Below are 72,089 nucleotides of genomic sequence, written 5' to 3' on the forward strand. Positions count from 1 at the left end.
ATGACAATACATATCAAATGATACAGAATATGGACAGTCCTGGAACATTAGCGGGATTGGCTAGAAATAAACCCATCGTAAATTAACCTCAGTTTTATACAAGTGGAAATGACGATTATATTGAAAGAGAGGAAGATTTTCAAAACCAACAGTTTTTATGTTATTAGATTGATGTCCCAACACCATGAATGGCTCATTGTCATTTGATGATTGTGTCAGCCTATTTAATTCTTGAGACCTTAATTATGGTGCTTCCCAGGAGATAAACTATGGGTGAAAAAAATCATATCTTTTTATAATACAACAAACTAGCCAAAAAAAAAAGATTCTGTAAAAAAATGAGAAAACACATCATGTATTTTCAAATTTATCATGCCACATGCCTTCAAGATAATTATCATTTGTCATTTTGGTTTACACATGAAAAAAGTCTGATAAAAGATAGGCAGAATTAAATCAAATGCTTTTAACAGACACTTAATGAATTCCCCCTACTATTGTTTACATTGCTAGGCTATCTATTTGTACATCATCTGTCATTTGTTTCCAAAGGGTTCTATTTTCCCATATGATACAGTGCATTATGAATCAGCTAATTATACAATAACCTTTACCAGAAGCAAAGCCAGAATTACATGGATTTCAGGGCAGCTATTTCTAATCCTCATTTTAAGTTACATTTGTCTCTTAAGTCACAAGAAGAAAGAGGCAGTTGGTAAACAAGCCACCTACAGCTAAAGCCAATTGATTTGTTTTGTTGGACAATAATAGTTAATAAAAGCTGTAAAGCAAAAGATTTATAATTTCATAAACTAAATGCCTTGTATAAACATTATTTCTTCCCTAGTTAATGATACAAGTTGGCCCAGACTTACTGTCTTTACCTGGTGAATTTCCTATGATACAGAGAAATAATCTCTAATGGGCTCCAAAATGCTCTTCATGGAAAGGAACAGATAGGTGGATGTGAATAAATAATTCACCATTTCAACATTTATCCTTGTGCAAATGTGTTCAAAATCTTAATTTTTTTTCTATTTTGTATTTAATGTAAGGTGTCCAATAATTGCCTCTGTGATAGAAAATGTTTTGCTTTGACTTATTCTGTGATCTTCGGCAAAATACGTTGAATAATGAAATGTCTCCCCACTCCTTTCCTCTTCCTAGCCCCTCTGTCCCTATTCTCTACCTGCTACTATTTCAGTACATATTTAGCACATTTATGATTACCAGAACATCAATGAATGTTGGGCAACTGATGTCTAAAAGGCAGGGGGTGGGGTAGGTGGAATGACTCCCTTCTCCCCATCACTTGTTAGCATATGGGGAAAAAAGATATTCTCTGTAATTTTTGGCCATGTGGATTAGCCCACACATTGGTTTGTGAACTGATTGTTCCCATCAGATGAGTCAGAGAGGGGAATGTTAATGTATTTGAGGGGATATCTGTCAATGTAGTTCCAAAAAAAAAACAGGTGTAGCATTCTTTACCACCAAGCTCCATGACAAGGAAAGCTCATCCAGTGATCTTCCTCAGGTGATTGATTCTCTAGGGCCAATCGGCCTCTCTCTATCATCCAGCTGTATCATACAACACAATCTGTATGTGAGTACTAATAATTGAAAGTGTGCTGAGCCAAATACAAATATGTACATGTTCTGATACAGTTTCAAGACCTTCCTAGCTATGGACGTGGTGAGATCTACTTTCAGGCACTTGCTGATTTTTCTTTACCTATGTTTCCATCCCATATCCTTCACCAACTCACCCCTTTAAGCAAAGAGCATGAATTGACAATGAACCACTCACAGACTTCATAAACTCCAAAGTCATGGAAAAGAAACCCCTTTTTCTAAGTCCCTCCTAGATCCTTCATTTCAGTTTTTTTTCTGATTCAAGGAGGAAAAAAAACCATGTATTTTCTACATACTAAGCAACCAGATTGTCACCTATTTTATCTAATAAATGCTGATGTATTCTTCAGTGATGAAGAAAAGTGTTAGGCAGAAAGAAGCAAAGGCCAAATCTCTGGGCTTTCAAGGATTTGAAAATAGCCTGAGAAAACATAGTCCCTTTTCCCCTTCATTGGGTAAACCACCAGAGGTCACTCCCCAAGAAGGGGTTACAAACACCCCCACCTCCCTGCTCAGCCTTCTCATTGAAATTCCTTCATTCTTATCTCTCCACAACACCCTCCCCAACTCCTAACAAGTCCTTTGGGTCCCTATTTAGAATCTGCCTTTTTCTGAGATGCCTTCACCAATCCCCCCACCAAGTTAAGCACTCTGACTTCTTATAGCACTTATGAAAATCTTACTGACCTCCAAAGTTTGTTCTATTTTCTATACACTGACCAACAACCATTCAAATTAATAACGTTTTTTAAAAAAATTTTAAAGTAGAGAACCAGGTTGCAAAGTCAAGTCTTGGACCTGCTCTCCTCTAGTCCCTTCTTTATTGAACTGTCAGGTTGCCTTAATTTACTCATTTCCAAATTCTGGGCATTACCCCCACTGCCTCCTACACTGACGAACCTGGAATCCCCTGCTGACTTAATCCTTAGACCAGAATTTTTTAATGGTCTGAAGGAAATTAAAGAATCTTAGGCTGACGGATTCTAGATTCCATATCAAGTCAGTCTTACTGTTGATATGCAGGTAGGCCTCGATGCTCGTTTTACCTCTCATAACTAAGCCCTGATGTCACCAACCACTTTAGGATCTGGGCCTCATTCCCCATTGCTGAGTCCCTGTCTTGGGCACAGTTCCTTTTGAACTGGAGTCTTGCTGGTTGTCTTCGCAACAGATCCCTGCTCCCTGCTGCCTCTGTCAGACCTCTTGGGCATCAGCGCCTGCCCTCATCCCCCTCCACTTACTGTTACCTGCCTCTTTCCCAATTGTAAGCCTATGCCAGCCCCTAACTTGTTCTGACTGGTCATCTAATCTCCAGATCCAGGCCCTTCTCCTTCCCCATCCCTGGTCTAGCCGATCTTATCTCTGTTCTCATACCTGACAGACATGAAAACACAGATGAGATTAAGTTTCTTTTGCCAACTGCCCATGTGGACATTAGGTAGTCACACAAGTAAAAATGAAGATATCACTTGGAAATTCATCTCTTCTCACTGGAAATACACTGAAATAACACGAACTTAGTCCACATTAGCAGGCATTCCCAAATTCCACGATGGGAAAGAATACTGTTTTAGGAATTAGAAAATACGACCTATTTACTAAATGTCCATCGTTAATAGAATGCGTGCCTTTGCTTCTCATCCTGAAGCTATAATGACAGGGCTTAACCTGGTGATTTCTACAGTCTTTCCCAATTCTAAAATGCTAGGACCCCCAAAGGGATCGATTTTATAGTCGCTAGTGTGTACATGCATATGTGTGTATTTGTTTATATGCTTATATCTCTCTGTATTTTCCCTGACAAGAAAAACAACCATTTATTAATGATGTGGCTTGCTAACGAACCAGAGACAGTTCACCAGAAGCTTTTAGTTTGAGAAGTTCCTGTAACTGGTGGCCAAAACCAATGCTATGTACAAAACAAAAGAAATGAGGATAGTGCCTCTCGCTGCAGCCCACTGACCTATGGCCTGGCTCAGATCTGGACCTCTAGAAAGGGGAACAGCTTGGGGCCTGCCGGGACAGCACAAGCTGCATCACACCAGCTCGTGGTGCAGCTGATCCAAGCCTACCCAGCAGCAGTTTGGCTGCCCCCCAACCAGATTATAAATTCCTCAAGGGCAATATAAATATCCTTTATATTTTTCCTGTATCCATATGGTGCAGGAGAAAAAAAAAAAAGATTTTTGGGCTAGCAGCCCAGCCAGAAGCTGAAGAGTGTTATCCGCCTCCATCCCCAGCCAGCCTCCTCCCTTCTAATCACAAGAGGAAGACATTCAGGAATAGTTTTTAAGACGTGCCTCCCTCCTTCCTGCTGAAGAAGCTATGTAAGTAGTTCATGTGCTCCCACACTTGAAGAGGAGACTCAAGTCCATTGATGTATCAATGAGATATTCCTGCATCAAAAGGATACGAGGCCAGCCACAGCGTTCCATTGTGTTCACGTCCCATTTCAGTGATCTGCTGAGCTGGTAGCACCCCCTCTTCCCCATATAGTACTGAATTAACTGGAGAGCCAGACCAGAGACAGACCCTGTTGAGGCACGAGCTGTGTGGCTGGAATCTATGTGACTAGAAACACCCCAGCCAGAATCAACGAGGCCCTATCTGGACACATGCATTGATGCAGCGAGGCTGTCCAGGGTCAACTCTGCCAAAGTATTTCCCCTGGTGGCATCTGAGGTCCAGTCAGGACTTCGGGAAAAAGAAAAAAAATTTACTGACAGATGAAAACACTGAATATGACTTCCAAGTACCCTCAAAACATAATTTAGTCTACTCTCTAGCACTTTCTAATGAGTAACACCCAGCTAGATGAATTACTTGTCACTAAGCGATTGTTGAATTCTTCTAGCTTCCTTTGACTAGACTAGAAACAATTTCAACTTACGTTCTATATAGTTGTCTTTCTTTGTAATTTATTGTTGCCATTATCATCACCATTAATATTGTTATCACTACTAAAGTAATACATGCTAATGGTAAAAAAAAAATGCAAACAATATAAGGAGATAAAGTTAAAAGCAACATTTTCAAAGTTAAAAGCAACATTTTCTTATTCTTTCCTATCCTTTCCCCAGCCCCAGCTTGACCTTCCCTGATCTGCTTCCTAGAGGAAATCACTATTAGTAGGTTTGTGGAAACTTCAAAAATGTTCCCTATATCACTTAAAAATATATATGCATAGAAAAATATTACACACAGAAATGCATACAATCACACATGTATTCATACACACATTACACAAACTTATATACATATTTTCACACATTGATCACAGTATACCGTCTGCAACATGTTTTCAATTGAGATATGTCTGACATTTATATGAAAACAAACATTTTTTTTTTGCTGTTATCTTGTTTTTTTTAATTGAAGTATAGTTGATTTACAAGTTTTGTTAGTTTCAGGTGTACAGCAAAGTGATTCAGTTATACATATATACATATATATGTATATGTATATATATACACATATATATACACATTATATATATTTCTTTTTCAGATTATTTTCCATTATAGGTTATTACAAGATATTGAATATAGTTCCCTGTGCTATACAGTAGGTCCTTGTTTTTTATCTATTTTATATATAGTAGTGTGTATCTGCTAATCCCAAACTCCTAATTTATTCCTCCTCTGCCCCCCACCTTTCCCTTTTGGTAACCATAAATTTGTTTTCTGTGTCTGTGAGTCTGTTGCTGTTTTGTAAATAAGTTCATTTGTATCATTTTTTAAGATTCCACATATAAGTGATATCATATATTTGTCTTTGACTTACTTCACTTAGTATGATAATCTCTAGGTCCATCTATGTTGCTGCAAATGGTACAATTTCATTCTTTTTTATGCCTGAGTAATATTTCATTGTGTGTGTATGTGTATATATATTATGTATATATGTGTATATATATATATATATAATATATATATACACACATACATATATATATATAGCACATCTTCTTTATTCATCTGTCAGTAGATATTTAGTTTGCTTCCATGTATTGGCTATTGTAAACAGTGCTGCTATGAACACTGGGGTGCATGTATCTTTTCAAGTTACAGTTCTCTCTGGATATATGCCCAGGAGTGGGATTGCTCAATCATATGGTAGCTCTATTTTTAGTTTTTTGAGGAACCTCCACACTGTTCTCCATAGTGGCCGTACCAATTTCATTCCCACCAACAGTGTAAGAGGGTTCCCATTTCTTACACCCTCTCCAGCATTGATTATTTATAGACTTTTTGATGATGGCCTTCTGACTGGTATGAGATGATACCTCATTGTAGTCTTGATTTGCATTTCTCTAATAATTAGTGATGCTGAGCATCTTTTCATGTGTCTGTGGGCCATCTGTATGTCTTCTTTGGAGAAATGTCTATTTAGGTCTTCTGTCCATTTTTTGATTGGGTTTTTTTTTTCATATATATATATTGAGTTTTATGTGCTGCTTGTATATTTTGGAAACTAAGCCCATGTTGGTCACATTGTTTACAAATATTTTCTCCCAGTTCACAGGTTATCTTTTCATTTTGTTTATCATATGTATCTTCTTTTAAATGACTGCATGGTATTCTCTATACAACTGTATCATACTCTATTCTGTGTTTCTCTCTTTGCATCATCTTTTCTTTGGAGTCCAAGTTTATCATGGTTTACTCCTTCTGAATTTATTTAAGCTCAGTTTCCAATGCATAGATCTGACTGCTCTAGTTGTTCCTACCACTACCATTGCTCTTTACTGGTTATACTTTCGTATATTCAGTCTATCTTTGTCTTTCTGACTTTGCACTTCATGCATTGCTTTACACAGCTAAAAGGGCCCTCCTTACTGTCCTCCCAGGGAAACTCATGTCTCCTCTGATTGTCTCCTGTACTTCATGCATTCATCACCCTGTGCCAGGCTCTACTTCCAGAGACATGCGCCATCACTTGGCTTTGCTGACCATGCTCCCTTCCCATGATGCTCTTGGTTTGGATTCTCCAGGCTGCATTTCATCTTTGACCATCTATCCCTAAAGGATAGGCAGTAGGCCTTGGGCATTCTCTAGGGACTGCACCCTAGCTGCACTGCTACAAAGTCAGAGACCTAACTGGTTATAATATTCTAGTTCAATTGACCATAACTGCTGGACCCAGAATGGCCTCATACTATTTCTCTCAAAGCCTCTGCCTCCCAGGTGTCATCATGTTCCAGAGGAACTTTATTCATTTTGTCCTAAGTTTCCAAGAAGGAAGAATTTCTGAGGAGGTTCTCACCCTACCCCACCCCTCCTTGTGTAGAAATCTAGGTCTGTGAAACACAGTATTCTTATGCCACATTCTTGGGACAAAGAACAAAATAAATTACACTAACACAGAAAGTATAATTCCCCTTTGAACTGCTGCTATCCCACCAGAAAAGTCTCCTTAGGATCTTAAATTTTGTTAACACCTTCCCACAGCATCATATTTGGATGATACCAGCCCCAAACACATTAACATTATTTAAACAGCAGAGAGCAATATGAATAGGCTTCCTTGTTTCCTAAGCAGTTGGTGGTAGAAGAATTGAGTGCAAAATGCCTCTTCTAAACATACATTGTAGCTCTGCAGCATATCATAATGACTTCACAAAAAAAGCATGCAAAATTTCCAAAAAGATGTCAATCACGTGGGGGGGAAAAAAACACTTATTAAAGCTCCCAACTAGCCAAGCAATTCTTTCCCTCTTCTTTAAAGGCCCAAGACTTTTTTCCCTGAGTGGGGGGTGCCCCTCATATAGACATAGCTTGATGGCTGCAAGGTTCCAGCTGTTTAAGTGGAGCCAGCCAATATCTATCAGGATGTTAGATGATTGCCAGGAACACCCTGCGACAAGCAGCTCATTTTTCATCTAAGAATTCGATTGAAATTCTATCTCCCTCACCCATGCAGTTTAATTTAATCGATAGAACATTACACTATGTCACATTTAGTATTAAAAATAAATGATACAGACCAGATATTTGAAAACTGGGCATTTGTTTTTGCAGGCATTTTTAACTTTCCAGTGGCAAACATCCCGACTTGCAGTGCTGGAAAAGCCAAACTCGGAAAAGCATCACTTCAAATTAAGCAGTTGTCGCTTTACATTTGCTGGGGTTTTGGTCCCATACTTTCCTCAGATTTCCAGTCCCTTTCAACTCAAAGTTCTCATTAGTGACAGAGAAATGAAAACGCTTAACAGCACAGCTTTCTACATTTATGGATTACTGTTAGGAGTCGAACATGACAGATGTCTTGGGTAGAAAAGAAATATTTGCAGCTGATTATATCACCACTGTTCATTCAAGTAAACTGAAGTGGCATCACAGTTTAGAATTTCAAAACAGAGTAGTTATTTCAACATATTAGTGGACTTCTGGGCGATGATTTGTTGTCAGAAGTAATAACCCCAAAGCATAAATCTAAATATAAGCTAAATCCATGGTTATACAATGTTCTCACCACCACACCCCACCCCTCTGCCCCGGCAATATTTTCATTTGAGATAGAGGCAGAGAATTTCTGGGCTGGAAGGACTCTTAGAGATCATTTTAACCATACTGTTAAGTCCTCCTTTTTTTAAACAGAGGGGAAACTTGAGACCCCTGAGCCTCAATGCCATGCTCAAAGTCACCCAGTGGGTGGCAAAGCCAAAACTCTAAGCCAGCCCTGACTGATTCTGAAAGGTCATCTCTCCCTTGCCTCCAGAACAACATCAACATTCCACCTGCTCATGAATCCTGATCCAACTTATACTTTCAGCTCAAGTGTGGGTTTCTAAAACCTTCTCTCCCACACTTAAAATCCTTTCATATATTTCCAGTCTTCCTCCTGACTTCTCAATATTTGGCATAACATGTTTTTTCTTTGGTTCCTCAGTTCTGGCCCAGATTGTTCTCTGAACTGACTCAGCATCTCTTCCTTGGGCTCCAAGATGGCCATTACAATGGTCACCACCTGGCCCATTTAGGTTCTAGACTTCCCAGAGGTGTCCCCTGTCTTCTCCTTCTCCCCCAAACCTCTCTTCCCCTGTTACATCAGCCCTTGACTAGAAAACCCTTCTTCTTTGTTGCCAGTAGCTATACCAGCAGCAGGTTTTAAGCTGACCCTTGTTACCTTCAGATACACTCATGGGTCCCAGCAATGCTAAGCCTTTGTGGGTGATTTCAGTGATACAGCATTTTGTCATCTTGATTTTTATGTGGTTTTTAGACCTTTAAATTGACAATTTTTTACATGTATATATAACAACACCTGGTGATAGCAAGCATTCAGAGAAAGGGAAATTGTCATATGCTACTGATAAGAATGTAAGTTATTACAATTTTGTAATGTAATCCAAATACCTTTAAAATGCATGTACCCCCCAGCATTACCCTGATAACAAAACCAGACAAGGATGTCACAGGAAAAGAAAATTACAGGCCAATATCCCTGTTGAACAAAGATGTAAAAATCCTCAACAAAATATTCAATATTAGCAAACTGAATTCAACAATACATTAAAAGGATCATACTTCATGACCAAGTGTGACTTATCCCAGGGATCCAAGGATGGTTCAATACCCACAAATCAGTCAACATGATGTACCACACACTGACAAAATGTAGGATAAAAATCATATGATCACCTCAATTGATGCAGGAAAAGCATATGACAAAATTCATCATACATTTATGATAAAAACTCTCAACAAAGTGGGATAGAGGGAATGTATTTCAACATAATAAAGGCCACATATGACAAGCCCAATGCTAACATCATACTCACCAGTAAAAAGCTGAAGCCTTTCCTCTAAGATCAGGAACAAGACAAGGATGCCCACTCTTGCAACTTCCATTCAACATAGTAAGTCCTAGCCAGAATATTCAGACAAAAGGAAGGAAGGAAGGAAGGAAGGGAGGGAGGAAGAAATGGCATTGAAATTGGAAAAGAAGTAGTAAAACTATCACGATTTGCAGATGACATGATATTATATATATAGAAAACCCTAAAGACTCCATCAAAAAACTTTTAGAATAAATAAATTCAGTAAAGTTGCAGGATACAAATCAATACACAAAAATCTGTTGCATTTCTATAAACTAATAACAGGGCTTCCCTGGTGGCGCAGTGGTTAAGAGTCTGCCTGCCAATGCAGGGGACACGGGTTTGAGCCCTGGTCTGGGAGGATCCCACATGCCGCGGAGCAACTAGGCCTGTGAGCCACAACTACTGAGCCTGCGCGTCTGGAGTTGGGCTCCGCAACAAGAGAGGCCGCGACAGTGAGAGGCCAGCGCATCGCGATGAAGAGTGGCCCCCACTCACCACAACTAGAGAAAGCCCTCGCACAGAAACGAAGACCCAACACAGCCAAAAATAAATAAAGAAGCTTTCATTAAAAAAAACAAAACAAAACAAAAACCTAATAACAAACTCTCAGAAAGAGAAATAAAGAAAACAGTCCCATGTACAATTGCATCAAAAAGAATAAAATACCTAGGAATAAATTTAACCAAGGAGGTGAAAGATCTGTATACTGAAAACTATAAGACATTAACAAAAGAAATTGAAGAGGCCACAAATAAATGGAAAGATATTCTGTCCTCATAGATTGGAAGAATCAATATTGTTAAAATGATCCATACTACCTAAAGTACTCTACAGATTCAATTTGATCCCTAACAAAATTCCAATGGCATTTTTCAAAGGAATAGAACAAGTAATTCTAAAATTTGTATGGAACCACAAAAAAACCCCAAAGAACCAAAGCAATCTTAAGAAGAAAACATCTGGAGACATTATGCACCCTGATTTCAAACTATATTACAAAGCTATAGTATGGTACCATTACAAAACATTATGGTGCTGGCATAAAAACAACAAAGGAGGCAAGAACATACTATGGGGAAAGGACAGTCTCTTCAATAAATGGTGCTGGAAAAACTGGACAGCCACATGTAAAAGAATGAAACTCAACCACTATCTTATACATTTTATTATAAACAAAAAATAACTCAAAATAAATAAAAGACTTGAATGTACAACCTGAAATCATAAGTCTCCTAGAAGAAAACAAACAGTAAGCTCCTGATGTTGGACTTGGCAATGATTTTTTAAATGTGACACCAAAAGCAAAAGCAAAGATAAATAAGTAGGACTATATCAAAATAAAAAGCTTCTGCACAGCAAAGGAAACATCAATGAAATGAAAAGGCAACCTACTGAATAGGATAATATATTTGCAAATCATATATCTGATAAGAGGTTAATCTCCAAAATATATAAAGAACTCATAAAACTCAATAGCTAAGAAAACAAACAATCCAATTTAAAAATGGGCAAAAGATCTGAATAGACATTTTCCCAAAGAAGACACACAGATGGCCAACAGAGTCATAAAAAGATGCTCAACATTATTAACCATCAGCAATGGAAACCAAAACCACAATGGGACAGCGCCTGACATGCACAGTGTTAGAATAGCTATTACCAAAAAGACAAGAAATAGCAAGCATTGGCAAGGAGGTGGAGAAAAGGGAATGTTTACGTACTGTTGATGGGAATGTTAATGGGAATGCAGCCATTACAGAAAACAGTATGGAGGTTCCTCAAAAAATTAGTAATAGAACTATCATATGTATTCCAGCAATCCCACTTTGGGGTATTTATCTGCAATTTGGGTATTTTTGTCTGCAATTCCACTACCAAGAATTTATCCTAAGGAAGTCACTACGGACGCACATACAGTGCTCAGTGTAGCAGTCTTTATCCATGGGAAATATTGGAACCCACATAAATTTCCAAAAACAGAAGAATGGTCACATAAGTTATGGTACATTCATACAAAGGAACTCAGTAATCATTAAGAACACTGTAAGTAGAAGAATATGTGATATGGAAAAATATTCACAATATAATGGCATTTTAAGCAGCTTATAAGAGAGTATGTATTATATAATGCCATTTTTTCTTTTTCTTTTTCTTTTTCTTTTTAATTTACAGTCACAAACCTGGAATAAAGCTTGGCAGGATACATATCAATGCTTACAGTGCTACCCTGAGTCATAGGATAGTAAGTTATTTTATTTTATTCTTTTTATCTACATTTTCCAAATTTTCTATGGTAAGCCCTTTCCTTTATAAGTAAATTATAACCTATATCAAAAGGTTACTCTGGAACATTCACTTATTGATACCAACTATGTGTTAAGCACTGCTAGGCACTCCCACATATTTATAATTTATACAAATATAAACAAAAGTCTCTGATCTCAAGCAGCTCACAATCCAATAGGAGAAAGATAAAAAACAGAGTTAGTGTTCAACATGGTAAGTGCTTCTGGAGCACAGAGGAGGGCATAACTAACTCCAAAGGACAAGGTGGGTGTTAGGAAAAGCTGAACAGAGATGAGTCAGTGAGCAGAGTCTTACAGGGTTAGTCAGGCAATAGCATGCAGGCAGAACATTCCACCCTGACTTCAGGACTTCCTGAAATATTTTTATCAGCATGTTTAAGATGACCACTTCATGAAAATAAAGGGGGAAAATACTGTTTTCTGTGATGACCAGAGATATTCCTAGCATCACACTCATAGATTACAACCCTCAGCCCCTTGAGTGAATGAAAGAACCATCAGAGAAACCCCAACTCCAATCCACAAGGCTCAGTGGAGATGATCAGCCTCTCAACTAACTTCACGTCTCTGGGACTATTTGGAGAAGACCTCAAAGCAATCCCCATGTCACCATCCGATTCCCCGTCCCTCTCACCTCTGCCTTGTTAGGACCACAGCACACTATCACAGCACACAATTGCCTTGAACCTTCCAACAGCCTACAATTACCTATCTAGCTGTTTTCTCTGCTTTTTGTGAGGGGAGGCAGTAAAGAAGACAGGCAAGAAAGCCCCCCTATTAGAACTCTTCATGCTCATTTTGTAACTGTTTGAACAGACCTATGTGTATCATGTCACAAGAGAAGAAAAGGCAGAGAACAGAAATTGCTGCTTCCCCTCAACTTCACAGAAAAAAACACTCAAACTGGGACTTTCCTTCCCAAGCCAGCACTCTTTCAAAGCACCATCCTCCCCCGACCCCCAAGATGGTCCCAGATGCCATCATGTTGTTTTAGAATGAGGGCTGAGACTATCCCTGACCATGCCACTAGAGTCCCCTTGGCTTCATCAGGGCCAAGGGTCAAGGCACTCCAGCCACATTTGGGGTACAGCCAAGTAACCAGAGACACCTCCAGAAGGCCCTCATTGAGTGACAAAGAGCATCATCACAGTCCTGTGCGTGCACACCCTCTGCTCTAAGAGAAGCAGGTGCCCCATAGATGCTCAAAGACTTGGAGGTTTCCACAGAACACAAGTAAGCCTTGAATATCTGTGATATTTCCAATAAAGTTACTGACTGGGTCCAACTAGAAAGTGACCAATTCCATATCTCTATTATAAGTTCAGGGTTTTTCTTCTCTGGGAATTAGCTTCCTCAAACCACTTCATGTACAAGTTTTAGTCTCTGAGGATCATTTAAATATTTTGCTCTAAAATTTAAAAATAGCCTATTTCGGATTGTTGTCATTCATTGCTATCATTGGAAAATGTCAGCAAAGGGCTAGCAGTAACTTCCTCGGCCAACAGCAGTGAAACATTACGTTCTCAGAGTTGTTTGTAACAGAAGGAAAACTTAGAATTAGGTAATGGTGGTGACTTAGCAGTCCCCTGTGTTGCAAATACTAACAGACGTTAAAGCTCACAATGTAACCTTTGAGCATACAGCAAAAATACATGATAAAATTTCAAGTCCTGGCACTGTATTTCCCCACAGGCCACCATCAGCATTCGGAGGCATCAAACCTTTATGCCTTTTGATCACAGGAAAATAGGAGTGATTTTTCTTAATGTTAGAAAAGCATCTGATAAGAAAAGAGCTTGCTAATAATTAACTATAGCCACTGGACTTCTCTGGAGGAGCTTTTAACTCTTTCAAAACTACCTTACAGCATGGACATGTGATGGTTTTATAAAGCATAGGGGACATATTCAGCATGATATATTTCAAAAGAGAAATAATGGTACAACCCACTTAAACATTCTTTCCAACATGTTGAAAATTTTGTTACAATACATAACGATTAACATAGTAAATATAAACATATAACATATTAAACATAATTTTAAGATCGATAATACAACATAGTTATTTGGCAAGGTTAGAAACTTTTTATTTTCCCTTCTCTCCTTCAGTTCTCAGTGGGTTTGCATGATCTGCTGGCATGGTTAAGCACTGATAGAATCCTAGAAGATCGATTCATGACCTGCCATCCCAAGAGTCTCTGGACTGATTAATTGAGTAAAATGAGTATTTTCTAGGCCACTGATTGTTGAGTTTACACAGTTACCACATTTTGAAACTGCATGTTGAGGGGACCTTGAAGAAACCATGGAATATTCCATAAAGTACTGAGAAGACTAACATTAGATCTCTTCTTGTCCCTTTCCACCCTTTGGCTTCCAGAACATTAAAAACATGTATTATCTTAGAGTTGACGAGAACGTTGCCTCTAAACAAACCTTTCGGTTTGAACTTACAGATTCTTCAAAGTAAATTTTACTGGCAATGAAAATAACTGCCTTCATGTTGTAGAGAATTAGCTCCATAATTCAATCAAACTGGTTTAAAAATGATATGTAAATATAAACCAGAGCATATTTTCAGGTTACTGGAGCCTATAAAAGAGATCACTAAAATTTCTTCCAACCAATAATGTATTGGATTTTTAGATCCTCCAGCCTACCATTAGATTAACATGTATTAGCACAGCTGAGGTTTGATGTTGGTACAGATAGATGATTCATATCCCCTCACCCATTTTTAATCTCTCAAGGTAGAAAATTAATGTTACTGCTACTCTAACAGGTACATATTAATAAAAGATCACCTAAAAACAAAACTCTCCAAGATACATGAAGTTTATCACTCTCAAGAATTTTAAATTATAAGATACCCACTTGCCTACATTGACCTGACAGGATGCTCTGCTTTAGGATTTCAAAGGACTGAAATAAGTCATGACAATACCAACAAAGACATTTTTATTCAGTATTTATTAAGCAGTTAAGACATTAACTATATCACTTTTAAACTTTTATATATTTGATATGTTGCCCCTCTTTTACGCTAGTCCTAGATAAAATTAATATTTCATGGTCTCCCCCCCTTACAAATCTCCTCTCTTTCTTATCAGTGTTGTGTCAACTCCACACTTAACAAGGCAACTGAATTTGAAGTAAGTGGCCTCCAGTTACATATTGGACCTATTCCTATCTAGCTATGTGACCCTAAGCAAATTATCATGTATGAACATCAGTTTCCTCTCTCTGGTAAGAGGAGGTTCACCTGCCCTACTTGCCTAAAAGTTTTATAAAGATCAAATTTAAAAAGTCATATAATACCTTTCTTAAGTGAACATTATATTATGTGATCTCCTTGTGCCAGTTAGAATTAAGTTCAGCAGATGTAAAGGACAGCCCAAAATGATAATGGCTTAAACACTACCTATGACACAGTCAGAATTTCATTTCCTTCTCATGTGAAACAAATTCGGGAGGAAGCTTTCCAGGGTCACCATGATGGCCACAGAATGCAAGGACCCAAACTCTTTTGATGTTTTTTCTCTTGATGCTCTGCCATTCTTAGCACCCAACTTCCCCTACTCACGATCCAGCTTGGCTACCTGAGCTCTGCGATCATCTCTGCATCCCAGTGAGAAAGAGGATGGGAGGGGGCATTTACCCTCCCTTTCAAAATACTTCCAGGAATTGTACTGCACTCCTGGTGACATGTATTAGCCAGAGGTTAGATATATGACATTACCTAGTTGCAAGAGAGGTTGAGAAGACACATTGCAGCTGAAAACCAGGAATTCTATTACAGAGGAAGGGGATGGTGGTTATTGGGGATCAACTAGCAATCTCTGACAGAGATCTTTTTTTTCTGACTTCTGTAAGACTGCTGCATACTCTAGTGCCACCTCACCTTGAATCCCTGTTAAAACTTTCCTGTCTAGGTTACACTTCTGTTGAATCCTATTCGCTAGTTTCTAGGTGACACTGACCACACAATAAACTATAGTAAAGTATTTAGAAGCAGATAATTGTTTACTATTGCCAAAAATCTCTGAAATTATATTTTATAAATTCTTTCTACCATAATTATACTGCTCATTGCCTGAATTCCAAATTTATCCTATAAAGCACAAATCTAATTATAGAATTTCCTTGCTTAAGGGAGTAGCAGTACTCTCTGGCAAGAGAAACTATGTTTCCATTGGCCAAAGACAGTCTTGATTTCTGCCTCTTGCTTAGTGTCCCATCATGTTTAGCACTTGTCTTGGATTTTAACTTTTTGCCAAAATGATCTCAATATTTGTATTAAAATAAGCCATAATGTGTTTAATGGACCTCTACTTTATACTTCTAGAGACTCTTATGGTACTATGTGAGAAGCATGTGCAATGAATAGATTTACTTTGACATTTGGTTAAATCTGAAAGATAACCAGTGACAATCCAACTTGCCCTTCCCAATCCCGTCAAGATCCAACTTAAGTTATATCTCCCTTCCAAGGACAGCATATGGGGCTATTCATTCATAATTCATTCATAAATTGAACTGCACTTTGATATATTTGGGAGTCAGTTAACTCCTTCTAGTTCAGGGACACTGCCTTCAAGGTATAGGAAGTCACCAGGCTAACAGCTGGCTAGTCAAGTGGAAAACATGAAAATAAGTTAAATAAAAATGAAAATATGTGCAAGAAATAGAGACTGAGCAACTAGAGAGTAGTCTGAATATTCTTACTACAAAAGTTTGTCATTTATTGTATAATATAGAACTATATATTTTATCGTTTGTTAATGTATTTTTATTTTGCAATAAACCTTTTCGGTGGCAATAGCTAAAAAAAGAAAAGTCAAGCTTAATGAAAAATTAAGACTAAATTTCCATTTCTTAAGAAAGTTGATGATTAAAAAGTAACTCACACCAAATATCTGTTGAGAATTACCATCCATGGGTAAGCTACTGGTATCACTGGCCACATATAAACCAGAAGACACAAAACTTCTGAGTAAACATTAGCAACTCTTCCCAAAGTTAATAAAAGATTTTGCCCAAACATGGTGATTTAATACATGCAGCCATAGAAGGTGAGTTTCCATAACACACTGTAAAGCATCACTTTTCATTTAGATCACAATGGCTCTTCTAAATTAATATTGTTCGCTTTTTATTCCAAGTTTCCTTGTGCAAGTATAAAAATAAAGTGAATCAGAATGGGAGAAAATATTTGCAAATGAAGCAACTGACAAAGGATTAATCTCCAAGATTTACAAGCAGCTCATGCAGCTCAATAACAAAAAAACGAACAACCCAATCCAAAAATGGGCAGAAGACCTAAATAGACATTTCTCCAAAGAAGATATACAGATGGCCTACAGACACATGAAAGAATGCTCAACATCATTAATCATTAGAGAAATGCAAATCAAAACTACAATGAGGTATCATCTCACACCGGTCAGAATGGCCATCATCAAAAAATCTAGAAACAATACATGCTGGAGAGGGTGTGGAGGAAAGGGAACACTCTTACACTGTTGGTGGGAATGTAAATTGATACAGCCACTATGGAGAACAGTATGGAGGTTCCTTAAAAAACTAAAAAGAGAACTACCATACGACCCAGCAATCCCACTACTGGGCATATACCCTGAGAAAACCATAGGTCAAAAAGTGTCATGTACCACAATGTTCATTGCAGCTCTATTTACAATAGCCAGGACATGGAAGCAACCTAAATGTCCATCGACAAATGAATGGATAAAGAAGATGTGGCACATATATACAATGGAATATTACTCAGCCATAAAAAGAAATGAAATGGAGGTATTTGTAATGAGGTGGATGGAGTTAGAGTCTGTCATACAGAGTGAAGTAAGTCAGAAAGAGAAAAACAAATACAGTATGCTAACACATATATACGGAATCTAAGGAAAAAAAAAAAAAAGGCCATGAAGAACCTAGTGGCAAGACGGGAATAAAGACACAGACCTACTAGAGAATGGACTTGAGGATATGGGGAGGGGGTGGGGTGAGATGTGACAGGGTAAGAGAGTGTCATGGACATATATACACTACCAAATGTAAAATAGATAGCTAGTGGGAAGCAGCCGCATAGCACAGGAAGATCAGCTCGGTGCTTTGTGACCACCTAGAGGGGTGGGATGGGGAGGGTGGGAGGGAGGGAGATGCAAGAGGGAAGAGAAATGGGAACATATTGTATATGTATAACTGATTCACTTTGTTATAAAGCAGAAGCTAACACACCATTGTAAGGCAATTATACTTCAATAAAGATGTTTAAAAAAATAAATAAATAAATAAAGTGATAGTTGTCAATGTGCTATCTCCATTAGAAGAAAAACCTCAAATAGTTCAATAGTACAAGTTTTGCATTCAGCTTCAAATAGAAAAATCAGTTAATTCAAAAGTGGTTCAACTGTTTTCATCGACTTACGAAATAAAGTAGTTCATTCAGGCATAGTTGAAACAACTGATTTTTGCAGATGCTATTGTAAATTGAGTTAAAATTTTCAATATTAAAAGTAATTATTTGTTTTTGTTGTGGTAAAACAATTAGAAACTGATGGAACCCAGTATCATGTTAAAGACAAAGATCTAAAGAAACATATTAAAAAGACTGGAACTACGCAGAACTCAGAATTGATTGTGGTACACATATAGTTCATAAGTTTGTCAAAATAAGCTATGATATCTTACTCTTTAAAATACAATAGTATTTGAGAACTGTAGTTCTCAAATTTTACACATGTATACTTATATACATAGTTTAAATGATTTAACTGCATAAAAACTTGTAATGACAGGTACTGAAGACAAAAAAATTTTCACATGGCAATACATACTTTCTTGTTTTGCTGCCTACATTCAATTGGATGGTAGAAATGTTTGAGCCTTTGAATAGTTGTGGTTTTTTTTATGTCAACCTAAGTGTACAATGAAATTGAACTTTTTTATAAACATGTGCTCTAATTTTTGTTTGCATTTTGTTCAAGATTAGTTGGAAATAAAGAAAATGTCCAAAAACTTCAGTTTTTGAAGCTTTTAGTGAATTTTGATTACTAAAAACAAAGCTTACAACAAGGAAGTCATTGAAACTTACCCTGCAAAAGTAAAGGAAAAACTGAATTAATTAAATGACAAGGGCTTAAAGGGTACGTAAGTTTCAGTTTTTAAAATTCTATAATTGTCCTTTAAAATATATTACTTGTAGGGAGTGTCATTTGGTAGAGTTACTATTTTTCATTGGATAAATTTTATTCTGTTCTGAAATGGAATGAAATTGAGAAAGGCTATAATTTGCAACATTTATATTTGGCAAAAATTCTAAAACATCATAAACAGAGACAACTTATTTGATGAGTTTTATTTTATAAAAAAAAAATTATTGAAGAAAGGTACACTGAATAGAAGAAGAAAACAGCCAGAGATGTTTACACACTTTAATATTAAAAAAATGGAATTGAGAATATCCTCCATTTAGCATAATTTGTTTGAACATTTCCCAGTGCCTGAAGGGAGAGTATTTTCTCAATTAAGAAAAGATAAGTGTTCACTGGAGTTATCAAACATTCTAATCTACATACCATAAAGCAGAGCTTTAAGCAGCTTTTTGCTGTTTTGTTAAAACATTAAAAATAAGATTATATTGAAAAATATATTCTAAGAAAAATACTAACAGCATGGTGTTAGAGATAGTTATAAACAAGCAGATTAAAATATATGGCTATAGCAAGAATAATTTTCGCTCATGTTATTTTTTATTGTTCATATATTTTTAATTTTTGCTTTAATATACAAGATAAATTTTTTTTATATTTTTAGAATTTTCTCTTCAGAAAGTTTAATAGAATCAATTTGATGATCAATGAATATTCAAAAAATTTTAATTCCAATGATTTTTAGCATCTCCCTTTTACTCTCAAAAAAGTCCCAGTTTAAACAATAAATTTCACCATCACCCTGACTGTAGCCAACAGGACAAAGCCACATTCCTTGCGATGTGGCCTTTGACCCTTTCCAGCCTCTGCTTCCTCATTTCTACCCCATCCTCTCCAAACCCTCCCAAGCTCAAGCCACACACTCCTTCCCACTGGCCAGGAGCAAAGTTCACTGGCACTGCTCTGCCCTCACACTTCCCTATGCAGTGCTCTGTGCTCTCGTATCCCTGATGAATTCTAACTCAACCATGAAATCCAACTCTAATATCTTCCTACAGCTTTCCATGGCTTTCTCCTCCCACCTCACGCCACAGCATTAAGTATGTGCTGACCTGGGTCCTTGTGCAGCCTACAACCCTGATGGTTACAGCTCCATTATTTTGTTTCTGGTCCTTCTTTGTGACTGGATGGGGAGAGCTGAGAAGTCGTGGACTTTGATTTCTTCATCTTTGTTGCACCCAGAGCCTGATGCATTGCCTAACACACAGGGCTCGTTAGATAAATATTTGTCCAACAGAATGTGTTGTATTATAAAGATGGCCTTTTAGTATCTCCTGAAACACACCTTTTAGGCATCTCCCTTTTCTGTGTTTGTGCATAAGGCACAAACACAGGACTGATCCACCAGCTGCTGAGCTCAGCAGGGCCTGGTGTTCTCTGAAGGACATAAGTTTATGATCACCTATTGGCTTGTCCTTACTTGGGCTCTAGGGTAAATAGATAATTAACCTCAGCTGTCTAGTGACTTATTTAACTTCATAGAACCTGAGACAGTGATAGTGTATATGTGTGTGTGTATGCACACACATGTGTAAAATGAACTTCGATGAATAAGCTAACAATAGGACCACACACAAAGCCTGACTAACAGATAGGGTAATGAATGGAACCTAACCTTATTCCTTAAAGCTGACCACAGACCCCTTCACTAGATAAGCTAGCCTTAAGTATAAAGATGCTCCTTCAAAGTGAATCTATGACATATACAATGGTGGGACTCCACATTGCATTATGTTTCATTCAAATAAGAATGTTTTTCATTATGGATATAATTCAAGGGTTCCTATAGGTGTGCATATATGTATATATTATCAACACCTGAACAGAAAACAAATGTTAGCTATTAAGATGTCCACTGACATCAATAATGCTGAGAATTATACAGGTTGTAACAGAAAGGCCTTGGAGCCAGACAGATCTGTCACAGAATTTTGTATTCTATCATTTACAGTTGAGCATATATATATATTTTTTTATATATATAAATTTTTTTTTTTTTTTTTTTGGTTGCATTGGGTCTTCGTTGCTGTGCACGGGTTTTCTCTAGCTGCGGTGAGCGGGGACTACTCTTCGTTGCGGTGTGCGTGCTTCTCATTGCGGTGGCTTCTCTTGCTGTGGAGCACGGGCTCTAGGTGCGCGGGCTTCAGTAGTTGTGGCACGCGGGTTCAGTAGTTGTGGTTTGAGGGCTCCAGAGTGCAGGCTCAGTAGTTGCAGCGCATGGGCTTAGTTGCTCCGCGGCATGTGGGATCTTCCCAGACCAGGCTCAAACCCGTGTGCCCTGCATTGGCAGGCAGATTCTTAACCACTGCACCACCAGGGAAGTTCTGTCACAGAATTTTGACTTCATCTTTGCCTGAACCTCAGTTTCCTCATCAGTGAAATGTTGATGATATTGCCTGCCATTCAGGGTTGTTGAGAGGATTAAAGAGAAGAACAGTGCTTGGCTAGATAAATGGTAAATTTGTTATATTTCTTATTACAAGGTTTGCTCTTGTTTGACTACCATGTAACCTGCTAACACTGGACAACCTTAATTCTTATTCTCTAAAAGTCACCAAGTATCTCACCACTGACAAATTTTGTTTCCAGTGCATTTTAAGCTCAGCCTCCCTCTCTAGATCCACAGGGAGCTGTCCTGCCCAGGGGCTCCTCTGCTCTTCCTAGCAGGCAGCTCCCTCAAAGCAAGAGGTGAGCGCATTTTCTGTGATCCCACCGAGATTTGGCTGGGCTCCACATTCTGCCTGGTGACTCATGTCTTTTTGAGTTGCTGAATGAATTTAAAGTGTTGCCAAGGAATTTTGCAGTTCACAGCAGGTAGATGCAGAAATTACAGAATCAGTTTCCTCGAATTAGTGACAATGGATATTTGTGCCCACCAAAATGAGGACACCTTGGATAAAACACCATAGTCAAGTTTTCTTCATACTTCAGAGCAGACCCCAAAACACCAATGTCATTTTATCACCTTCTAGTGTACACAAATATACAAGTGCATAAAAAGAAAAATCCTATCCCAAGCAGATGGTCCAAATTCATAAGCATTAACAAATATTTTATAATCTTTTTAAAAATATGAACAGTGAACTGATGAAACTGAATAGACTGATGAATGATTACATTATTCAATTACTTCACTTTAGATATAATTTTAAACCTTTCAAAAGACATTTGCCTCTCCTTATCTATAAAACTGATTGTTTTATCTCTCTGTGCTGTATCTTGGACAATTTTCTTATATCTAGTTTTCAATTTATTTTTTTTTTTCCTTTGGTTGTCTTTAACCAGATGATTAAACCATGTTCTGAGTTTCTATTTCAATGACTATTTTACAACTCTACAAAACTTACTTGGTTATTTTTTAATTTTTTTAGTATTCCAGTTAAACTTGTGTTGGTGTTTGGACTATAGCCCTTTGCATAATTTTTCACGGCTGCCCTACAAACAAAATGGCATATCTAATTTTTAGTCTATTTTGATTTACTATTTTAGCACTGCAAGTAAAATATAGAAACCTTACAACCATATAGGTCTGTTTGCCTTCTCCCTTTTATAGTATAGCTGTCATAATGCTTTACATCTACATGTATTGAAAACTCCATCAGTTATAATTTTTGCTGTCAACTGCCATAATTTAAAGAACTTGAGGATAGCCTTAAATTTACCCAGATATTTACTATTTTTATTGTTCTTCTTTCATTCCTGGAGTTCCAAGTTTCCCTTCAGTATCATTTCCTCTCAGCCTAATTAACTTCCTTTCGTATTTCTTTTAAAGCAGATCTGCTGGTAACAAACTCTTGGTTTTCCTTCCTGATACATTTTTACTGAATATAGAATTCTGGAGTGACAGTATTTTTTTTAATTAATTAATTAATTTATTATTTATTTTTGGTTGCATTGGGTCTTCGTTGCGGTGCGTGGGCTTCTCATTGCGGTGGCTTCTCTTGTTGTGGAGCACGGGCTCTAGGCATGCAGGCTTCAGTAGTTGTGGCACACGGGCTTCAGTAGTTGTGGCTCACGGACTCCAGAGCACAGGCTCAGCAGCTGTGGCGCCCAGGCCCAGCTGCTCCGTGGCATGTGGGATCTTCCCAGACCAGGGCTCGAACCCGTGTACGCTGCACTGGCAGGCAGGTTCTTAACCACTGCACCACCAGGGAAGCCCTGACAGTACTTTTTTCTTCAGCACTTTAAACATACAGTTCCACTGTCTTCTGACTTCCATCACCTAAGAGAAATCTTTGGTTATTCGAATTCTTGTCTCCCTCTATGTAATGTGTTATTTCAAGGGTTTTTTTTCCTATTTTTGGTTTTCAGCAATTTGATTATGATGTATCTGGGCTCATTTTTCTTTGAGTTTACCCTGCTTGGGTTTTGCTGAGCTTCTTAAATCTGTAAATTTGTGTCTCTCAAATTTGGGAAGGTTTCAGTCCTTATATCTTCAGTATTATTTTTGCACCAATCTCTTTCCTTTCCTTCTGGAACTCAGATGATGAAAATGTTACACATATTGCCATTGTCTCCAATATCCCTAAGCCTCTATTCATTTTTTAGGTGATTTTTTTTTTGCTCTGTTGTTAAGATTGGATAATTATTATTGATCTATCTTTAAGTTCACTGATTCTTTGGTCATCTGCATCCTGCTACTGAGCCCATCCATAGATTTTTTTTTTTTTTTAATTTCTGATATTGTACTTCAGTTCTAAAATTTGTTTGGTTCTATTTTATATTTTCCTATTTATCTGCATAGAACTTCTATATTTCCATTCACTGAGTATTTCTATCTTGATATGGAGCATAGTAATAGCTGATTTAGAGTCTTTGATCTCTAAACTCTGGGTCATCTTGGGGTTTTATCTTTATTGTCTTTTTCCCTTGAGAATTCATCACATTTTCCTGGGGCCTTTTTTTGTTTGTTTTTGGTATGTTGTGTAATTTTTAATTGTATGTGGGACATAATGAGTTATGTTGTAAGACATTAGGTCCTGCTAAACTCCTGGAGTATTTGTTTGTTTTGCAGGCAATCAACCCAGTTAGGTTTAGAATGCAAGTCTGTCTCACTGTCCCTGGACAATGGCTCCACTATCAGCTCAGTTTTCAAAGCTGTTGCCATACTGCTTTGGGTCTGCCTCATATTTGCGCAGGTCCAGCATGAGCCTGGAATTTGTTCCGGTTCAAACACATATTTGGGGGTCCCTTTCTTCAGCTCTCTCCTTTGACATTCCCTACACACTCTCTGGTGTCCCTTTTTCTGAACTGCTGGCCAGAAATGTGTGGTTTATCTTACCGTTTAAGAAGCAGCTACAGATCTTCAACTGGGGCCCCATCTCAACGCAAGATGGAGAACTTAAGAGGAAAAAATCAGAAATTTACATCTGCATAGGTCACTTCTTCAAATTTTGACTCCCTTCCCCAATCTGTCTGCTTTTGCTAAGTTTTCAGGTTTTCAGGTACTTGTTTTTTGTGCTTTGTATAGAGCGTTAGCTGTAATCACTAAGAAATAGGCTATACCATCTTGGCCAGCAGCAGAATTCAACTATTTGATTGTTTTTTCAACTTTTCCTATATATTTTTCATTTTATCTTATTCTTTTCTTATAGGTTCTATTTCTTTTTATCTAATTATTTGAAGCAAAATCGTTTTATTTTCTCTATCACAATGTTCTATGATCTCAAGTTACTGCTTATGGTGAATTCGTCTTACCCTGCCTGTTTCATAATTTTGTACTGTGAGCTCATCTTGAGTCAAAAATCTTTTGGAATCCTTTGCAAACTGGGCTGTGAACGTAGTCCTTCAGAGTGGCTTTGTATTTGCTTCTCCAGAGGTCCCTGGTAACTCACTAGCCGGAGATCAATTTATATGAAATTTCTCAGTATCATGATTTCTAGACCACAAAGATGGTATATTTTGGATGTTAATTTGTCAAGGAGATTTTGTTTTTGTTTCCAGCAAGAGCTCAGGCAAAAAGCAATCTTTCTTGACATCTCCCTGGGCCAATAAGCAGTTTGTCTAGTTTCTTTTTCACAAAGATGCAGCCAATTAGCAGACCATAGCAGTGAAAAGGTGGAGAACAGATTTGAAAGCAGTGAGTGATTAACATCCTCTCTAACCCAAAGCAGCTGAGCCCCAGTAAGGCCCCTTGATTATTTTAGGCAAGTCTCAGAAACTCAGCTTTTCTTACTATCTTTCTGCATTTGCCACTACCAACCTGTCACTCTGTGTTCTCTTCCCTCATACCAGCCATGGACTAATTTCCTCTTTCATCAGCTGGAGAGAATAAACACCTACTCTGTTTATTTCACAGTGCCATTGTGAATTATGATGCTCAGAGTGTCAATAGCCACCTAGTCCCCAAACCAGTATGAAAAGACAGACTTGAACTGAAGGGAAACTGAATTTTTTAAGGTTATCTTTGCTATCCCAGTGATGCAGACCACCGTGAAGTACAGTCCAGAGGGAAAAAAATAAGCAAATCCAAATTATGGTGCACATTTATCTCTACTTTCCCTGATGCATATAGATGTCATTGACCTTTAATCACTGGTCAAACCATAAGTTGTTTTGCAATTTTTTTGGATCTTTCAAGACTGGGGGTTATTATTGGGAGACAGTTTTCCTTGAATCTCAATATTTCTGCAGATCTTGTTTGCAGAGATATTGACTTCCCTTTGTTCTGAACTACTTTTTCAAGGATATTCGTATAGCAAACAGCCTTGAAATGTACATGTATCTTCCTCTAGAGCAAAGATGAGGTTTGCTTACTACCTTGGAAGATAGAGGTAGTGTTTCCCATGAAGCAAAAGGCAGGCATGCTTACTGTCCAGTTAGTATAATAAAGAAAATGTCTCTCCCTGAAGCAAAGGTCAAGCATGCTGACTGCATATTATACAAGATTCAAGTTCCCTAACAAACCCTGTTCTTCTGTAACAAACCCACTGCGTTCACAGGTATTGTCTGCCCTCTTCAAGACATCCCATGAGAACTTGGGCTTGGGAACTGGTGCAAAAATGCCGATTCTCTGGCATCTGCTACTGCTGTGAGTAACCTACTGTCCTTTGCCTCTGGCTCGGTCTCAACTCTACTAGCATCCTTGAAACCACAGCAGGCTAACCTGTTAGCTTGCAAGTAGAGTAAAATCTTAGACCTTCAGAGTCCTCGGCAGTTATATAATGTCTTTCTATGCCTGCCCAATGCTTCCATGGCATTTATTTCTCCAAGGGTGAGATGGTTGCCATGTATTCACGTAGCAACTGGGCAAGGGCCAATTTACAGATCCTCTCCGGGTTCTATCCCAGAACTGTGTTTCTTAATACAAGTACATAGGTGCCAAAAGTGGTCATTGGTTTCTTTGTTTCATCCTCAGTTACACATATTTCTCTTTGATATGCATACACTCATATATCTCAACAGCTGCGAGCAGAAGCAAACACAAACAGATTATATTCTATGGCTACTATACGCATCTATGCTAAGCCTATACAAATGCATTAATAAACCCCACTTGACATTAAGGATGTAAAAACCCCCATGTAAGACCACCTACAAAGTTTTATTATTATTACAAGAGCTAAGGTTAGCCACCCCTGAGCTACTTATTAGAATTTCCTCATTCCTGAATAGAGCTTTAGTTAAGAGTAAGTCAGTGAGCACTCAGCTAAAACATTTGTTAGAGATCAGTAAACAGAAGTTTGTTTCCTCTGTCAAAGGCTAAAAGGGACCAGGGACCATGTTTAATCGGTAGATAGAAAGTATCACTGTGCCTCTCTGTTTTGGTTGTATTTCCCTGACAATTTGGTTACTAAGTTGTTAGATTCCAGAATTGACTCTTGATTGAGTCCACTTGGTCTAGCAATGCATATTAAATTAATGAACAGGAAATGAGTTAACTTAAATTCCCTGGCTATCTTATTTTTCTTTTGTATTATTTACATGGTATCAAAATCTGTTCCAGTAACTACGGATGCATAACAAATTACCCCCAAATTCAGTGGCACAGAGCAGTAACGAGTCATGCTCACTGATACTGTGGGTCAGGAATTTGGATGGAGGCACAATAGGCCCAGCTGGTCTCTGCTCTGACATCTGGAGCTGCCGATGGAAAACTCAAAGGTTAGGAGCTGAAACTGTCTGAAAGCTTCATCACTGACGTCTGGTGCTTGGTGGTGGCTGTCTACTGGGGGCCGTGTTTGTGCTCCACACTGACCTCTCCGTGTGAGTCAGTCTGTGCTTCCTCACAGCATGGTAGCTGAGTTCTAAGGGCAAGTGTCCTAAGAAAGGGAACAGATGGAAGCTGTATCATTTTCATGACTGAGCCTTGGAAGTCACATAGCATCTCTCCTGCCACATCTATTGATCAGAGAACTCAAGTCTGCCCAGATTCAAACAGAGAATATACACCTCAACTTTTAGTGAGAGGATGTCAGTCACATTTAAGAAATTCATGTGGGATTGCGATATGTATATTGGTGTAGTCATCTTTGGAAAATACAATCTGCCACAGTATTTATTTGTGGTGAATTCTCACAATAATCTTACAAAACAGAGGCTTTCATATTCTTCACCTTATAGACGGAAAATGGATCTTAGGCAAGTGAAGCAACTTGACCAAGATAACAACCATTGGTGAACCAGTGCCCACCCTTAACACACATAATGCCTAAACACTTGATCATAAGAACAACCATTAGTAAACTTACCCATATTTGAGTTTTGCTTAGACAAAGAATTCCTCCTCCCATAACCAGAGATGATTTTGGTCTGTACCCAGAGCCACTGCTTTCAGGATTCTGTTGACCTTTCTAGTTGATCTGGCCATTATCCCAAGTTTCAATGTGTAACATCTGGCACATGACCTGCCCTTTTAAAGTTCTTATTTTAACAGCTTCTGGGACTGTATTAGCTTGGTAGAGGAGCCTAGAGGGTCTCCTACAGCGTGGTGGCAACATGAGTAAGCTCTGGAAGCAGATAAACGGGGTTTAAATCCTGACTTTAACACTTCTTGTTTTAATACAGTAAATGCATTACTTAACTGCAAAGCCTCAGTTTCTTAACTACTTAAATGGAGACAATAGTATGCTTCTAGAACCTGGTACAGAAGGGGCATATTAATAGAAATACACAAAGTACCACTGATACCTGACTCCATATTTTTAAGCAGCATCCTAGGAACTTTCTAATTATAACTAGATGTTTTCAAGTGGTGCCACATGAGCTCTTACAGATACATCACCATGGATGCCCCCCTTAGCTTCCTCTTCTGATCCAGATGTCCCCCCACCTTGGCAGATGCCTCCAGAGGTCACCTGAGGGCGATGCCTCATCACTACTTCAGTTATAGGTGCTCCCCCAGGAGAAGGCTGTCTTCTAATGAGACAGTAGCAGCAATCCTTCAGGATGCCTGAGAGGAACAATATTCAAGTCCTCCACCATTCCACTTGGGTCACATAGGAAAACAGTTTCTTCTGCTTTTGCTAGTAATTTCTCTCTCCAGGGGGCTTGTACCATCAGTCTTTGGAGCCAGGATAGAACACTGCCCACTACCATAACCATCCCTCCTCCCTCACCCAAACATTCCTTCCTCTTTCTTCAACCAAAAGCAAAAATACATACAACTTATGCAAGTTCCTTCTTCTCAGATCCATCCATGGCTTTACAGACTCTCCTGACTTGCAATAGTCACGCTACCCTTTACATGCTCACTCTTTTCTGCACTTCCTACTCTGATTTTATATCCTGGTCAGTCTCTCTCATCTCTTGCCTTTCCCTTTGTCCTCTGCGTTTGTAAAGCATGGTATATCCAGGTGGGGGTTAGCTTCCGTTAGCTGCTTTCTGTAAGGGGAGGTGTTGGCCTGGTTGGCCCATACTGTGTACCCAAATTTTATTATTTAGATCCTCCCCGTGAAGCAATCAGATGTAACATTATCAGGAGGGGTCTTTAACTGCAGATTTCATTTAAAAATTAAATAAAAAAGAATGCATTGAGAATGACTCAAACTCCATTGTGGAAAAAGAACTATAAACAATTCACACTTGAATAACTTGAGCTGAATGTTATTTGCAGTTTAGTGTGTATTTAATTCAATGTAGGGCTGATGATAACTTACAATCCCTCATCACTAAGAAATTTTTCATAACCCTTGGCCAGTTGTGGCAGAGGGGAGTATCTCTGCCATGGTCCTATTTACATGTCCTTCTTCTTTCAGATCCATTGCCCCATGCTGAGCCTCTTTCTGTATGTGTCTGTGTCTCACTCTGTCTGGGTTTAAGTGGCCACTCTCCCGTGTCAAGACTTAATGCCAATTATTTAATGCCATCTCTCTATCTGTAACTACTCAAAGCTCACTTTTAATTCAAATTCCTCATCAACTCTATTTTTCAGAGGTTGCTTTCTCCAAGTATGTTCTACAAACTGCTATCTCTGGCTGCCTGCTGCCATAAATAGCACTCAGTCTCTACATCCTGTGCCACAGCAAAGAGAAGTGTTGTATAGCCCCAGGCATTTTGGTGGGAAGAGAGCTACTTCCAGTTTGGATAGTAAAAGAAAAGCTTCCCTTGTTGCCCAGATCTCTGATACTTCCTGTGTTTCCATGGCAAACTTCCCTCCCCTGGATGCAGCTGCTTGGGAGGGTTGGGAAGAGAAGAATTATTAACCATTTTGTTCCCACAACATACGTTTTATGCTTTCTCTTTTCCCTGCACACTACATTTCACATTCTGTCCTTGTTCCCTTTTTAAGCACCCCCATCTCCATACACATACGCTTTTTTTCAGCTCTCTCAATGTGTGGGGTTACTCACTTAACCCCAGAAAACCTATCTTTTTGGCAGTAAAATACTGGATTCTTAGCAGTGCGACTAGAAAAACATTTTTTTAAAATAAGTCCTCTGTTTTTAGAATGAGTAGGCCCTTGAACCCCTAAGCCAGGGCTGTTGGTCACTCCAGGAGGTCACCTGCAGCTGTAAAAACCAATGCATATAATGAGGATAGTATTTTTGGCATTTTGAATATGTATTCCCCCTTAAATTATGCTCCTCTGCAGCTCTGGCATCCCAGCTTAGCCAAAAAGCTTACTGCTCCAAGGAAAAACAGGCCATTGATCATCTTTGAGTCATAAATCCGACGTTTACAAATCCACATCAAGACAACAGTTATGAAAGCCAAGCTCTGGGTAGAGAGAAAAAAAAGAAAGAAAAGAGAACCACTCCACGTTGCCCTGACCTCATTTAACACAGTAAGAGCCAGACCGGGCCCACCAGGGGGGTCTCACCATGGGCCTAGGGTAGAGAGAACGCAGGACAGAACACAGGAGGCTGCAAATGTGCCTGAGCATCATAGCCTCCTCCCTACCCCACGCGTACCCCTCCCCCCAAAACTGGGATGTGAGCCTAGAATGGGATTTACATAGACAGAGAGGTGCTTCTGCCTCCTTTCCCATTTGGGACTCAGAGCAACTTGCCACAGAATGGCTGCAGCAGAGGAATGCTGGTTGTACAACATGATTGTGTGGGGAATGCAGGGGGAGGAGGCTCAGTTTAACCCTTCAGAGACTCCCTTAGCCCTCATATGACATCAAAAGTGTCTAGAAGTTTCCAGATGCCCTGAGAAATGAAGCAGGCTATATCCGATGATACTGGGTGGAGAGCTTACCAGAGGGTCACTGTAAGGGGCCACAGGGGAGTCTGCTAGGCTAGAGGGTCAGATGGAAGGGACAAGCATGGAAGTGGTACCAAATCAGCAGAGAGGACAGTCAAGCCCGCAGTGAACCACAAGACTACAGAGCGTGTGTCCACCAGCTGCTAACTTCAGCTGCTGAGCGGCAGCTACCAGGCATAAAAAGGACATCACTGCAGAGAACAGAGAAGCCGGGAGAGTACGGATGGGTCTGAGGTGTCTCTTTCCCACTGCCATCAGGTCAGAAGGCTTTATTCTTGCCATATACTGAGAAACCATCTCAGAAAAGAAAGAGAAAAAATTTTTAAATTCTGAATGACTACCCGAAAGTTACTGTTACCCACATTTGCCAAACCGGGCTAAATTTTACATTTTTCCCTTTGTAGTAGGCAGCTTCTAAAGATTTCTCCCAGTGATCCCCACTTCCTAGCATTCATGGCCTTGTACTTGTGCTTGAGTATGGTTTGGACCTAATGACTTGCTTCTCACAAACAATACAGCAAAACTGTTGGGTTGTGACTTTGAAGATTTGGTTTGACAGAGGATTTGGTTTCCAATTTGCTCACCTCTCTTCCTCTCTCCTCTGCTTGTTCTGATTAAACAAGATACCATGTTGTAAGCTGCACAGTGGACAGGCCCATGTGGCAAGGAACTCGGGAAGCTTCTGAACAATAGCCAGAAAAGAACTGAGGCCCTCAGTCCTACAATTCACAAGGAACTAAATCCTGCCACCTGACATGGAAGAGTTTGACAGATTGTCCCTCAGTCTAGACTTCAGATGGAATCCAACTAAAGTAACCAATTCATTTCAGTTTTCCCAAGACTTTCCTAGTGTGAGCACTGAAAGTTCCACATTCCAAGAAACCACTCAGTCTTGAGCAATCCCACACAGTTAGTCACCCTAGATCCAGCCCTAGATGACACCTTGAATGTAGCCTTCTGAAAGACCCTGAACCAGATGACCAAGCAAAGCCACACCTAGATTTGTGACCTAGAAATCATGAGATAATAAAAGTGTGTTGTTTTAAACTGCTGCACTTTAGGGTAATTAGTTATGCAGCAATTGATAACTACTACATTCTTCATTACCAAACAAATTAAAAGTTCAAGAGAAAGATCCGGTCAGCTATAGAAAAATAAAGAAGCTGCATTTTTCCTTGTGCATCTGCATGTACTGTGAGTTAAATTAGCAACTCACTATAAATGTACTATACTTCTAAACAGTTGATTCCAGGAGCACAGTTTTCAGAAAGAATGAAGAACTAGGTATGCCCCTGATCTTCAAGTTTAAAAGCAGATTAAGAAATCCAGGCACAATCACCTGACAGATCAAAAATTGCTATCACAAACTTAGTTTCTTTTCTAGACATTCTATAAGTAGATTAAATAAATTTTGTAAGTCAGGCAATGAATCTGTCTTGTAGATAGGACCAGAACCAAAATATCTCCCTATCTCAGGAAGCAAGTATATCATAAAGCCAATATTGAATACGAGTGGGAACTCTTCAAATTTTCTCCTGTCACAGGAAAATTGGCTTCATTTAGCCAATCTACTACACAGAGATCAGCTCTATACCATGCAGACTGGCATTTAACAAATGTAACTTCATGATTATGAGGCATACAATGTAGTATATTAAGATCCTGAATATTTTCAGTGATAAGGCTCGATCAGAGGCAGTGGCTGAATGATTAGTTTCGGGCATGGAAAAATATGCCATGGAGGCCAATACAAATGCTTCAGTTTCAACTGAGATAACAACAATAGCCATAGCCATAAATATTTGTACAGTGTTTCACAGCTCAGAAAGATTTGCACACACTTTAAATCAAAGATTCTGACACTTCAACTCTGAAAGACACCTAGGGCAGAAAGAATTCTTTTCATTCTCATTTGATAAGAAAAACTGAAGTTATAAACATTTAAATGATTTTTCCAAAGTCACAGATCTGGGATTCAAACCCAGACATCTCCGAATGGCAAGTGCTACTTACTCTCTTTCCTCCCCAGCAGCAGAGAGAAAGTGGAAATATTCATGAACTATCCAGTTTCCTACTTTCACTGGGAAATGATCTAGGAAGCACTGTGGAAGGCAGAGAGGATCTATAAAGTATATTTATGGAAACAGCAGAACTGTTATGCATCATTGTGGGGATTCTTCTTTCCCTAAGCCCTGGGGTCTCTGAAACACTGCTCTAGTAATAATGACGGTTTAGGTCCAGATGTAGAATAAGTTTTTAGTTGAAGTGTCATATGAATAGAAAATCTAGAATTACTGAGAATAAATTATGTTAGAAATTTGAAAAACACATGGCAAGTGCCCTGAAGTATGGTAAGTTCAATTCAATTTAACAGACAATGATTGAGTCTGCCTCCCATAAGCCAGGCAGTAGTATTCCAGACCTGTGCTATACAGCATGGTAGCCAATATTCACATATGGCTATTTAATTAAAATTTAAAAAACTAAAAATCCAGTTCCTAGTCACACTAGCCACATTTCAAGGCACCCAGTAGCCATATGAGGCTAGTGGCTAATTATAGAACATTTCCATTATAACAATAAGTTCTACTGAACAATGCTATTAGACTCTTAAGAAGAAATAACCAAGTCTCCCAGAGTAACTCACATTCTCATGGAGAAAACACTCTACTTTATAAGTACTCTAAAAATGCAGGAGTATAACTCTGGCCAGGCTCTCTAACAATGTCTTATGAGAGGTAACACATGACTTCTGGATTCATTCCAAATAGGTGCTAGCTAATTAGAGGCTTTTCTCATCCTTTAAAGATATTATGACATGTATTAAAATGTCATGCCTTCTAATTTCCTCATCTTACCAATATTCCATAGGAACCATACACCAGAGTTAACATAAAATACTAGATAGTCTCTATTGTAGAAGTGTATTTCCTGTGCACCACCATCCTAGGGAACACGCCAGGCACCACAGTAGCCACAGAATGGGCTGCCCTTTAATCCCTGAAAAAGGTCTGCCAGATTTATAGACCTCAACTGTTGACCCAGTCATTCGTTGGGCATGCCTGAGAACAGGAGGATAGGATGTGGAGCAGCAAGTGGCAACATGACTCAAGGAACCAGTGACCTGGCTGGCTATGTGTCACAGCAGTGAGCTCTCAGGACCCACCCTTCCTAAGTCAGGGTCCTGGCCTTCAGCAGAGCTGTTTGGCCTCAGCTAGATGTCAGCAGAGCAACCTGGCACGCAGCTCAGAGAGTTTTCCAGCCAATCTCACTGCCCCACACAGCCCCATCCTGCTTGTCCATTACAGGCAAGCTTCTCTCTAGTATACTAGAAGCATCTCTAGTATACTGGACAAAAACTGTCCTAATAGACAGTACGGATCAAAGTGAAAAGGAAGGACACTTGGAAATCATCCTTCCCATACCCTGAATCTCATAGACGCACAGAGAGAAGTGAAAGACATGAGGTCACCAGAACCAGGGTAATCCTGTTTCTGCATCTGTGAAATAGAGAGATGTTTCCACACAGAGATGTCATGTCTCACCAGCACAACTACAGTCACCAGCATCATGCTCCTGTGCTGTCCCAGCTCTCAGTTCCTCACACCACCCTGCAGTGAGTAGTACCAGCTTTTAACTCTTCTCCTGTGGACAGACTTGTTTCTTCTGTACTGCTCATGTTTTAATCAATGAACAACTCCAAATCAATGACCAACTAGTTGACTCTTGGTCATTCTTCATGGGAAACATACCAACAGAAGTCTATAGTAAGTATAGATCCCAACAAGACAAATTCAATTTGGGAAATAAGGATCTAGGCCTGTTGCCCCAAATACTATAACTGATAAAATTGCTACTATCATAAAACCTGATTCACCCAGCTCACCCTGTCATTATAATTTTATTCTTGGAGGGGAGGTGTCTTAAAATATTTACAAATTTCAGTCACACAAGCTTCAGGTGCAAATAGTCAACTCATAATGAACTATTAATGCCTTAATAAGGATTAGGATACAGCTACCCAGATTAAGAATGGGATACCAGATGAATCTTGCAGATTTAGCTCCCTAGGGGTGGAAACAGCCCCACAAGAGGAAGTTTAGAGCCAAAGATAAAACCTAACTTACATTGAGATTGTGTACAGGGCAGGCCTCATTTCCAATGGTGAAAAAAGATGAAGCTTTTTCAATAGGTCACGGGCTCTTTAAGTTACAGTCTTGAAAAATCAGCCACTGAAATAGTTTATGAATCTGTGGGTACAGCACAGTGAAACATTTAATCAGGGAACAGAAAACTTTCTGGAACAAATAAGCCAAATGAATGCCTAGAAGTGGAAATGTTAACTAGTGATGTAAGTTCAGAGTACAGCTGTGTCAAAATGAGTCAGGCTTCTGGCCCAACAAGCAAAGTCTATGAAAGATATAGAAGAATTATATTGTTTTTCCTAAACTCAAAACAGTGGACTTTTGCCATGTTAATTCTGAGTTTCTGAGATGAGATACAAGAAATTAAGAAAGCAAAATGGAATGGTTATAAAACAAATACTTCCTACGTTATTGTGTTGAAGAGACAGGGTTGTATTTTTTTTCTTCTGGCAGAGGAGTGATTAGACATCTTTCAGGAGATATGCCTCAGATTTATTTCAATGACCTTATAGTCTGGGTATGATGGCACCAAAAATATACTCAGTTTATTAGTTAATGTCTAATGAATCACATTTTGAGTGTTTTAGGACAATTCATAAGCTCTTGTGGTTCATTTGGTCCACAAGACATCACTGAACAAACCACAGTGTCAGTGCCTGCATTGGCTGTTCTGCACTCCTTGTGGAAGAATGGTTCCAAGAACCATGCAGGGTGGGACTTTTTGCCAAACTAATCATCATAATTGTCCAGCAACATGATAAAGACTTCAAAGTATCAGTCATTACTTATGTAGGCTTTGGGAAGAAGATAAATCAGTTTCAACAGGTTCTGATTAAAACTGTTCTTAATAATAGTAACTGTCGCATACGGAGACATTTGTCAGGCACAATAATAGGCACTATTATTTTTTCCATTTTATATTTGAAGTTTAGGCAGTTTTTAAAACTTGCCCACGGTTACATATCTGGTATGGCAGAGCCAGGGCCTCCAGGAGAGACACTGGAATGCCTCTGCTGGCAACAACTTCAAGCTACACTAAAGTGGTTCTCAGTTGAATTGAGCAGAAAAAAACTTACCAAGTCAAATAACTAGCAAACAGTGCAGAACTGTATGTAATAAAATGCTGAATAGTGGAAAAGAGATTCTAAAGTCCTAGAGAGGTTCAGCAAAAGAGAAAATCCAGACTGGAAGACACAAGCAAGGTTGGCAGTAGAAGGTGCATTGTGAGCTGGCCTTTGGAATGGCTGTGACAGTACAGATACAAGAGCAAAGGTGAGAATAACAGGAGGAAGAGGTTAGAAGGTATGGGAGTTATGAAGAGGCCAGACTGAGCAAACGGTACAGGAGAGAAATAGTTGTCCACTTTTAGGCTTATTCCCAATTTTTAAGCTCACAAAGAACTCAAGGGGCATACAGATCAACCCATGTAATATGTAACGGCAGACCTGATAAGGAATTGCGCTGGAATCTCCGTTACCCAATCTACAGTGCTTCCCGTGAGCTACCATGCAGAAAGGCTGTGCTCCATAATCCTAATTCAATCTAATGTTGATTGAGCCCCTACCTTGGACAGATACAGTGTTAATTATTGGGAAGATAAGAGTGAAAAAGATGTCCCAGGGAACTCATGTTAAAACCACGTAAGTACACAAATATTTGTGGAATGAGTTGGCCTGGGGAGGAGTGTGACAATAGATACACTAAGTGTTAAAGGAAGAAGGAAGGAGTATCCCATCTCTCTTGAGACAGGAAAGACTTCTGAGCAGGGACATTTGATATGGGCCTTGCAAGAGGAGTGAACTATGATCACTCAAGAAAAAGAGAAAGGCAGGACAAACAGCAGGAGCAACTGGCTGTAAACATGGAAGGATCCTACATATGCTATTAGAAGGAAGGGCAACCCAGCAGAGCTACAGCTGAGAAGAGCAGATACGTGAGTCGGGAGGCAGAGCTGCCAGAGCAGTCTTAGATGATGGGGGTGAGGGATAACATAAGGAATCGGAACGTAATTGAGGAGCCACAGAAAAACTTAGCATCCCAATGAGATTTGATCTCTAGTTTAAGATGAAAATCTGGCAGCAAAGTGAAGAACAGATGTGTGTGGGGCAGGGGGGAGAATGAGCTAAAAGGCTCCTGAGCTATTCAAGAAGAAGCCCGAAGTCAGGTGATGGTAACAGACAAGACGAAGGATTCATGAGGCACAGAGGTAGATTAACAAGGCTTACCAACTAAAAGATAATGACGATTTCTGATTTTAATGACTTGGTGGATGGTGGTGTCACTAAATAGGATGGGGACATCAAGACCAAAAGCAATCAAAAGTAAGTACCACTTGAACTAGAAAAATACTGAAAATTCTGAAAACACGATGGATTCTCAAAACTGGGTGATGCCATTTTCTATATTGACGGTGTAGTCTGCCAGAGCAGATGGCTCAGGGGAGTGATAATAAGGACAAAGGACCTCCAGGTCACTAGTTCAAAGTCACAGTTCTCAAATGTCCAAAATTTGTTCACATATCTGACAGCTGTTCAATGACTTACGTAAAAGGAATTAGAGGTCTTAGTTTAGGTTCTAGCAAGACAGGTGTTCCTCTTTATAAATGATACTCGTGTTGATTTTTTATGAAATTAAACCAGTTCTCACCGTTGAGTTGCCTGCTGAGGTGGTTTTGGACTAATCAGAGTCATTTTCTTCCAAAAGCATTCAACCATGGCATAGTTGATTTGCTTAAAAATTTTAAAAGTCAAGGATAGGAGTTGGCAAAAAGTGATAAAGCAATCATTTAATATAGCTCTTTCTGCTTCCATCCATCCTTCTTTATTCTCATAATGTCACTTCCAAAAAGGTATCTGCCACATTTCGTGTCTCTGTTTCTTTCATTTCTTTGTCAAAATTTAGATCCAGATAAAGCATTCAGCCTGCAGTAGTGGGTCTCTCTGCCTTTGGAAGATAACACAGTGTCACCACAGGTTTTTGGATTTTATATGTATGTGTGTGTATGTGTATATATATATATATAAAACATGTGTCCTTCCTTTCAAACTCAAAGCTCCAAGTGGAAGGATATGTGTCCTGGGCATTACGTGAGATATACAGAGTGTTCCCAGAGGCCTCCACAGCAAGAGACTCTTTGAGGTGCAGGGGAACCTCAGACCTCCATGGTTCCATATTTGCTTACCCTGTCCCCATGTGTGGACTGGCCCATGGCAAACCACCGTAAAAAAATGAAGTCTCATAAGAAATGTGCTTGAATTTGTACATTCCTTGGTGTCGGCTAAAGCCACAGGAACTTTGGCTGTATTTTAAAGTTACACCCATTCCTCATTGCAGTGCAGGTCTGTGAAATAATGCCTTAGCTCTGCCAAAAACCACAATGATTATCAACAGTGTAAGTAATCAAGTAAAAGCACTTTTCCACAGCCCACTGACCAGACTGTCAAGAAAACAAGAAGTAGTAGCAAAAATTGATTGCCGTTTGCAAAGATAATTTCTGTCTGAATTATATTACTGTATAGCAACAGTGATGCATGTGTGCCTGGCATCTTTACAGTAAGCATTTTAGGTTTAATTTAGAAATCTGAGTCATTAGAAAACTTCTCTCTCATTATGATGAAGGGGCCACCGTGGACTCAGCACTATTACAATCTGAAGAGGGAAAGGGAATAAACAAGAAAGCTACACGCACTAAAAGCAGAGAGAATTACCACTGGGCTGAAATAGTGGGAAGAAATTCAAATTATAGACAGCTGCTTACTACTGAATAGTTAATACAAGCATGGTTATCTTACATTATTAAGCAGCTCATTTTTAATGTTCTAATATAAAGTGATATGGTCACTGTTTTGTTGTTTTAAACCCTTCATTTCTATGAGGGAAATAAGGCTTCAAATTGTAGGAAACAGGCCAAATAGATCAACCAAATTAGACTTCCCCACCCCTCACAGATACCCCTATGCTTCTTCTTCAATAATTGCTAGCATCGGTATTCAATAACTCAGGCTGGCAAGATGTTCAACCCTATGCTGCTGGAAAATCTTATTTAAATTGAATTTTTCCCTACTCAACTCTTAATGTCAGAACCTGGAAGATGTCTGGTGAAAAGCATCAAGACTTACTGGAAATTAATGTAGCGGAAACATAATAAACTTGGGCCGGAGGCCTCCTCCCAAGATTAGTAGGTGTGAATCAGTGGTTCAAAACCTGGTTGCATACTAGCATGGCCGGGAAGCCTTTTTTAAAATACTGATGTTTGAGCAGCCCCCTCCAGGGGCCGTTTAATAAAACATCTGGTGAGAATGGGGCCCAGGCACGACTGGGTTTTTGAGCCCTTCCTCCGTAGGTGCTTCTAGTGTACAACCTGGTTTGAGAGTCACTGTTTCATGTTCTGGCATGCCTGTGGAGAGAGAATTTTGTGCGTATTTGCCTAGAAATACTTGCGACTGATTACACTAAGAGCCCTTGGCATTCAAACTTACATGTCCATTGGAGACACCTGGGGAATTTTAAGAATGCTGACACCTGCGTCTCACCTTCCAGGATCCTGATATTCTGGGAGTGGACAATCACTTCCAAATGACTCCAATGTGTAGCCAAGTTTGAGAGTCACTGCTCTCCATCTACGAAATTGATGAGGGCTGAGCTGGAGGTGGTCCAGTATGAGTATTAACAAGACAGGGCTCAGGGTAACCTACAGACGTCACACCGAAAGAATAGGAATCCTTCCTCCTGTTGCCAGAACTGTGATGCTGACGTTTAGGCTGTACAGAAATAAGCACATCAACAATTGTCTATTCTGAGTAATAAGAGTTGTTTCCATAGAAACAACTAATAATCATAATGGCTAATTAGATAAGTGATTTCCAAAACCTATTTGGATGACAACTAATGTAATAAACTTCAAACTCCTTTTTCAGTGACATGTTTCTTCCTACTTCTCTTAATGGTCTGTCAAGGCTTGGCACTCGGGTCAGTAAAAACCAGTTTTTTAAACCTTAACACCTCCAGAAGAATTACTGAGTGTAGAGAAAAGTGGCATACAACAAGCTTGAGTGTGGAGTCAAACAGACCAAAATCTGCATCCTGGCTGTGCCATGTATTAAGCAGTCAGCCTCGGGAATGGGGCTGAACCTCCCCCCCTTGTCTTCTCGTCAGTAAAATGGCAGTGATGTTACCCACCCACAGCATGGTAATGAGGATTTGAGAGAACGAATTTCTCTGTTACAGTGCTTTGCACATAGCTATTCCTAGAAAAAGCATAGTAACTATTATTAAAATCATGGCCTAAATCAGGGGGCTGTTCAGGGTTAACATGATACCAAAGTTAAATTTCTCCAGACAGGATGACCACAAATAAAGTTCAAATGACTCCCTACTGCCATCTCATCAAAATACAGAGTCTTGCAATGATTGAGTCTCACCACCCTATTTTTCAGCACATTTTGGGTTTTTTTGGACCAATGACCAAGATATTTGGTGGTTCTCCCTGGTGCTATTACCCTTCCTGGCCACACTGGTTTCCTTCCATTTTCCTCAGGGTAAAGATGACTGGCCTATTCTTGATGTTCCTTCATTCCTCTCCTATTTCTGCCTCAGTGCGGCTACCAAATCCATATCTCGCAAACAAGGTTCTGAAACAGAAGATGCCGCCATCAGTCTTATCTACTCAGCTAACCAAACAAGCCCAGGTGATGTGCTCAGAACCCTCTGTCCCTTTCCCTCCTTCCCAGAGTCGGCATCCTAGGGCTGGGAAAAGTATAAAATTCATGGCTCTGACTCCCTTATTTTATAGATGAGTCACAGTAACTACCTCAGCAGAAAGATTCTAAATGACTGTTCGCTTTCACACCTTCAAGATACACCTCAGCAGCCCGATGGGGAGGTACTGTTACAGAGGAGTAAACAGAAGCCTAGAAAAGATGGAACTCTGCTGAAGTCACACAGCTGGCAGAAGTGGGATGAGAACTAAGGCCTGCTGATTCCTAGTTCAGTGCTCTGCATAGGAAGCACGTTTGCAGCTTTCCAGGTTTTTCTCAGGCTGTCTGCATATAACACCACCATAGTGAAAGTGTCATCCGTTTACGGCGCAGAGGTGAAGTGATATTCATTTTTCCCTGAGAGACTTTCTCGCAGATAAATGTTTTATGGCTGAGTGCAAGACTGACAGCATTCAGCAATCTAGCCAGGTCCCACACTGTAAAGTAACATAAAGTGGTCTTGGGAGGTTCCCAGTCTCCTCCCCAACACTGACACTGCAAATTACAGTATTAAAAGGAATTCTGTGAACTGCTTGCGAACAAGCCAAACCCACTGTTATTGTCCCTAAAAGCCTGACACGCTTGGTACACAGGCTGGGCAGCCCCATGCGATGATGCAGCACACGTTGGATACCCCGGCTCCGAAAGGAAGACCAGAGAAGACGGCGGCGTTCCTTTGAGCCACCATTTGCCTTGGGATAAATACACCAAGAAGCAATTAGTGCCAGTCAGATTCTACCAAAGGCAGGAAGATAAGACCACTAGTGAATAGCAACTGGTTAGTGGCCTATTAACACTTTTGGTCCAGTCTAAGGAAAGCAGCACGAATGTATCTTCCCAAAATGGTACATGTCCTCTGATGTTGAAAGTTATTTTAAAAGGTTCAGGGATAAACCTCTGTTTAAATTATGTGGGTTTTTTTTTTTCAAGCGTATGCATTTGAAACACACACACACACATACACACAGCACATTAAACTCATGATTCCCTGCCTATTATTGCTTAAGATGAGGCTAAATTTAATTGGAAAAAAGTAAACTGACTTAAAGAAAAATTGATGGTTCATGGCTTTGGTAAAAATAGCAACACATTTAAAATGACTCCAGTTTGGGAAACATCAGTGCACTGGTTACAAGCATGATAGGCTGTGGAGCTGAAAGGACTTGACCTTGAATCCTGAATCTACCGTCTTGTAATTGAGTGAGACTTAGGTCTGTTTCCTCACCTATGAGGTGAGGATAATGCCACTGACCTCAAAGAAGCAAAGTTTCAATTAAATGAAATACTATAGGTAAAGGGCCTGGCATATCTGCTGACTATCATTATTATTATAACTACCTGGACAGATTCAATAGACTGAATAAAACCAGTCCTATCAAGCAAACTTGGCTGATGCCATTTGGAGAGGAGTCACACTCAGACTCCAGACTAGCTGTCACCAGCAAAGTCCATTAACAATTCCCAGAGAATAAAAATAGAATGTGAGTAACAAAATAAAGTCTAACCTTTTTTTTTTTTTCCTTTGGACTTCGTCTAGTTTTGCTGGCTCACAGGGTACCTCAGGCACCAGTTACTTCAGACCAGAGTTCCTCGGTGCGTGGTTCACCTCAGCTCAAGGGCCTCGTGCAGAAGCGCTGCTAACAAGACACTGAAATTCAAGATGGCCACGGCGGGCCATGCGCATGCGCCCGGCTCGGCGATCCGGAGCGGTGAGCAGCATGGCTGGGCCAGCCCCGCGAGATCTCCGCCCCTCCCCCCACGGAGACCCCATAAAGCAGCCCCGCCCCCCGCCTACAGGGAGAGCGTGTGCTCTAGAGCCAGAGTGCGAACTTAGCCGTTATCTGATCAAAGAAGGAAGCTTTCCTTTGCTTCGGAACTGAACTTGGTCTCCTTTTACTGGCTTGAAGGACACCAGGCGGGAGGACCCATGTTGGGGACTGACTTGGGAGGGTTCGGTAACATAGGGAAGTCAGTGCTGCCCATGCTAGGCCTGCTACCTTGTCACAGCTCCAGGGCTGTCGTGACCTCCCTGGTAGCACCATCTGCTCCGAGCGAGCCGCAGTTCACCAGCTGGAGGGAGGCAGAGCTCTTCCCGGGTGTAGCTGTCACACCGTCGTGCTAACGCCCTCCTCCAGGTGTGCGTGCTGACGCTCTGCAAGGCTGTCTTCTCCAGCAGCTCGGAGGCCTCCCAGCACGTTTGTATCCCGAGCGAACTGCACACAACTCTGCTCCATTGCGAGGCCAGACCAGCAACAGCCGGCATCCTGACCGCAGTGAGAAACAGGAGAGGTCTCAGTAATGGCTGCCATAGGATGTCTTGCCTTGCCTTTGAAACAGGCGATCCTGGGAGGATTTCTTCAAGAACCCTGTGTTGGCAGATGAATGGAAGCAGCCATTGCCTCCCCAGCAGAAAGCTCTGAACAGGCACCTTCAAGCCCAGATTGTCATCTGCCTACGAGGCTTGGCAGCAAGGCTGATGCCGCAGAGAAAACTAAGAGCACCCGGTCTCACCTGGCAGACTCAGGGCCCGTGCTTGTTATTCTTCTTTTCTATCATAAACATCACATGTACTCAATGTAGAAAATTTAGAAAATATATAAAACAAAATTTCCCAAACGCCACAACTCAGTAAGAACTATTAACATTTTGATATTTCCTTCCAGAATTAGGATTTTTTTTGTACAGTTGTAATGGAACTATTTATATATTTAACATTGCATCAGAAATTCCCCATTCTGATGTTTTTCATAATGGCCAGATCATTGCATCATATAAGTATATTGTGATGTGCTTAACCAATCCCCTATTAGTGGGTATTTGCATTTTCATTTTTATTATAATTAATTCTGTAATAAATATCTTTGTGCATGCATCTTTATCCACATTTCAAATTATTTCCTTAGGAGAATTTCTATTTCTAGATATGGCATTACTGGGTTAAATTGTGTGTTTTTCGGTTCTTGATATGTACTATTCGATTGCTCCTGGAAAGATAAAGACACTTTGCAGTCCTACAACAAGCATATGAGACCCCAGTCTTACCAAATTCTTGCCAGAGGATTTCTCCTTTTTAATTCTTTGCTAATTTAACAGACAAAAAGAAACTAATGGCTTCTCGTTTACTGTGCATCTCTCTATTGCTCAATTTTTTACATGCCTTTAGCCATTTGTTTTGCTCTTTTGTGAACATTCTGATCATGTCCTTTGCTCTTTTATCTTTTGATTTCTTTTGCTAAGATCTATAATTAAAATATTCTCACTTCACTTCCATTCAAGTTCATTAGAACTAATTTTTCTCCCACTGAAAGAACGATACATTACATTACCGTAGGTGTCGGGATAAAAAATGGTTCATCTGTCATTTTATTCCTGTGTAATTAGAATATAAAAACTTTTCTTTATGGAATGCAACCTGACACTTTAACTTGTTTAGGAAAGTATATAATAGGTTATGCTTACATTACATTGCCTTGTGTTTATTACTGTTTTGGAATTTTTACTTCATGGATTTTAGTTTGGTAGACTAGACATCATTTTGGTTTAAAGTACAAGATTATGGGGTTTTATAATATTAGATAAGATAAGATAAGATAAGATAATAATAAGATATTAAAATAAAAACAGAAAACATGGTCAGTTGATTTATTTTCAGAGATTGTGTCTCTGTGTGAATTTCCATATATAAACTATACCTGAGATGACCTTGGACATGATGTTAAAGTTAACCAAGGTTTAAAAAAACAAAAACCACAATTTTCATAAAAGAAACATCTACAAACAGGCAGTCCAAATAAAATCTCTCCTCCTCCAGGAAGCCTCCTCAGAATCCCCTAGGCAGAATTCCTCTCTCCCTACCCAGCATATCCACAACTTACTGCATATGCCCCAGTGCCGTTAGTCATTAAGATCTACTTTGAATTGGTGATATGTGTACATCTCACTCCATCAAGGTGATTAATTTCTGGAAAGCAGGAACAATGTTTTGTTTATCTGTGTGTCTATCTGTGATCCCAATACAGTGCTTTGAGTATAGTACATGCTCAGTAAACAGACCGAATTGAACTAAACTTTAATATTTTGAGAAGGGGACTATGTGGAATAGTGGAATCCATGCAGGGTTTTGAGTCAGATTAAGTCAGCTCGGAATCCGGCTGTGACACCAGCTATGAGACCCCACACAAGTTAACTTAGCCTCCTGAGCTACTTTGTCATCTATATAGGGATAACAATGCCTACCGTGGCAGGCCCTCTAAGTTGGCTAACCCAGTTTCACTCTTGCCTTCCTCAACTGTAATGACTAGAAAGCTAAATCCTCAATTTCCCAGCCACCTCCCTGCTGAAAAGGTCATGGGCCACACTTCTTGCCAGTGAAACAAAGACATAAACAGCTGAAAAGTTTCTAGGAACTCTTTGCGTTCTAGATAAAGCAGCTCGTACACCCTAGACAAAGCGAATGTCAACATGATGCCTACAGATACACTGCCCACTTTGCAACCATGAGGCCAAAACATGAAGGCAGTTGCCAAAGACTGAGGAAGATGGACTGGGAAGCTAGAAACTGTCTGGAGACTTTAGTGGCCTCACTGAGACCCAATTCAACAACTGCCATTCTCTGGACTTTGTATACGGAAGAAATGATCCATATATGTTTAAGCCACTGTTATCGGGTGTTCTATTATTTACCACCAAATACATTGAGAAGTGACTCTACCTTATAGGATTACTGTAAATAATAAAGATAAATCACATATGTCACAGGACTTAATACACTGTAAGCATTCAATAAGTGATTGCAGATAGCCTCATCCAACAGAGGGCAGACAGCAGAAGCAAGAAGAACTACAATCTTGCAGCCTGTGGAACAAATACCACATTCACAGAAAGATAGAAAAGATGAAAAGGCAGAGGGCTATGTACCAGATGAAGGAACAAGATAAAACCCCAGAAAAACAACTAAATGAAGTGGAGATAGGCAACCTTCCAGAAAAAGAATTCACAATAATGATAGTGAAGATGATCCAGGACCTTGGAAAAAGAATGGAGGCAAAGATTGAGAAAATGCAAGAAATGTTTAACAAAGACCTAGAAGAATTAAAGAACAAACAAACAGAGATGTACAATACAATAACTGAAATGAAAAATACATTAGAAGGACTCAATAGCAGAATAACTGAGGCAGAAGAACGGATAAGTGACCTGGAAGACAGAATGGTGGAATTCACTGCTGCGGAACAGAATAAATAAAAAAGAATGAAAAGAAATAAAGACAGCCTAAGAGACCTCTGGGACAACATTAAATGCAACAACATTCGCATTATAGGGGTCCCAGAAGGAGAAGAGAGAGTGAAAGGACCCGAGAAAATATCTGAAGAGATTATAGTCAAAAACTTCCCTAACATGGGAAAGGAAGTAGCCACCCAAGTCCAGGAAGCACAGAGAGTCCCATACAGGATAAACCCAAGGAGAAACATGCCAAGACACATAGTAAACAAATTGGCAAAAATTAAAGACAGAGAAAAATTATTGAAAGCAGCAAGGGAAAAATGACACATAACATACAAGGGAACTCCCATGAGGTTAAAGCTGATTTCTCAGCAGAAACTCTACAGGCCAGAAAGGAGTGTCATGACATATTTAAAGTGATGAAAGGTAAGAACCTACAACCAAGATTACTCTACCTGGCAAGGATCTCATTCAGATCTGATGGAGAAATCAAAAGCTTTACAGACAAGCAAAGGCTAAGAGAATTCAGCCCCACCAAACCACCTCTACAACAAATGCTAAAGGAACTTCTCTAAGTGGGAAACACAAGAGAAGCAAAGGACCTAAAAAAACAAACACAAAACAATTAAGAAAATGGTAATAGGGACATACATATCGATAATTACCTTAAAACGTGAATGGATTAAATTCTCCAACCAAAAGACACAGGCTCGCTGAATGGATACAAAAACAAGACCCATATATATGCTGTCTACAAGAGACCCACTTCAGACCTAGGGATACATACAGACTGAAAGTGAGGGGATGGAAAAAGATATTCCATGCAAATGGAAATCAAAAGAAAGCTGGAGTAGCAATACTCATATCAGATAAAATAGACTTTAAAATAAAGAATGTTACAAGACACAAGGAAGGACGCTACATAATGATCAAGGGATCAATCCAAGAAGAAGATATAACAATTATAAACATATATGCACCCAATATAGGAGTACCTCAATACATAACGCAACTGCTAACAGCTATAAAAGAGGAAATCGACAGTAACACAATAATAGTGGGGGACTTTAACACCTCACTTACATCAATGGACAGATCATCCAAAATGAAAATAAATAAGGAAACAGAAGCTTTAAATGACACGATAGACGAGATAGATTTAATTGATATTTATAGGATATTCCATCCAAAAACAGCAGATTACACTTTTTTCTCAAGTGCACACGGAACATTCTCCAGGATAGATCACATCTTGGGTCACAAATCAAGCCTCAGTAAATTAAAAAAAATTGAAATCATATCAAGCATCTTTTCTGACCACAACACTATGAGATTAGAAATGAATCACAGGGAAAAAAACGTAAAAAACACAAACACATGGAGGCTAAACAATACATTACTAAAAAACCAAGAGATCACTGAGGAAATCAAAGAGGAAATCAAAAAATACCTAGAGACAAATGACAATGAAAACACGACGATCCAAAACCTATGGGATGCAGCAAAAGCAGTTCTAAGAGGGAAGTTTATAGCTATACAAGCCTACCTAAAGAAACAAGAAAAATCTCAAATAAACAATCTAACCTTACACCTAAAGAAACTAGAGAACGAAGAACAAACTAAACCCAAAGTGAGCAGAAGGAAAGAAATCATAAAGATCAGATCAGAAATAAATGAAATAGAAACAAAGAAAACAATAGCAAAGATCAATAAAACTAAAAGCTGGTTCCTTGAGACGATAAACAAAATTGATAAACCATTAGCCAGACTCATCAAAAAAGAGGGAGAGGACTCAAATCAATAAAATTAGAAATGAAAAAGGAGAAGTTACAACAGACACCACAGAAATACAAAACATCCTAAGAGACTACTACAAGCAACCCTTTGCCAATAAAATGGACAATCTGGAAGAAATGGACAAATTCTTAGAAAGGTATAACCTTCCAAGACTGAACCAGGAAGAAATAGAAAATATGAACAGACAAATCACAAGTAAAGAAATTGAAACTGTGATAAAAAATCTTCCAACAGGGGCTTCCCTGGTGGCACAGTGGTTAAGAATCTGCCTGTCAATGCAGGGGACACGGGTTCGAGCCCTGGTCTGGGAAGATCCCACATGCCGTGGAGCAACTAAGCCCGTGAGCCACAACTACTGAGCCTGCGCGTCTGGAGCCTGTGCTCCGCAACAGGAGAGGCCACGACAGTGAGAGGCCCGCGCACCACGATGAAGAATGGCCCCCGCTTGCCGCAACTGGAGAAAGCCCTCATGCAGAAAAGAAGACCCAACACAGCCAAAAATAAATAAAAAAATAAAAATCTTTAAAAAAAAAAAAAATTAAAAAATAAAAAGCACTGAATTGATAACTAGAAAAATTGTTTTAAAAAAAAAAATCTTCCAACAAACAAAAGTCCAGGACCAGATGGCTTCACAGGTGAATTCTATCAAACATTTAGAGAAGAGCTAACACCCATCCTTCTCAAACTCTTCCAAAAAATTGCAGAGGAAGGAACACTCCCAAACTCATTCTATGAGGCCACCATCACCCTGATACCAAAATCAGACAAAGATACTGCAAAAAAAGAAAATTACAGGCCAATATCACTGATGAATATAGATGCAAAAATCCTCAACAAAATACTAGCAAACAGAATCCAACAACACATTAAAAGGATTGTACACCATGATCAAGTGGGATTTATCCCAGGGATGCAAAGATTCTTCAATATACACATACCAATCAATGTGATACACCATATTAACAAACTGAAGAATAAAAACCATATGATCATCTTAATAGATGCAGAAAAGGCTTTTGACAAAATTCAACACCCATTTACAATAAAAACTCTCCAGAAAATGGGCATAGAGGGAACCTACCTCAACATAATAAAGGCCATATATGACAAACCCACAGCAAACATCCTTCTCAATGCTGAAAAACTGAAAGGATTTCCTCTAAGATCAGGAACCAGACAAGGATGTCCATTCTCACCACTGTTATTCAACATAGTTTTGGAAGTCCTAGACATGGCAATCAGAGAAGAAAAAGAAATAAAAGGGATACAAATTGGAAAAGAAGAAGTAAAACTGTCACTGTTTGCAGATGACATGATATTACACATAGAGAATCCTAAAGATGCCACCAGAAAACTACTAGAGCTAATCAATCAATTTGGTAAAGTTGCAGGATACAAAATTAATGCGCAGAAATCTCTTGCATTCCTATACACTAATGATGAAAAATCTGAAAGAGAAATTAAGGAAACACTCCCATTTACCAGTGCAACAAAAAGAATAAAATACCTAGGAATAAACCTACCTAGGGAGACAAAAGACCTGTATGCAGAAAACTATAAGACACCGATGAAAGAAATTAAATATGATACAAACAGATGGAGAGATATACCATGTTCTTGGATTGGAAGAATCAATATTGTGAAAATGACTACACTGCCCAAAGCAATCTACAGATTCAATGCAATCCCTATCAAATTACCAGTGGCATCTTTTACAGAACTAGAACAAAAAATCTTAAAATTTGTATGGAGACACAAAAGACCCCAAATAGCCAAAGCGGTCTTGAGGGAAAAAAAAACGGAACTGGAGGAATCACACTCCCTGACTTGAGACTATAATACAAAGCTACAGTAATCAAGACAATATGGTACTGGCACAAAAACAGAAATATAGATCAATGGAACAGGATAGAAAGCACAGAGATAAACCCACGCACCTATGGTCAACTAATCTATGACAAAGGAGGCAAGGATATACAATGGAGAAAAGACAGTCTCTTCAATAAGTGGTGCTCGGAAAACTGGACAGCTACATGGAAAAGAATGAAATTAGAACACTCCCTAACACCATACACAAAAATAAACTCAAAGTGGATTAGAGACCTAAATGTAAGACTGGACACTATAAAACTCTTAGAGGAAAACATAGGAAGAACACACTTTGACATAAATCACAGCAAGATCTTTTTTGATCCACCTCCTAGAGTAATGGAAATAAAAACAAAAATAAACAAATGGGACCTAATGAAACTTAAAAGCTTTTACACAGCAAAGGAAACTACAAACAAGACAAAAAGACAACCCTCAGAATGGGAGAAAATATTTGCAAACAAATCAACGGACAAAGGATTAATCTCCAAAATATATAAACAGCTCATGCAGCTCAACATCAAAAAAACAAACAACCCAATTCAAAAATGGGTAGAAGACCTAAATAGACATTTCTCCAAAGAAGACATACAGATGGCCAAGAAGCACATGAAAAGCTGCTCAACATCACTAATTATTAGAGAAATGCAAATCAAAACTACAATGAGGTATCACCTCACACCAGTTAGAATGGGCATCATCAGAAAATCTACAAACAACAAATGCTGGAGAGGGTGTGGAGAAAAGGGAACCCTCTTGCACTGTTGGTGGGAACGTAAATTGATACAGCCACTATGGAGAACAGTATGGAGGTTCCTTAAAAAACTAAAAATAGAATTACCATATGACCCAGCACTACTGGGCACATACCCAGAGAAAACCATAATTCAAAAAGACACATGCACCCCAATGTTCATTGCAGCACTATTTACAATAGCCAGGTCATGGAAGCAACCTAAAAGTCCATCGACAGACGAATGGATAAAGAAGATGTGGTACATATATACAATGGAATATTCCTCAGCCATAAAAAGGAACAAAATTGGGTCATTTGTAGAGATGTGGATGGATCTAGAGATTGTCATATAGAGTGAAGTAAATCAGAAAGAGAAAAAGAAATATCATGTATTAACACATATATGTGGAACCTAGAAAAATGGTACCGATGAACTGATTTGCAGGGCAGAAACTGAGACACAGATATAAAGAACAAACATATGGACACCAAGAGGGGAAAGCGGCGGGGGGTGGTGGTGGTGGTGGGATGAATTGGGAGATTGGGATTGACATATATACACGAATATGTATAAAATAGATAACTAATAAGAACCTGGTTTATAAAAAAATAAATAAAATAAAATTCAAAAAAAAAAGTGATTGCTTTTAATAGCACTAGAGAGGGTGTGACGTGCTGGTGAGTGACAAGGAGTTTTGGAGCATCAGGTGAGAATCTGGAACTAGGCACTGAAGGAGAAAGTAGGGAACAGAATAGGAGGGACCTTGTAGGCCAAGTTAAGGACAGAAATCCATCGTGAGAGCAATGGACATGGAGAAAAGAGAATGAGACTGGATGGTGCTTAATGTTCTCCTGGTTCTCTGGGCTCCTGGAGATCAAATCCCCTTGTCCATCAACACCCCCGCCCTACCCCTACTCCTCAGGGCCAGATGTGCTTCAGAATCTGTGCTTTATAAGAACACAAGAAGTCTCATGTAAAGTGTTCCCAGCTCTTACTTAGATATATCAATGTCCAACATCACTGTCTTGTGCAGTAGTGGCCAGTGCCTCCCCCTTAAAGTCACTTCCCCTCTGGCCAGGTCCTCCATATTGCTCCTAAGTGCTAAAGCCAATCTCTTACTTCTCCTGGGTACCTACCTTGGGCACCCTCATTAATCATCAGCCCAGAGCTTCATAGAAAGTGGTCTTTGGGGTCCTTGGGTAACAGATCTGACTGGTCTAACTGTCTTCTCCCCATTCCAGACCTACTTTCAGAGTTTACATATTTGTAGAATAGCATTTCCTACATGTGTAATACAGAAATTACTCAAGATACTATTAATAACTCATAAAACAATATTATCATGGTCAAAGAAATCAGAAGAACCTTAGGTTTAACAAAGTTAAACAGGTTTCTTTCCTATATGGCTTGTCAGAGCTTCTATAATAGTGTTATACACACACACAGAGTACAGTATTTTGTAGTGTTTTGCACACTTGTTCATTTGTTTGTCTGCAAATTAGTCCATGAATATCTCAAGGGCTGGTGCTTTATGGGATATACTTTGGGAAATTCTGTCTTAGAAAAACAGACTTCTGACTTCCCTCCCATAGTTGGACATCTTCTCCCCACGTTGTTAAACATTCTCTTCACCCTATAGATTTTCCCATATTCCCAGCCCCACACTGACCCTTACTCAACTTTTCTTCTCACACCCCATGAGCCTCAAACCTTCTAGCCCCACCAGCCCGTTACCACTCCCTAACCAAGCCAGGCTTCTCCCACCTCCGGGACTTTGCACAAATTATGCTGCCTCCCGAGAGAGTTCTTCCACCTCTTCTCCACCAGGGAAACTCTTATTCACGTTTCAAGACCTAACTTGAATAGTACATCCACTGAGAAATGTTCCCCAGTTATTCAGAGCACATTAGTTACTCCTACCTGTATGTTCCAGGAGAACTTTGCAGTTGCTTCTGTTGTAGCATGTTTTACGTTGGTTACAGTTGTGAGCTGACCTTCCTTTCTCTCCAAGCAGACTATTAATTCCTCAAATAGGGTTTGTCCATAAGTCTGCTCCAAGTAATCAGCAGATCTTGAGTAAATGTAGGTTTTATCAATGAATGAATGAATAGACTACCTTGAAGTCCACAGGGACTTGCCTCTATATCTTTAACAAGGGTGTTATGAATTAGTATCAGATCGATTACCATGGCAGCTACCAAGGTCCTACTACAAGACCAGGGATCAAAATCAGGATGCCAAGGAAACTCCTACAGCCTCCAATTATATTTTGCTTAAAGGGAGAAAAATAAATTTTATATTTAATGGCTAACAAAATGGAAGCAAGCAATTCCAGTTTTAATATAAGATTGTAACACCAATAGTCTGTCAGTATTTTATGTGTGTGAGAGTGGTAGCGGTTACCTTGTCTGTGGTTACCTGCAAGCTGGCCTCTTGGAAGAGGAGCAGGCCACCAGCATGTAGCCATGGAAACCAGTCGCTGCTGAGCACTTAAAGCAATCAATTTCAGTCACCTACAAGGCTTGGACCCCACCCTCACCAATTGCACCACAGGAGGGGCAAAATCTTTCCCAACCATCAACACTGGTGAGTTAGAGTTTAAGCCCACCATGTCATACCAGCCATGAACCTCCAGGATTGGACCCCAGCCCCAGTTCTGCCAAGGGAGGAGCTATTGCTTCTCCAGTTATAACCCCTGGGCTGGCAGGATAAAGATGGAGTCAAGGTCCTGCCTGGCCATTTTGCTATTGAATCCCAAGCCTTGAACATGCCAAGAGAGGGGCTGGTGCTTCCTATTCATGTAGCTGAAAAGCCCTACAGTCCCAGAACCTGGTTCCCCTCCGAAAGAAGAGAGACGGATTCCCAGCCCTGCTAAATGGAAGTATGCTCTCCTGGAATGTCATGGGTCATGGGGGGCCAAGCACCTGCTACAGCATCTTGTTTGCCCAACAAAATGTTTTAACGATTTATTGTTTATTTAGTGAGGAGGAAGATTGAGTTTGGTTGGTTGGTTGTTCTCTCCGCTTTGGTGAGAGAAGTGCCAGGAACACTGGGGAATTGGTAGCCACCCCTTCCCCATGGAAGTACTGCTGCTGCTGCAGGGTAATTCTTCCCACACAGCTGCTGCCACCTGACCAGCTGACGACCTCACAGGCCTCCTCCACTTCACGTTCAACTTACTGGTGCTAGCTTTAACCAACATCCACAATCACCAGGCAAGCATATCACAACAGGGCAAAGCTGGACCAGGTGGTCCCCGAGACACTGATAAATCCAGAAAATATCGGGATATATAACTGGGAAGGAGTTGAGTCACTGGAGAGGGCAGACTGGACTTCTAGACTTTCTGCTCTTACTGACCAACAGAGCAATTGAGCTTTTCACCCTGGTGACTAATTTGTACTTCAGACTATGAAGTAGGACACTCTGGAGGTCATGTATTTATGCCCTAAGCAATACGATACTGTTGAGGGAATCAGAGTAGCAAATAATAAATTCATTTAGCACCTATTATGTTTCAAGTACTGTACTTAGCATTACTAAACGTTATTTCATTTAATCCCGAAGTCGACTTAGGTATTCCTCTCCCATTCTATGAATAGGGAAACTGAAGTTCAGAGAAGTTATAAGTTCAAAGTTAAAACAGCAGTGAGTTAAAACTGATTAAAATTCACATCTATGTGAACCCCAAAATCCATGAGCCTCCCTAAAATTGTAGCTGCCAATATTAAAATAGCCGTAGTCAACTTATTATGGAATATGAGCCTTGGGATGTGGGCAAGCCACAAAATACAAATAACTAAATGCCAGAGGCAAGACCTAAACCTAAGCATTTTCCAGTTGACTTTTCACATTGGAGACTGTGGTACATCATTTCCATGCATTAGATTTACACGAATCTGAAATAAACTGCCTCCTTAAGTCTTTTTCAGCATGAAATGTTAATCAGTGTTGTCTTTATTTTTTTTTTCCTGGTTGTAATACTATCTTCCCTACTGATGAAAACTGATGAGGCACATTTAATATGAATAGAAGAAATGAAAGGGCAACAGCAAAGGCAACCAGATCGAAGAAATAGGAAAAAATGGTTTTCATGAACATATAAAATATATGACTAGAAGTGAATGAAAACTTCTCCAAAAATAAACACCTCTGCTGTTAATTTGGTTGATGATTCATGTTAAAATAGCATCTGTTTACATCCGTCTCAATGTTCTTGTCCGTGCAACATTCTTTCTACCTTCCTTTACCCAAATAACTCTTACACATTCTTCAAGACATAACTCAGTTACCTCCCAGATTTCCACGTTGGGCTATTTTCACCACCTCCACCCTTCTCTAGCTCCCTGTGCATAACCGTGTCACTGCTATGACCACTGAAGTTTCTGACCCTTTCTCTGAATCGTGAGCTCCTTGAGGACAGGGCCTAGGTCTTTAATGTATCTTTATCCCCTGGCACACATCTAACACATAATGACACTGAGTAAAAGCTTGATTACCCACATTGAATGTTTTCATCTTTATAAATAAATGCTCAGATAAATGATATGTAAATTGGGGCATAAGATCATATTATGTCATGTTAAGTTAATGTTTTAATCTGAAGAAAACTACACATTTGCAGATAACAATACCCAGCTAAAAACCACCAGAAGAGCCCAACCCCGAATTGTGTAAATTAAGGCCATTAGTATTGAACAAACTATAATTCCTGCCCAAGAGAAAGTTGATTCTGTTGCCTTTCTGTATGTCAAACCAAAACTCTTAAGTCCTAGAAGATTCTCAAGTGATTTCAGTGGTTGGCGTCATTCAGCACATACTGAGCAAGAGACATGTGGACTCTTTCCTGAGTTTTAAATGACCCTAAGTAATTCTAAGCTCACCATTTTTCAGCTGGTCTCCCTTTTTCCAGTTTCTCCTGAAATGTGTTTTTTAAATCTGGGGCTCCTAGAGCTGTTATGACCTTAGGCGATCATTTAACATCACTGAACCTCAGTTTTCTCTGTTTCACCATCTATAAACTCTGCCTTGGTGGTTTCACGTGAGAAGGCACAGAACTCTAGCGCGTGCCAAGACAGGCTGGCCGGACTCGTGTGCAATGATCCAGGCAACAGTAGCCCAGCTCTGGAGACTCTAAAGAGTCCTCACGGGATGGTTGAAATTATCGCATCAAATGGAGCCAGCTGTAAAAGAACCAGTTTACTATTAGGAAAAATTAGTAGAATTGTAAATATAAGATAGATCAGAACCTACTATCAATAGTACCTTCAGTTGTGGAGTGTACGCCAGTAAACACTTGAAGCAGAAGGGAGACAGAGCACAAGGAAACAAAAGGAGAGGATCTGTTGGTTCAGAATTCCTGGCACTTAACTCAGGAAGAAAGAGCTCCCTCCTTCATATTCTCAGAGCCTGGGGGGAGCGAGGTAAAATGCTAGGATCCTTTCTGAAGCCTTGTTTTGCTGAATCAGTACCACTTCTGAGAAGTTCCCAGAAGAGTTTCTTTCCCATTAGTTTCATTTGTTTCCCCAAAGCTACAGAAGAAAGTCAAAACACTGGCAATTACCTTCAAGGCCTGAACATCTCAAATAACGGATCTTGCTGCCACATCCATTCTTCTGAAACATGAATTTTACCATGTCATCCTCTGCTCAAGGACATACAGCATCTCTCTCCTGCTCTCAGATCAATCAATCAGCTAGTCTTACTGAACATCCCATTTGGTACACAGCCCTCCACTACACATAGGAATAACTGAGTATTTCTCATTGATTTAAAAAATGTTTGCATACCGACTAAGTGGCAGAAGCCATGTTGGACACTGGAGGATGCAGAGATGAATAAGGTGCAGTCCCCATCCTAGAGAAGCAACTTGCCGGAGTTGCCAAATGAGTAAACAGTAATTGCAACACACTGTGATAAGTCAACACTAAAGATACATGCACGGAATTCGGTGAATCCTAAGCAAAGGCATCACAGAGAAGACAACACATCAGCCAGGCTTTCAGGGATGAGTAGACATTTACCAGATGACAAGCAGGGAAAGGGTACCCAGGCTGAGGGAACACCATATGCTGTGGTGACCTAAGTAAAACAGAAAACAATGAGAAATGCAGATTACTATGTATCATTTGGTATTTTATTAAGTGCTAGAGATTACATATTTTAGTACAGCAGAGATCAAGAAGGCAGGACCTGGGGTAATCAGACTTTGCTCATGTTATTCCACTGCTCTCCCCAGATAGAATGGAGGAGGGGAGTGACACACACACACACACGCACACACACACAAATCTTGGAAAGAGATCCTAGTCAGAATCACAGCTCCACTAAAAAGTGTCTTGTAGCCAAATTAGAAATGCAGAAATTTTCACAGCCTTTCCCCAGCTCACCCATTAAAACAGATTCTAGCTTGTCTTCCCATACGTCCAAGGAAAGTCTTACTCTTCAAGACTAGTTATTTGGGGCTTTAGAATGCAGACTCAGCATGGGAGCAGGGAAGAGAAAGACTAGAGGCCCACAAACTAGGTCAGGAGCACTGAGATAAACGAGGCTCAAAACTAGTGCATGATGAAATCACAGAAAGTTGTAGGGATTCATCTTCATGGCATTCTAGAAACCCAAGAAGATTCAGTTATCGTGAAACTTTTTTTTTTTCACTTATACATTAGTTTATTGTTGTTTGCTTGTTTCGTTTTCCCTTGATTTTTTTTTTTAAGATTTATTTATTTTATTGATTGATTGATTGCTATGTTGGGTCTTCGTTTCTGTGCGAGGGCTTTCTCTAGTTGCGGCGAGTGGGGGCCACTCTTCATCGCGGTGCGCGGGCCTCTCACTATCGCGGCCTCTCTTGTTGCGGAGCACAGGCTCCAGACACGCAGGCTCAGTAGTTGTGGCTCACAGGCCTAGTTGCTCCGCGGCATGTGGGATCTTCCCAGACCAGGGCTCGAACCTGTGTCCCCTGCATTGGCAGGCAGATTCTCAACCCCTGTGCCACCAGGGAAGCCCCTTTCCCTTGATTTTTAACCTAACTCTGCCTAAGACAGTGCACATGGGTCATGGCTTTAGAAGAATCTTATCAGCTATGTTAGAATCATACTAGCTATTAATGAAGTGCTTGGATTTAACCTCTTTACTTTCCTTATCTGCAAAATGTGAACATACATCTGAAATATTTTATGAAGATGAAATGAATAATTAATGTAAAATTCTGCTAATCAAAGAGGAAACTTTCTCTTGTACTCCTATGCATGCCCTTTCATTCAACTGTTTATTCATTCAATTCATATATTTTGGTCACTTGCTACTGACATGGTCTATTAAACATTTTGTCCATATAAAGCCTGCCCATCTTAAAATGCTGTTCGTGTTTTAGTCTGCCCAGTACTGTTTTCCCTCTTTTCCCCCCAGCTTTATTGACATATAATTGACACAATATTGTATATGTTTAAGGTCTATAATATGATTTGATACATGTATATACTGCAAAGTGTTTACACAATAAGGTTAACACATCCTTCACCTCACATAACTACCATTTTGATTATTGCTATGGTGAGAACATTTAAAATCTACTCTCAGCAACTTTCAAGTATATAGTACAGTATTGTTAACTATAGCCACCATGCTGTACATTAGATCCCTAGGACGTATTCCTCTTATAACTGGAAGTTTGTACACCATTTGTCCCCATCTCCCCAACCCCCAGCCCCTGTAACTATCATAGAAACATCTGCTTCTATGAATTCGGCTTTTTCAGATTCTACACACGTGAGCTTCTTCCCTCTTCTTAAGGTGATAGCGCAAACCCCTGTGGACATTTGACACAAGTTGGTCAATCATGATTTCTCCTCTTGGCCCAATGCTGCTCCACGTACAGGCCTATCACCCCAGCTAAGCCAATCAGAGTGCTGCTTAAGATTTTTCAAACTAGAGCTCGGAAATATGCTTTTTTTCCCTCTGAATTTAAGAGTTTACAGATGTAAGCATAAGAATGTAGCAGCCCTAATTCCAGCCACTAACTTAGAGAATTCTGAGAATGAAGCCAACCCACAGAGGGAAGAAAACAAAAGAAAGAAAGAGAAAGAATCCCTGGTCTTCCTGGGAGCTGATTATAGTAGTCAGTAAATGTAACCCTATGTGCTACGCTAACTTGAGGTGGTTCTCCTCTCCCAGGTGCTATCAGAGAGTTCTGGTTAACACGGCATCTTTGGCGACATCACTCAATTCCCTTTCTCCCTGCTCTACGGGACATCCTGACTTCTCTCAGTGCCTACAGCATAGCTGCCAATCCTACACCACTCGCCGCTGACACCGTGTGTCTGCCATTGTTGCGTGATTCTCTTTTTCCAAACTTCGTGCTTCTTAATGCCAAAGGCTTCATGACTAAGCACATCGTAGGTGCTCAATAAATGTGTTAAGATAAACTGAGTACTCTCAAACTATTAGAGCAAGAAAGGGTCTTAGAGAATCAGTTGGTGGGGGGAGGGAGGCTCAAGAGGAAGGGGATATGGGGATATATGTATGCATATGGGTGATTTACTTTGTTGTACTACAGAAACTAACACAGCATTGTGAAGCAATTATACTCCAATAAAGATCTATTAAATAAAAAGAGAGAGAATCAGTTGGAAAGTCTCTGGAAACTCAAAAATGTATAGTGACTTTTTTTCTTTCTATAATAACCCCTGGGAGGGAGCAAGAAGATGGTCATATAAATGTACACTGCAATTCTTCCCAAGTAATCACGAAATGGAATAATATCAAAACTGCCCACATGTAAGTATGTATATGTATAAGTGCACCCAGACATGCCTTATTATAAAGGAGTATCCATGCTCAGAGGATGCCTGAGTCCAGCTGTAACTCATTGTCTCCAAAGACAAAGCACACCATATAATTAAAACTTTACATGAATTCAGCAATATATTCAACACCTCAGAAACGTGTACCTTTTGAGCCACCACTTCTGTTTTGGGCAACTTACCCTAAGACAAGAAGTATTTACAGAGATTTAGCCATGAAGATTTTCATCATAACATTGTGAAAAATTGCAAGGGATTGAAAATACTGACTTATCTATTCGTAGGGGATTGGTAAAGAACTTAATGGCTTATTCATACATTGGGATTCCATCTTAAAAAATCATGAAAGAAAGATGTTCACATTGTTAAATGAAAAAGAGTAGGTATCAAAATGGTATGTATGTAGAATGGTTCCATTTTTGTGTGTATATTTAAATGTACACAAGTATATGTATATGTATATATACATGTATGTGTGAACATATAAAGGCTGGAAGAATATACATTGAAATACTAACTGTATGTATCTCTGGATTGTAGCATTATATGTGAGTTTGACTTTCTCTTTTTTTGCTTATCTTTATTTTGGGAGTTCACCATGAATACATATATATTTTTATGTAATTAGAAGAAAACAAGAACAATTTTTTAAATATACAGGAAAATGTTCTTAGAGAACATCCAGTCCAAAATCCTTACGTTGCAGGGGAGGGAACGCAGGCCCAGAAAAGTTAAGTGGCTTGCCCAAGGTCCAACAGTTAGAAAAATTAGTACCCCATGCCCAGACAGAGTTCTTTCCACCAGACCAGGCAACCACATTATGGGTATTGTGTTTGAAAATTCCAGCTGACTTCATTTAACTCTGCATTTGGAAACAACTGTCCTAACACAAGTGCACTTAAGTATGGGAGCAGCAGCAAACAAACACACCTTGAATTTCATCTCATGCATTGGCTTTAGCGCTTTAAAAAAATAGTGCTGACATTCCCTTCTGGCGTTGTATTACAGGATGGGATTTATTATGGAACTGAGACCAAATTCTTTAATTAACAGGCAGAACATAGGTTTAATATTAGTGAAGTCATATTTTTGCAGCTGCCCTAGTTCTCAATTCTTCCACAGCTTAATTTGCTACCTTTGTGACTTTAACAAATGGAAGGATTATTTGTGTTCATTTATAATAATTGGCTATATGCTTCCACTAACTTACAAAAATTCAATGATTTTCAGGAATCATAACAGACCATGACCTATAAATTCAATTTCCAATGGCAAAAATCCCCTGACCAAAGTGGATGTTGATGACGAACTAATGCGCTCTGTAACAATCTATTTTGAGCATTGAATTGACCTGTAAGTGTTCCAGATACTGCCTGACGAAAATGGGTTTTATTATATTCCATTAGCAGCTGCTCCAGCAAAATGAACGGCCAGTTCACAGGGGAAATAAAAGTGCTTCCCTCTTCAGAGTCTCCTCTGCTGCAAATGTAAACAAAGCCAGCTCTTCCTCCTCCTGCCCCTCCCTCCCCTTGTCCCACCCTGTGCCACACTGAAATTTCCACACTCAAGGCCATGGCTGGCAAAACCTGCCCGAGTCCATGGCATCAAATTAAAGCTTAATGGAATTTAATTATTTACAGAGCACCTACTATGCCCTCAGCAGTGTGCTGATGGCTGGCACACGAGGAAAATGCGAAGACAGTACGGGGGGAGTAAAACATTGGAAAGAGTGCTCCCTGCCCTGAAAACCGTAACTGAGCCTTCCAATTGGTTCTTTTTCATTAAACAAGTGTCTATGCTGTTCATGCTTTATATACATAACCTCTAATTCTCACAACAGCCTTACAAAATAGATAGCATTATCTCTATTTGACACATATGGAAAAATGAAACCTGGAGAGGTCAAGTGATGCACACAGCTGATAAGTGAGAGAGTTGGGCTTCCAAACAGCTCTCACTGGCACTGAAGTCTGCACCTTAGCAATACCCTGAATGGATGCTCAAGTCCAAGGGCCATCGCTAATGAATCTCAGTGAGGTGTGGTGGGAAGGACCTGAGATTTGTTATCAGGAGACCTGTGTCCTAAACCTAGCCCAGCCACTTGCGAGCTCCGTGTGACTTTAGGCAGGTGTCCAAACTTCAGTTTCTTTACCTGTAAAAATGAGTGGTGACACCTATCTCACATGGGTGATGTGACATTTAACCAAATTAAAGAGACTAGTGTAGGTATCAATAAAAACAATCCAGATACACAGTACCAAAAAATGTAACATTTGAACAATTTAGAGTGTTCTAAAGTTAAGCCCCTTCACCAAAAAAAGAGGGGGTAGTTTTGGAATGGCAAAAAAAAAATATGTGTCCTCCAACTGGACTTAAATGCCTGATAATGTTCCATGGCTAACTGCTTGCCAACTACACATAGATCTTGTAGGAAGTCTCTTGTGCCATTATAGTGGTCTGCTTTACCTTTGGCTGTTTCTTGCATTTCTGAAAAATCATTCAGCACTATCTTTGTTTCTGCAAGTTAACCACAAGGCCTCTCCCAATCTCTCCACTTTTCACATTTGCATCCTGCAAAACGGTCTTTTTGGAAAATGCATACATGCATGTGTATAAGTGAGGTACACAATCATTTACAGAAATCATTTCTCCAAGGATTTATTGTTTCCTTCCAGAGAGACAGTGAAAAATCTCTCCGAGGTGTTATACAAAAACCACTTTCTCTCCTGGCTTCTATTTTCCTTCTTGCTGGCTAAATAAAACCTTCACCCAAAGTTCTTTTCTCTGACCTCTCTTCTCTCACTACTCTCTCCCTAGATGATCTCATCTAATTCCACAGCTTCAACACTCACCTAATACATGCGATTCCTAAGTCTCTCTAACCATGACCTCTTCCCCAGCTCCTAATCTGCATTCTTAGCTGTCTGCCAACCAGCAACACCCACACACTTCCCTGAACCCCAAGCTGAGAACTGCAAATCCAGAACCTGTGTGCCCGCTTGTGTTCCTTATTTCTGCTCAAGGTACCACCGTCTTCCCTGTCTAGATCTAAACTAGCAGACCTCTTTCCCTCTTTCTTCCTTCATGCCCCTTACTCAAACCTATCAATTCTCCTGCTACTTCATTGATGTCTCTGTCTTTCTTTCCATCATTCCTACCACTCCAGGCACACTTGGGGTTGTCACAGTGGGGGAGTAGCACAAATAGACTCTCTCACATTCTATCCCCACCTTTTAATCGGTTTGACAAGTTTCAAACCAATTTAAAACTACTAAAAACCCTTCTCTCCTAGATCTCATCTGATGCTGTCACTCTGTGAATCTAAATAAAAAGGACCGTGGTGGGCACTTTAAGGAACACAAAGACACAGGCTCCCGCGATCTTAGTAGGAAGACAAGGCATAAATGCAAAGAAAGGTAAGCAGCAGGAAAAGAGAGCCAGTGGGATAATACAAATCACATCTCCTCTAGGGCTTCAGAACAGGGATGAGGGATTTTACAGATGAGGAATTTGAGACTAAAAAAAAAGCTGAGTAACTTGCTTAAAAGTTAACATGCAGTGAGTGTCAAAATTAAGATTCTAGCCGAATTCCATTGGTTGCCAGAGCCCACGTAACATAGTGTCCCCAAACTCCTACGTTTCTACTGTACTTGGGACAATTCCAGATGGTGTCAACTTCCAGACCTTCCATATACTTATGAATGACGGTTGTGCAGACAGCACAGTTTAGTGACCTATATTGATGCTCTGTGGAGTTGTAGAATTTTTGGTTTTGAGGTTTTGGTTATGACAGTGGTGTAGTGGTGGTACTTTCTCAGTGTTCTTGATGTCTGAGTTTAGCTGTAAACCTCTGGCTGTGTAATAATGATATTTCTGGCTAGAGCATATACATTTGGAAGGACTCCTTTCTCATCCCAGTTATTTAATAATATTTCTTTAAAAAATGACATCACCCCAAGGCTGCCAGGCTCTTCTGAGTCAGAAATGGAGGTCTGAGTACTAGGAGTGAGAAGAACATATTTCACTGGAAAGCCAATGCAGTGGCTCTTCATTCAGACTAAGTGGATAAGATCCACACACCAGTTTTGCTATATAGTTTGTTGAGGATTTCAAAGCAAAAGTCACAGTGTGTTGGAAGAAAGAAAGAGAAAGAGAGAAAGAAAGAAAGAAAGAAAGAGAGAGAGAGAGAGGGAGGGAGGGAAGGAGGCAGGGAAAGAAAGAAAAGAAAGAAAGGGAGAGAGAGAGGGAGGGAGGGAGGAAAAGAAGGGGGAAGGAAATAAGAAAAGAAGAAAGGAAGGAAGAGAAAAAGAGAGAGCAAAAAAATATTGTTATTCAAGGTTTCAGAGTAAAAGGGAAAATCCCTAGGATCACGGCCAATTGTCATGGGAGAAATTTTTCTTCCTGATCTATTTTTGGCAGTCACTTCAACTTCATGCATCATTGTTTTACTTATGGCATGTACAGTAGCCAGAGAGAAACCCATAATATCTTTTCTGTCTGGTGGGAATCTTATATTCCTATGCACAGTAACAAATGGCCTGATCACAACAATTTTCTTCTCCAGGCATCATAGTGTTTTAAATATCTCTGAATCTGTGGAACACATTTAAAGAGAGTAGGAGTAGGACTCAACATACCACAAACCCAGAGACCATGGTACACATTAGCAGACAGCATGGACCAGTTGGAGGAACAATGAACACAAAGCCATGGTGTATGAGGAATGTGAAAGAACAAAGGATGTGCAAGCTACAGAAGCATCCATTTTGAGGAATATTTTTTTCCTTTTCAAGTAAGAAGAGTACTCAAATATTTAAGCAAGGGCAGAAAAATAGATTTAATCGTGGGAAAAATAATTACAAATGGCTTAAGTCAGCTTACGGCTTTCACCACTTCTTTATCCTTTATTTTCATTTTAACCTTCTGGAAAAGGCCATGTTTTGTGGTAAAGCTTTTGAATCATGCTAATTCACTGCTTCAGTTGTTTTTATCCTTTAGTGGAGAATTTTCAAAAACATGAACTCTTCACAGGAAAATATTTGCGACATTAGAAACTGACTCACGTTTCCTAGTTTTTCATGAAACAATGACATTTTTTCCCTTTGATGCTCTCATCTAACTCCACAGGAAATTCTACTACCTAGCTGCTTTCATCTCTTTCCTGGTTTGAAGATAAATGATCCTTGGTCCCCTTTAGACCTGCGTAAGTCACAAAGCAATCTACTAAGAGCTGCCGGTGGCAGGCAGTCTCAACCAGAATCCAAAGGACGGTCAAAATACCCATACTGCTCACCAAAGGGGTAACCGGCCAAAGTGACCCAACCCTGCATGTCCTTCTCTTATATATATGAAGCTTGGCACACAGGGGTTGTTGATAAACGTGAATGAGTTCCTCTCTGACATGAGCGCCATGCTGTGTGTTACAGGTAACTCTAACTTCTCTGCTCTTCCTTAGCAACAGGAAACCCAGTTTGTACAAAGAGTATAATGATCAAGAACTCCATGGGGCTTCCCTGGTGGCGCAGTGGTTGAGAGTCCGCCTGCCAATGCAGGGCACACGGGTTCGAGCCCTGGTCTGGGAAGATCCCACATGCCGCGGAGCAACTGGGCCCGTGAGCCACAACTACTGAGCCTGCGCGTCTGGAGCCTGTGCTCCGCAATGAGAGAGGCCGCGATGGTGAGAGGCCCGCGCACCGCGATGAAGAGTGGCCCCCGCTTGCCGCAACTGGAGAAAGCCCTCGCACAGATACGAGGTCCCAACACAGCCATAGATAAATGAATGAAGAAATAAAATTAAGAGAAGAATTCCATTTCTTTCATTTAAAAAAAAATCATTATTTACTTTTTACCTTAGTACATGAACATTAATGGGATACCAAGTGGAAGAGAAAAGGGTCATCAACCATAATCCTGCCATCCAATGAATTAAAATATTTCCATTTGCCTGTGCCCATGCATTATTTTTCCACAGGACCTGTTGGGGCTGAGATACACTTTCTTGTCGCTGTTTTTTTTTTCACTTAACAAAGGCATTTTCTCTGTTGCACACATAATCTTCCTATTTGCCAAGGGATGGAATTGCATCAGGTGATTTGTGCCTACATTTATTTCACTTGCATCTGGTTGGACCATGAAACTTTAAAAGGCAGCATAAAGAAGTGGTTACTAGCCCAGGCTCGGAAAATAAACTGGGTTTCAACCTGAGTTCTGCCATTACTGGTCCAGGGAACTCTGGTTGATTACTCTGTCTCTAAGCTTTCTCTGTCTATAAAAATGGGGACAAGCTAGCATCTCCTTTAAAGTATTATTGTGAGAACTAAATGAGACGGAGCACATAAAATCCATGGCATCTCTCCTAGCTCACAGTAACCACTCAAGAGATGTTGACTTTTTATTATTAATAATAAAGAAAAATTTTTTAGCTGATACAAGGAGATAAAATAAAAATTCTCCAATTTACTGAAGAGGGGTGAGGTCTAATCTTCAATTTTCCTCATTGCTATGCAATTTTCCCACCATATCCTCTCTTTTCAGACAGGGTTAACAGCCAAAGGGGCTGCCCCAGCAGGCGGTGGTGCAAGGCCCTCAGCTTTGATCTTGCATAATAGCGATGGGGTCACTATTGGCCTAGTCACCCAGAGCATAACATTGAGAGGGAAAACTTAGACATCCGTTAAGTCCAACTGCCACATTGTGTCAGAAGGAAATTGAGGCCTTGAGAAGTAAAATGATTTGTCCAAAGTTGCAATGAACAGGACACAACCACAGTCTCCCATTTGCCTTTGTTCATTGCTTCCATTCTGTTGCAAGTCTGGCCCTGTTTACAAAGTATTGAGGATATCTACAGGAATTCATGCCATGAACTTAGTGTCCCAGCCCTGAAGTCTTTCTCAGTCTCCTTGCTTCTGTGGTGAGGTCACCTTTCCTGGAAATCCCTATGATTTCCTTCTGCAAACTCTTAGCCATGCATGTGGCAATAACATCAGCAGAACCAAAACTAATGATTACATGTTAAGTAGAATAAATGAACTCTTTGATTGAGCTCAGGCAAAACCACATTAAATCTAAAACGTCATTCTCTTATACTTCAAAAACAGAGGACCATCAGGTTCTTCTTTATTTGCTCTTTTTTTCCTTTTTTCCAAGTTGCCTTCTACATCTGTGTATATGTTTAATTTATTCAGTCCTTTCCCCTGGCACTAGAAGAACCCCAATTTTTCTAGTAGATCATTTCAAGGTAGTTATAATTTAACCTAAAACAGGAAGTGCTCAGTATGTCATAGTGAGGAAATCTATTCTCAAGACAGTCATAACATTTCAAGAGGTTGTATTAAAGTATGAGTAAGCACCTGAATTACAGTTTATCTACAAACCTATCACTACTGTTAATCAGAAAAAAAACATGTTTCTGATAAAGTTTGTCACCTGAAGAAATCTTTACAAAAACTTGAAAAATCCACTGGCCTCTACCCAATCAGTTGGCTTTCCCCTATAGGTGTTTGTAGCTTTGTTTTTACCCATTGGTGTGTTTTTTAAAAAAAAGAAAAGAAAAGAAAGAAAGAAAGAAATATTTTAGGCTCTATTCATTTTTGACAGCGAAACTGTAAGCTATGTGAACCTAAAATTTTTAGGATTTTAAAGAAACCTAGCTTTAGAAGTTTTTAACATCCTGCATCCACTAACTCAAATTAGCTTAGTTGAGTGTTGCCAAGTAGAGAGAAATGAATAAAAATCATGTGCAATTAGCCCAGCTTTATTATGAAAATAACTGCTTCAGAAATGCTTGGTTCTGTTGAAGAGGCTAAGTGTTACCAAAGTACAATATAGTTCAACTCATCAAATTTCCACAAGTTTCAAATTCATGTTAGTTGAGTTAATAAGATGTTTACTGGTTTTACTTTTTTATTTTTATAACAGCATTAGGTTTATAGGAAAATCTTATTTCACAAGCTTGCTCTTGGGAAGATTCATTCCTTTTTCCCTTTCCATATGCCCCGTATTCTCTACCATGCAGACTCAACTACCTATTACCATCCCCAACCCATAGCCAGGAAAGAGAAACTCTGCCTTGTATTATAGCTAAATAAAATCAGTACATATTTACCATGCAACCATGGTGTGCTCGATATAACACAAGTTGATCTGAAAATGAAAAGATCTGTGCCCAAATCATGGGACTTATAATCTACATCATATTTCTTTGCACCCCTGGTAAGTGCAGCCCAAGCAATGAGCTCTATGGACAATGTGGGAGGGGAACAGACTAAGAACAATCATGGGCTCTTGTCCAGGCTCTTCTGCCTTTCAGATGCTGGAGCCTCCCTCACTTTCAGGAGGCAGTTTCCAAATCTTTTACATAAGCACCTCCCAGTAGTAACTACCATTTACTGAGCCCTTGCTTTAGGGCAAGCTGAGCACATTCAGTCTTTGCAACAGCCTGATAAAGTAGTAATTATGATTTCCATTTTACAGATGTGGAAACTTTGGCACAGACAGTTCAAACTGTTCTAGGTTAAACAGCTCTAAAAAGTGGCAAAGCAAGAATTTGAACCCAGGACTAACACCAACGCCAAACTTCTCAATCAGATTCTAATCACCTACTTTACCAGTATCTTTACCTCCCACCTCCACCTTTGTCCGTGCCTCAAAAATCCCTCCACCCAGGAAGATCAGGCTCATTATTAAGAAACAGAAAGAAAAAGCTTTGAGCTAGAATGTAAACCTTAGTTATAGCTATCAACAACCTCTCTTTTACTATTATTATTGCACTAAGCTATATAACATGAAACGTTGCCCAGTATTGTACTAAAGATATATTGACTAAATATAAAACTAGCCCATTAACTTTTAAGAATTTTCTTCTCCAAATTCCATACGGAATGTGCAAATTAATTAAGCTCTAGAGCTATAAACCGGAGATAATCAGTCTGAACCAGCTGAAGAGCTACTACGTCATCCAGTAGTCAGAAAGCCACCAAATAACTAAGCACATTTCTGACATAAAAAAGCATATAAACTTTTTATTATAAAATAACAGTACATTCATCCAAATGGCTAAATAGAGATTGCTGCCTGAGTCTCAATATTGTTCAGTTCAGAAAGAGGTATGGAATTAATATCAGGTTTCCAGGGCCCATCAGTTCCGCTGCTGCTGACTAGGCTGGTGATCTAATGTCAGCGAAAACACTAACTCCGTTTTAAAGTTAATTGTTTCTAAAAGGTAATAATAATAAAAGCAAAAATGCTACTTTTCATTTGTTGTGTAGTTAAAAGGATGATTATGTTTTTCAACACACCTGGGTTTGTATGTCAGCTCTATAACATTGTAGCAAATTACTTAACCTCTCCAAGCCTCATCTGTAAAATTGGGGTAATAAAGACTCTCTCAGAGGCTCACTTACACTACAAGTAGCACAATGCCTGGTACACAGTGAAGCCTATTCAGTAAAGGGTAGCTATTAATGCCGAGGCATTTACGAAAGAGAGAAAAGTCAATGGGGGTTTAAGGTTTGAGTTTCTTGGGAGGACAGGATTGGCTTGGTATTTTCATCTTTAATTTCTTTCAGAGGTACTTGCATTCAGTATCTCATCCATCATAACCCCATGTGCAAGTTGTAGGCCATTAACACATGTGGTTCTGGATCTGGTACACGAATAGGGATGGATTGCTCAATAGGAAGTGCTGTGTTTTTATGTTTTAAGTGCTATTTTTCCCTGAGGCTTTCAGCATGTCACTCTATTTCAAAAACAAGTGGCTCACATGTCTAGAAAACCATGTGCTGAGGCTCACTGTCAGAGATTCTGTTTACTCACGAAAAGGTCATCAACTTGGAGAGAACATTATTTTTCCTCCAGGTTGGTGTGCATAACTACAAAGAGTTGGGGTGTTTAATGGTGCTTGTTGTCAAGCCATCCTGAGGTCAGTGATCCTTTCACCATTAACTCATGGGATTAGCAGGCATTCTTGTGATGTGTTGCACAGGAAACTCCTCTTGGTTCCCAAAATATATTGTATTTATGTAGTGCCACAGGACATGTAAACTGAAACACTGGAGAAAATATTTTTGTGTGATTCCATCAGGAAGGACTTGTGATTTTGCCTTTCGGTCTCTTGATTGCTATTATCAAAGCCCCTTTGTGCTTTATGGTCCAGAGTCTGCCGAAGCTAACTGGTTGAATAACAGGTCCCTGTGGCACTCACCAGCCTGGACATGAGGACACACTGGCCCTCCCATCTTCCCGCTGCCTCGCTGTGTGAGCTGTGTGAATTACCAGAGCTCTCTCAGCCTCCACCTCCTTGTCACAAAACAACAAAAACTAGGTTACCTTTAAGATAATCTGTCCCAGCTCTAAAGGCCTAAAATTCTACCACTATCTTTTTCAAATTTACTGCTTTGCCAAGTATTTCATTTTTCTAATGATGAATAGTATGGAACAGAATAAACAACTGCTACCTAGAAGATATAATTAAGTTTGTATATTATTTTCTATAACTAATATGCAATGGATTTTAATTTTATTCATAATTACTAACTTCAGGCTTAAAATATCTGTATATTAAGCAGGAATATTACACCATTTTATAGTCTCTTCTTCTCATATTAATAAAGTAACATAATAAAACACCACCCACACAAATGATAAGCCTCTTTCTATCAAGGGGAAGCATAATTAGCAAATTAAAGAGTGGAACTTATATTCCCAAGGTCTCTCATTTAAGTAAAGCCCATGGCCTAAATCACAGTGATTATAATATGGCACTAAGTAAATAAAAGTATGTCTGCCTTTCATAATTTATGTTTTTATCTCCCATTTTTCATTTTCAATATAAAAGCTCAGTTTTGTTTACACTTTAATTTACAAAAAAAATTCTTCTTAAATAATATCTTCTGAAAATTGAAGTGCAAACGTATCATGCATGGATTTTTGCCCCCCATAAACATTAGCTTGTATCCAGTCTTTGCTGGTGGCATGCAAATAGAAAGATGGATGCTTTCGATGTAGAAAATTCTGTACTTTCCCTATTATCTTCAAAAAGCATTCTTTGAAAGAAAGGTTACTATCTTTAGTCTGGTTTCTCTGCATGTCTCTGGAATAACAGGATACCTAAATCAGTTTCAGAAGCAGTAGTCCAGAAAACACAGGAAATTCTGAAATGAGAGGGAGACACAACCTCCTAGGGAAAGCACTCCCTCAGATCGAAAGGTCATCTGGCCCGTTCCTTAAGACAAACGTATTGTGGTTGAGTAGACACATCGGATCATACAGACTGAAGTTCACATCCTTGCTCTGCCACTTACTAGTTTATTCTTTACACACCTCCATGTCTTTGTAAAACAGAGGAAATACTGCCTAATTCATAGAATTTGTGCAAAAATTAAATTAGATTATGTACACAACATACTGTATATCATAATCACCCAAGAAATCATGGAAGTGATTGTTATTTTTATTATCATTGCTATTTCTATTATAATTATTACATCACAAAGAATGTGACCCTGGGGGTGAGCGCACACCATGGTTTCAGCCATGACATTCAGGCAGCAGCATTAGTTTCCCTTAGAGAGTCTTGCTGTGCCCAGAGTGATGGAATTGGAGCTCAAAGACACGCAGAAAGCTGACAGCCTTGAAGACCTCTAAGGATGCTCAAAACATTCTTCCTATGCCTGCCTGAGGCTGCATTACTGCCTACCAAGCTTGTTTCTGCCCTCAGGCACTCACTTCATTTCTCTGCTTCCAAACCAGCCTTCCTAACTTTCTTTGTGTCCCTCCTGCATCAGCCGTCATAACACCCCGGTTCAGTGACAGATAAGTTGGATAACTCCCATCAGGTCACTGCTCCTACAATTGGTGGAAGGGAGGGATTGGAGACGGGACTCAAGCAGAAGATAAGGGTTGAACTCAGCAAGTCACACACACACACACCCCATTATCAATTGTAAAATCAATTTAGCGTGTTAGTGACCAGTAATATTTTTCATGAAATAGAATAGAAAATATCAGTAAGCAAAATATTATTTCATTAAACTTTATTTCAGCTATGTGTATGTGTGTATATCTATCTCTGTCTGTGTACATATGTGTGTAAACTGGGTTGCAATATAAAATGTATTTCTTTTTGTGCTCATTGGGAATAGAAGATTTTTAAGGTCCCTTTTAACTAGAAAGCCTATAGTTCAATAAGTCTCCAAAGTCTGTAGAACTGGGATTTAAAATGCCAGTAGTGGGCTTCCCTGGTGGCGCAGTGGTTGAGAATCTGCCTGCCAATGCAGGGGACACGGGTTCGAGCCCTGGTCTGGGAAGATCCCACATGCTGCGGAGCAACTGGGCCCGTGAGCCACAATTACTGAGCCTGCGCGTCTGGAGCCTGTGCCCCGCAACGGGAGGGGCCGCGATGGTGAGAGGCCCGCGCACCGCGATGAAGAGTGGCCCCCGCTTGCCACAACTAGAGAAAGCCCTCGCACAGAAACGAAGACCCAACACAGCCAAAAATAAATAAATAAACAAAGTAAACAATGCCTTAAAAAAAAAAATTCTTTAAAAAAAAAAAAATGCCAGTAGTTATTAGTTTGGATTAAGCTACAGAAATTTATTTACTTTAGTGAATAGGTAAAGTAAGCATAGAAAAATGTTTTTTTTGTTTTTTGGTTTTTTTTAAACATCTTTATTGGAGTATAATTGCTTTACAATGGTGTGTTAGTTTCTGCTTTATAACAAAGTGAATCAGTTATACATATACATATGTTCCCATATCTCTTCCCTCTTGCATCTCCCTCCCTCCCACCCTCCCTATCCCACCCCTCTAGGTGGTCACAAAGCACGGAGCTGATCTCCCTGTGCTATGCGGCTGCTTCCCACTAGCTATCTATTTTACATTTGGTAGTGTATATATGTACATGACACTCTCTCACCCTGTCACATCTCACCCCTCCCCCTCCCCATATCCTCAAGTCCATTCTCTAGTAGGTCTGTGTCTTTATTCCCGTCTTGCCACTAGGTTCTTCATGACCTTTTTTTTTTTTTTCCTTAGATTCCATATATATGTGTTAGCATACTGTATTTGTTTTTCTCTTTCTGACTTACTTCACTCTGTATGACAGACTCTAACTCCATCCACC

The 72,089-nt window shown here is 39.6% G+C and overlaps 1 long non-coding RNA gene across 1 annotated transcript; it reads left to right on the plus strand.

Moving 5' to 3' along the window:
- The first annotated feature begins 18,069 nt into the window (after positions 1–18,069).
- Positions 18,070–46,765, plus strand: LOC309629816. Its single transcript, XR_014245236.1, has 3 exons — positions 18,070–37,106; positions 42,079–44,101; positions 44,137–46,765. It is a non-coding gene; the product is annotated as an uncharacterized lncRNA (long non-coding RNA).
- Positions 46,766–72,089: the final 25,324 nt, after the last annotated feature.

The sequence above is a fragment of the Balaenoptera borealis genome, assembly GCF_965194805.1.
Source record: "Balaenoptera borealis genome assembly, chromosome: 5".
NCBI lineage: Eukaryota > Metazoa > Chordata > Mammalia > Artiodactyla > Balaenopteridae > Balaenoptera > Balaenoptera borealis.